The sequence below is a fragment of the Oncorhynchus nerka genome, linkage group LG20 (assembly GCF_034236695.1).
Source record: "Oncorhynchus nerka isolate Pitt River linkage group LG20, Oner_Uvic_2.0, whole genome shotgun sequence".
Classification (NCBI taxonomy): Eukaryota; Metazoa; Chordata; class Actinopteri; order Salmoniformes; family Salmonidae; genus Oncorhynchus; species Oncorhynchus nerka.
Genome location: NC_088415.1, coordinates 54,473,170 through 54,532,370, shown reverse-complemented (window position 1 = coordinate 54,532,370; position 59,201 = coordinate 54,473,170). Strand labels below are relative to the sequence as shown.

General features: G+C 44.7%; 4 protein-coding genes across 4 annotated transcripts; all 4 read right to left on the bottom strand.

The window, feature by feature from the left end:
- Positions 1 to 1,953: 1,953 nt before the first annotated feature.
- On the bottom strand, positions 1,954 to 26,894 carry chd8 (chromodomain helicase DNA binding protein 8). The gene is made up of 39 exons (XM_029623067.2): positions 26,788 to 26,894; positions 25,817 to 26,087; positions 24,696 to 25,726; positions 22,559 to 22,828; positions 22,331 to 22,441; positions 21,713 to 22,212; positions 21,502 to 21,616; positions 21,020 to 21,241; positions 20,854 to 20,922; positions 20,679 to 20,734; positions 20,412 to 20,529; positions 20,184 to 20,267; positions 19,652 to 19,789; positions 19,403 to 19,524; positions 15,014 to 15,257; positions 14,654 to 14,830; positions 13,709 to 13,951; positions 13,432 to 13,591; positions 13,002 to 13,212; positions 10,912 to 11,107; positions 10,623 to 10,793; positions 10,219 to 10,512; positions 9,909 to 10,129; positions 9,545 to 9,747; positions 9,194 to 9,350; positions 9,026 to 9,115; positions 8,840 to 8,943; positions 8,585 to 8,708; positions 8,370 to 8,445; positions 8,010 to 8,284; positions 7,588 to 7,817; positions 6,801 to 7,466; positions 6,603 to 6,715; positions 6,001 to 6,228; positions 5,695 to 5,790; positions 5,158 to 5,301; positions 4,920 to 5,024; positions 4,706 to 4,810; positions 1,954 to 3,048 (listed from the first exon to the last, which is right to left on the bottom strand). The coding sequence occupies exons 3-39, from the start codon at positions 25,623 to 25,625 to the stop codon at positions 2,704 to 2,706; spliced, it is 7,713 nt and encodes a 2,570-aa protein (XP_029478927.2). The 5' UTR covers positions 25,626 to 25,726; positions 25,817 to 26,087; positions 26,788 to 26,894; the 3' UTR covers positions 1,954 to 2,703.
- Positions 26,895 to 29,732: 2,838 nt separating this feature from the next.
- Positions 29,733 to 33,312, bottom strand: LOC135563105 (uncharacterized). The gene is made up of 3 exons (XM_065006072.1): positions 32,860 to 33,312; positions 29,985 to 31,720; positions 29,733 to 29,817 (listed from the first exon to the last, which is right to left on the bottom strand). The coding sequence occupies exons 1-3, from the start codon at positions 33,031 to 33,033 to the stop codon at positions 29,733 to 29,735; spliced, it is 1,995 nt and encodes a 664-aa protein (XP_064862144.1). The 5' UTR covers positions 33,034 to 33,312.
- Positions 33,313 to 39,442: 6,130 nt separating this feature from the next.
- cbln12 (cerebellin 12) lies at positions 39,443 to 41,340 on the bottom strand. Its single transcript, XM_029623066.2, has 3 exons — positions 40,653 to 41,340; positions 40,327 to 40,446; positions 39,443 to 40,212 (listed from the first exon to the last, which is right to left on the bottom strand). The coding sequence occupies exons 1-3, from the start codon at positions 40,941 to 40,943 to the stop codon at positions 40,015 to 40,017; spliced, it is 609 nt and encodes a 202-aa protein (XP_029478926.1). The 5' UTR covers positions 40,944 to 41,340; the 3' UTR covers positions 39,443 to 40,014.
- Positions 41,341 to 42,560: 1,220 nt separating this feature from the next.
- Positions 42,561 to 55,147, bottom strand: LOC115101731 (E3 ubiquitin-protein ligase TRIM11-like). Its single transcript, XM_029621200.2, has 8 exons — positions 55,074 to 55,147; positions 53,690 to 54,231; positions 53,517 to 53,612; positions 53,136 to 53,369; positions 50,849 to 50,871; positions 50,576 to 50,721; positions 50,196 to 50,467; positions 42,561 to 43,637 (listed from the first exon to the last, which is right to left on the bottom strand). Exons 2-8 carry the CDS (start codon positions 54,185 to 54,187, stop codon positions 43,368 to 43,370), a joined length of 1,539 nt encoding a protein of 512 aa, XP_029477060.2. The 5' UTR covers positions 54,188 to 54,231; positions 55,074 to 55,147; the 3' UTR covers positions 42,561 to 43,367.
- Positions 55,148 to 59,201: the final 4,054 nt, after the last annotated feature.

Sequence of the window (59,201 nt, the reverse complement as noted above, 5' to 3'; positions counted from 1 at the left end):
AAGCGGACAGTACTATGCAATCAGAATGGGTTAGTTAGTGCCATTTGGAATGAAAAGCGGACAGAATTACGCAATTAATGGCATTCGAGTGTAATTAAACAGTTCAAATCCAGGGAAAGAAATATTGAGGAAGAAAAAACGCAGATACCCAGGAAATGCTTACCTTCAGCGTGTACAACCTCTCTCCATTTTCGTTAAGGTAAAACTTAAGGAACATGGTCGCGCGCTCACGCTAAAGATCTCTACAAGTTTGATGGATGCTTCCAAGGTGAGAAAAAAAACAAAACACAAGTGAAGGTACCAAATAAGATGGTAGACCAGATTCCATCCTTCCCAGTAGACTGATCTCCAGTGACTACATTTAAATTGATAGTTACAACAAACTCTTATTTATGCGGGAGCAAATTTCCACGTGTAACGAACTTCCAGTATACTTGTACTGTTCTTGTGCCCTCGCTGCCATGAACAACCGCGATATTGGGCAATGGGGTTCTGCCGTTTACAATGGACTATCCCAAATCACCTTCTAAATACATACAGTACCAGTCAAAAGTTTGGACACCTACTAATTCAAGGTTTTAATTTTAATTTTAACTGTTTTCTACATTGTAGAATAATAGACAAAACTATGAAATCATGTAGTAAACAACAAAAAAAAGTGTTAAATCAAAATATTTTTTATATTTCGATTCTTCAAAGTAGCCACCCTTTGCTTTGAGCACTTGTTGGGTCCTTTCCTTCACTCTGCGGTCAAACTCATCCCAAACCATCTCAATTGGGTTGAGGTCGGGTGTTTGTGGAGGCCAGGCCATCTGATGCAGCACTCCATCACTCTCCTGGGTCAAATAGCCCTTACAAAGCCTGGAGGTTTGTTTTGGGTCAATGTCCTGTTGAAAAACAAATGATAGTTCCACTAAAATGCAAACCAGATGGGAAGGCATATCGCTGCTCTATGCTGTGGTAGCCATGCTGTTTAAGTGGGCCTTGAATTCTAAATAAATCACTGACAGTGTCACCACACACACAGAGGTAATCCATTCACCTACTCTGCGTCTCACAAAGGCATAGTGATTGGAACCAAAAATCTCAAATTTATACTCATCAGACCAAAGAACAGATTTCCACTGGTCTAATGTCAACTGCTCGTGTTTCTTGGCCCATGCAAGTCTCTTCTTATTGGTGTCCTTTAGTAGTGGTTTCTTTGCAGCAATTCGACCATTAAGGCCTGTTTCACACAGTCTTCTCTGAACAGTTGATGTTGAGCTGCGTCTGACTTGATCTCTGTGAAACATTTATTTGTCCTGCAATCTGAGGTGCAGGTAATTGCTGATTTCTGAAGCTGGTAACTAATGAACTTATCCTCTGCAGCAGAGGGAACTCTGGGTCTTCCTTTCCTGTGGTGGTCCTCAGGAGAGCCCGTTTCATCATAGCGCTTGATGGTTTTTGCTACTGCACTTGATGAAACTTTGAAAGTTCTTGAAATTTTCCACATGCACCGACCTTGCCATGTCTTAAAGTAATGATGGACTGTCATTTCTCTTTGCTTATTTGAGCTGTTCTTGCCATTATATGGACTTGGTCTTATACCAAATAGGGCTATGTTCTGTTAATTGAAATGCATTCCAGGTGACTACCTCATGAAGCTGGTTGAGAGAATGCCAAGCGTGTGCAAAGCTGTCAAGGCAAAAGGGTGGCTACTTTGAAGAGTCGCAAATATATTTGGATTTATTTAACACTTTTTTGGTTACTACACGGTTCCATGTTGTTTCGTAGTTTAGATGTCTTCACTATTATTCTACAATGTAGAAAATAGTAAATATAAAGAAAAACCCTGTAATGAGTAGGTGTGTCCAAACTTTTGACTGGTACTGGAAGTGTAAACGGCAGAAGAAGAAAAACAACTCAAACACATGCGGTCAAGAAAATTACACAAGGACCAGAGGACTCAGCTGCTTTCACTGTAGATTGCTGTAATTCATATCACAGATACAGTCAGGTCATAAAACAATAATAATAACTCATTGCAGTCATCTTTGCACCATAGCACACAACTGACCTGCTCTACATTGTACAATACACCCATCTTTCTAGCACTGGATCAGTAACTAATATACCAGTATCCCCCCCACCCCCTTACAGTTACCACATCATTTCAGAAAAATGTACATCCACATATTGGACCCCTTCTAGTTCACTGACTCAACAGGGCGCAGAAAGGTCCTATGACATCAGACTCAGGCATCATGGGAGCAAAAGTTCTGGTCTGCTCAGTACATGTGTCCTCTCGTCCAGTTAAACTGGAGGACCAGCTTGGAGGTTCTTGGATAAAAAGGCTCCTAATACAGCAGGGCTCCCCTTAAAGATGAGGCTGGGAATGGGATGGGTTTGAGGGGGTGGTTGAGCGAGAAGGAGAGCAGTGGTTGGGCATGGAGAAACAGAGTTGGGCATGGAGTCACTTTGTTAAGGTTCAGGCTGCCAAGTGGATGGTCATGGAGGGAGGAGGAATATCATGAATGGAAAGAGTTGGGTGCAAACCTGCTCCTTTCCAAAAATCTACATAAAATAAATGAGTAAAAAGAACAAAAAAAACCCAAATGAATCCATAATTCAATATAGATCATGATAAAAAATAAAATGAGGAATAGCATGAAAAGGAAAAATAACATGATTTATCGGGGACTATATTAGACAAGACGGGCTTGGTCAATCCTCTGAGCTGGAGGAAGAGTCCGAGTCCTTCTGCGGCACAATGACGTCGTCCAAAAGGGCCTCCCTGTCAGAACTCTCGTATCCGCCTTGTGACAAGCTGTCGCCGCCTTCCATCTTAACATCAAAGGCTTGAGTCAGGAAAGAAGAATCCTCCAAGTCTTCGTCCTCCATCATGTAGGCCCCGTCTGAGACCAGGGTCTCTTCTTCACCTCCGCCCAGGAGTGGGTCCTCCAGTGGGTCAGGCTGGGGAGCGTGGTGGTGGCTGTGGTGACGGTCTCTCTTGGGAATGACAGAGTGTGCGGAGAGAAGCCGGTGGAAGAGGCTGTCTGGCAGAAAGCCCTGGAAGAAGAAGATCTACAGTTGAAGTCGGAAGTTTACATACACCTTAGCCAAATACATTTAAATTCAGTTTCACAATTCCTGACATTTAATCCTTACAAAAAGTCCCTGTCTTAGGTCAGTAAGGATCACCACTTTATTTAAAAAATGTGAAATGTCAGAATAGTAGTAGATAATTATTTCAGCTCTTATTTCTTTCATCACATACCCAGTGGGTCAGAAGTTTACATACTCAATTAATATTTGCTAGCATAGCCTTTAAATTGTTTAACTTGGGTAGCATTCCACCCAACGTTTTGGGTAGCCTAGTTGGGTGAATTTTGGCCCATTCCTCCTGACAGAGTTGGTGTAACTGAGTCGGGTTTGTAGGCCTCCTTGTTCGCACACGCTTTTTCAGTTCTGCCCACAAATTCTCTATAGGATTGAGGTCAGGGCTTTGTGATGGTCACTACAGTACCTTGACTTTGTTGTCCTTAAGCCATTTTGCCACAACTTTGGAAGTATACTTGGGGTCATTGTCCATTTGGAAGACCCATTTGCCACCAAGCTTTAACTTGTAACTGATGTCTTGATGTTGCTTCAATATATCCACAGTTTTCCTACCTCATGTTGCCATCTATTTTGTGAAGTGCACTAGTCCCTCCTGCAGCAAAGCACCCCCACAACATGATGCTGCCACCCCGTGCTTCACGGTTAGGATGGTGTTCTTCAGCTTGCAAGCCTCCCCCTTTTCCCTCCAAACATAACAATGGTCATTATGGCCAATCAGTTCTATTTTTGTTTCATCAGACCAGAGGACATTTCTCCAAAAAGTACAATCTTTGTCCCCATGTGCAGTTGCAAACCGTGGTCTGGCTTTTTTATGGCGGTTTTGAAGCAGTGACTTCTTCCTTGCTGTGCGGCCTTTCAGGTTATGTCGATATAGGACTCGTTTTTTGTGTGGATATTGATACTTTTGTACCCGTTTCCTCCAGCATCTTCACAAGGTCCTTTGCTGCTGTTCTGGGATTGATTTGCACTTTTCACACAAGTACATTTATCTCTAGGAGACAGAACGTGTCTCCTTCCTGAGCGTTATGACGGCTGTGCGGTGTTTATACTTGCGTACGATTGTTTGTACAGATGGAAGTGGTACCTTCAGGCATTTGGAAATTGCTCCCAAGGATGAACCAGTCATGTGGAGGCCTACAATTTATTTTCTGAAGTCTTGGCTGATTTCTTTTGATTTTCCCATGATGTCAAGCAAAGACACACTGAGTTTGAAGGTAGGCCTTGAAATACATCCACAGGTATACCTCCAATTGACTCAAATGATGTCTATTAGCCTATCAGAAGCTTCTAAAGCCATGACATAATTCTCTGGAATTATGCTGTTTAAAGGCACAGTCAACTTACTTTGTCAACTTCTAACCCACTAGAATTGTGAAATAATCTGTCTGTAAACAATTGTTGGAAAAATTACTTGTGTCATGCACAAAGTAGATGTTCTAACAGACTTACCAAAACTATAGATTGTCAACAAGAAAATTGTGGAGTGGTTGTAAGACGAGTTTTAATGACTCCAACCTAAGTATATGTAAACGTCCAACTTCAATTGAATAAAAATATTTTACTCTCTGAAATTGAACCTATCCCCCTGTTAATAAAGGGTACTCACAGAGCACCGGGCAGTCTCAGCCCATTCTGGTGCAACTGCAGTGTCCGGATTCTCCTCCAGAAACTCCCTCAGATCCTGCAGCATAGGTCCATGCGCAGCCCCAAGCTGAGCAAGAAAATAAAATAAATAAAAATGAACCCTCGGGCAACCAGCATCCACAAATCAATATTTATTTGAGAGAAACCCCCTGCACTCATCCTTTGCCATTTCTCACCTTCTTTCCTGTCCTCATATCAATTATGTTAATCTTCTCACTGCCCGACAGGGCTACTGCCTTCTCGGTCCTCTTCTTCTTCCTCTTGCTTCTGTTCACAAGGAGCTAGGGGTTCGCAGAAGACAGAGTCACTACAGCCGCAGTGGAAATCTCTAATTATTCTGCATTTCTCACAGTGCACTACTTTTATCCAGAGTCTCGTTTGAGCCCCAGCCATAGTCTTCTAGATATAATGTACCTCCAGCATGTCTCCCTCCACCTCATATTCTGGGTTCTCCTTCAGCCAGTTGGGCATGTCCCTGCGTCGAGGGGCCCGCTCCCCACTCAGCACTGTGCCTGTCATGGCATTGACCACCGGGACCGCTCCGTCTGGATCTGACAACTAGGGGGAAGTGAGAGTGTGCGAGGCTTGATGAATGCAGACATTGAATGAACATTTGAGTATGTAGCTTGTTACTTATTGTGGTCTACCGTTCTCAGACAAGTATCTGTGTATTATGAGCCGTCTTAACCACTGACTGCATGAGAATGTGGACAAGTATTGTATACACTGAGTATACAAAACACCTGCTCTTTCTTGACAGACTGACCAGGCGAAAGCTATGATCCCTTATTGATGTCACTTGTTAAATACATTTCAAAATCAGTGTAGATGACGCGGAGGAGACAGGTTAAAGAAGGATTTTTAAAGCCTTGAGACATGGAATGTGCATGTGTGCAGCTCAATATTAGGAAGGTGTTCCTCATGTTTTGTATACTCAGTCTATATGCTTACTTCTTGGTCCCTACGCTTCCTGCGCCCGCTCCCCTCTCCCCCTGACCCGTTGGACATCAAGGCATGCTTAGAGAAGGTCAGCTTCAGCCCCTCCTCCTAAGAGAGTTGGACAGTAAAAGAAAAGGGGGATGGAGAAAGAGGACAGACAACAATTTAGTCATCCTATCTGTACCTCAGTCACCCATGCTTTATCCCAATTTACTTCAATGGCTTAAAAAGCTGAATCAGCTGTTATTACTGGGCTAGAACAAAAGCCCAGGACCAGAATTGATTCAACCCCTCTTTTCCATGTTCCTCTCATCTCACCTTGAGGAGTTTGACCGTGAACTCAGATTCCTCTCCATCTGCTCCTTCTCCACCGGGTGTGCTGTTGCCTTTCCGCATGAGCCGTGCAAAGCTGAGCTCATCCCCTGCCCCTAGGTCGTCAGAGCCTGGGTTGAGCTGGGCGTCAGAGGCGTAGCGCCGCCCTGTCGGCCACTGCCCAGACAGCACCAGTGTACAGAGGCTGTCCAGCCGGTTTATCAACACACGGTCCTGAGGGAGCAACCAGTCACCGACACAACAAACCAAACCTTTTACTGTTCAGTTTATTATTCAACGTCCCGTTATTACTGTATTTGAAGTACTAATGTGTAAGCTTTTACACATCCACATACTGAATCTGGACCCATCCATACTCTATAGCAGTGGTTTCCAACCTGTTTCGGTTACTGTACCTCCAACTGAATTCTGCTCTGCCCGGAGTACCCCTGAAGTACCCCTTCATGTGCATTTTACCAGTAAGCCTATGGTCTTATGAATCTTCTCACGTACCCCCTGTGGAAAGGCCAAGTATTCCCAGGGGTCCTAGTACCCCTGGTTGGAAACCACCGCTCTATAATTGCAGACAGTACACCTCCCCTACATACCTTGGGCCAGTCAACCCTGAAGGGGTCAGTGAGGGACTCCGGTGGCACGCCATCTTGAGATGGAGTCATTGAGAGCAAGCTGTTCTCTCCATCTTCCTCCATCTTCAGAGCAGCTGAAAACAGGAAATAAATATATATACCCGTGTCGTCTTAACTCAATCCTCACACTCGTCTAGATTCCTCTTAGCCATTACTCACCTCTCTCCCTCTCTGCGTCGCTGTCCACACTGTCGTCAGAGCTTTCTGATCGCCGGGAAGAGGTAGACGAGCCTGAATCAGAGTCTGAATCCAAATCAGACATCCCTCCTTCTCCACTTCCTCCGCCTTTCCTTCCTTCGCTTCTCGGGCCCCTCCCTCTGCTCTTCTTCCAGCCCAAGCCGGTGCGATCACGTCCCTTCCCATCAGGGCGAGAGAGGGGTGTGGTCTGTGTATCAGTGTGGCCGAGAGCCTCAGAAGCTCCAAGGAGGCCGGACTCCCTGTTCAGTCCCTCCTCCTCCTTGACGGCGGAGCCCTCCTCTGCCTGTGGTTGGCGGAGGGGACTGGCAGGGGCGGGCTGGTTCTGCTGGATCTCGAGGTAGTCGTGGTGGGCTTGACTGAAGGAGAACTGCGGGTCGGAGAAGACTGAAAGCTCGGTGCGGCTGACGCCGTGGAGGGCGGCGCCCAGCATGAGTTCCCGGTCGTGGGCCGGAGTGCTCCACCAGACAGGAAGCTCGGAGCTGAGTGGGGCCAGCAGCAGGCTCTCCTCCATGGAGGGGTGGGGCAGGACACGCTCACGAAGACGGCGCAGCAGACTGATGCGGTACAGGGTGCGAGAGGCCCGCTCCTCGGTGATGGGGGCCATAGACTGCCCCAAATCTGACGGGTCTGGGGAGGGAGAGAGGGTTAGGGATCGGTGTCTGTCCAAATCAACCCACATATCCAACACCATGCTCTATTATATTTGACCATGTCAAGGGATTTAATAATGCTGTGATGCGGTTCTGACCTTCTCCGCGGGCGGGCCGCAGGTTGCACACCCTCCGGCACATGGCCATGAAACAGCGGAAGTAGCGACTCAGACTCTCGTCCGTCTTCTTGTCCAGACGGGCGAAGGTCCGGAAGCGGGCCCATTCCAGTTTAGCATCCACCCCCTCTTGGGCGTTTGGCTCTTTTATCCTCTCGACACCGAACGTGGACACCACACGGTAGAAATCACACTCCTCTCTACGGGTCCACCTAGGAGAGAAAGTCAAGACACACAAGACAGATGGTTAAAATAGTGGAACATTTAAAACCCACTCCGAGTCTTATACCAGATAATTGTGTAAGGTTACAGCATACGGACACATTAAACAAACACAACAACTGTACCTCAGATTCAGGACACATATGCTTGCAGAGTTAATAGTTGAGGGTAGTAGTTGGTACCTCTGTTGGCGTTCCTGGCGTGCAATCTCCTTCAGCTTACTGGCCTGCTCACACCTCCTGCGCTTGCGGTCGCCCTTCTCTGCTGCCTCCACCTTCAGCTGCTCTCTCTTGTAGCTGCGTTGGTATGCGGTGATCAGACGCCGGAGCCGCGCAGTAAGTGACGAGCTGGTCGGCCACTCACAGGCTCCTGACAGGCCAGTAGGCGGTCCCTTGGTTTTAACAGGCCCCGGCTTGTCATCGACACAGATATCGTCACCCATGTTCATGGAGTCAGCCTGGGGGAGAGGGATTGTCATGAACATAAAAGCAATATTTTCTAACCAAAATCAATCTACGAGAATATGAAGTACAGATTCACACCTCCTCGTACAGGTCTTTGGTGTGCCTTGACGCAGGCTTGAACTCTGGGTCTTCAGAATACTTGTCATCGTCTCCTCTGGGGGGGGGGCAAAAACAAAGTCTCAGCCACCAATTTGTCAAGTTAATGGGGGTGAGGCCAGCTCTAAAGAGTTCAGTGATATAAAGTTAGCGGGTTGTTCAACGAAGTGCTAATAAGGTTAGCTTGCGTAGCTCACCCGTCTCCCAGCTCTGCGTCTGCAGAGTGCTGCTCCGCATCAATGGCCTGGTCGTCAGGGCGACCAGCTCTCTCCAGGAAACAGAGACAGTCGTCGGCGCGCATGGTGGTGTACATCTCATACCCTGGAGCAACAAGACAGGAGTTACTACAAACACTCTCACTAAAACACCTAGCACCACGTTCCTACTGATAAACAAAGGTATTCTGACAAGTAAACAAAACGCCTAAAGACTTTGACATTGAAAACGCAGACCGTGTTTGAAGACACCGACGAGGAGGGAGCGGTCTGCTTCTGTATCCCACCAGCCTGATGGCACCTCCTGCTGCTCCATCTCAGGCATCCAGATGTCAATATCCCTACGAGGACACAGACAGATTCAGTATGTGTGCGTGTAGATATGCATGTAGCAAGTAATGAGTCATTTTAATAGGGTGATACCTGGCATCGGCTCCTCTCAGCACAGAATCGGCGTGTTCTCCAATGACTTCCTGTCTCAGGTAGTACAGCATACGCACTCTCAGCAACACCCTGAAGACAAGGAAAGGGTAAATGCTCTGATACTGTGCACAAACACTTCAGTCCTCTCTAGGGTGAAAACACACGGACTTGTTGCACTGGTGCTTGAGATGTTTGCGGTAGCTGTCGTCCAGAAGCAGGGAGTCGGGGTTGTACTTGCGGATCCACTCCACCTTCTGAACGTCAAATGAGCTCTGGGCCTTCACCCTCTTCCCCTTCCTGCCCCGAGGAACAGGGATGGACAGACCTAGAAACACATTGGCACATTTAACTCACAACCCTGGAAGGCAACGCTAAAGACAGAGAAAATACATCAACACAAACATGTAAACAGTTACCCAAAACAGAGCAAGAAACATTTAGACAATGGGTGGATGGAGGTTGTAAGACACATTCACAGAGTGGTTGAAGAGTGTGTGGTTCTATGACAGTCATACATACCAGAGTGGTTGAGGAGTGTGTGTGGTTCCCGGCCGTTCTCTGGGGGGGTGATGAGCTCCCAGATGAAACTCTTGATGTTCTCGTCGCCACGGTAATGCAGCAGGCAGAAGACCAGGATGACCCTGCAGATGGTCTCCACGTCACGCTCCCCGAGGCGCCGCTTACAGCGTGCATGAGACAGGATGTCCCGCCAGCGCCCCCACCTGGACAAGCACAGGAGGTGGCAGAGTGAGAAAGGAGACCTCGGCACAATAGCGTGGAGCTTGCGTTGGTAGAAAATCCGGTCATAACTTTACTCTCACATGTGTATTGTAACTACACCTGTCCAGAAAAAAACCTCTAGGCCTTAGTCAGGGCCACCTACCCGTAAACAAGAAGGTGTTTCTCCACACGGAAGCAATCGGTGCGGCCATAGCCATTTCCGGTCTGGCGCTCGGAGCGCCTTGAGGACCGGGACTGCCGGGAATTGGCGGGCGGGTACTCGTCGTCGCTGTCGGGGTCAGAGATCTCCCCGCCCTCGCCCCTCAGGGTAGCGAACTGACGGGTCTGCTTCCTTACTCTGGGTGTGTCAATCACCAGAGTGTTCTACAGGGAGGATGGGAGAAAAATGAGCTTTTCACAAAACACATTGAGAAAGGTAGTGCACACACACAGAATGGAGCCCTTCACATTACCTTCCTATTCATGGAATCAAAGTCTATGTCTGCCCTCTTGGCCCACTTCTGCCAGAACTCGGGGTCGTCCAGGGCGATGTCGGTCCTGTTTTCGGTGGCCACGAAGCTGGCCTTTGAGAAGGTGGAGCCCTTGCCCTCGCTCTCGATGGTGATGGTGGTTGCTCTCCTCTGGAGAATCTGGTCAATGTCCTCCTCGCAGAACTTGGAGCCCTCGTCCTCCTCGTCCATGATGGCAGCGTAAGCCCCCTTCCTCAGGAGGTCCTCGATCTCCTTCTTAGAGAACTGCTGGATTTGCTGAGAAGCGGTTGGAAGAAGAGATATTAACCAGATGGTTGGCATCCAAACAAACCGCAGGCTTAAAAATAATATACTACGTAAGTAAATAATATTTTGGGCCTCCTTACTCCGTTGACGTTGCTCTCCTTGTTGCCACTCATGCTCTGCAGTACAGCCCGGTCCAGACCCAGTTTGAGGCTAGCCTTGTCCAACATCTCCCTCTCATAGGAGTTCCTGGTGATCAGACGGTACACCTTCACCGCCTTGGACTGGCCGATACGGTGACACCGCGCCTGAGCCTGTTGAGAGAAGGCAGGGTTAGTACAATCAGATGCTATTTGTACAGCGTTGTAAGGGAATTAGGATGAAATATTAGAAGAACCCAGACAAAAGAGGGAGCCTGAGGTCAAACATCACCTGCAGATCATTCTGAGGGTTCCAGTCTGAGTCAAAGATGACGCAGGTGTCAGCAGCAGTCAGGTTGATGCCCAGGCCTCCAGCCCGGGTACACAACAGGAAGACGAAACGGTCCGAGTCTGGTTTGCTGAAGCGATCAATGGCTGCCTGACGCAGGTTCCCTCTCACTCTGCCATCAATACGCTCGTACAGGTATCTGGGCAGAACAATGATAAAGGCAACTTCTTACTCATCTAGATTACTCTTCACAACAAAATCTAGCTTTTAAATCAACATTCCCATCTCTCTTGTTGATGAGGTATTCTTTCTACAGCTCCATAGACAGGTTGGTTGTTAAGCAACAAAACTGACATGCACAACTATGGGGAAAAACAGACAGGGTTGGTTTAGATTGTTGACAACATGAAAAATAGTTTACATCTCCAATATTTATTGAAAACATAAAAACAGGACTAAGATCGAATCCTACTACACCGACTCGGAGGCTCGTCGGATGTGCCAGGGCTTGCAAACTATCACGGATTACAAAGGGAAGCCCAGCCACAAGCTGCCCAGTGACGTGAGCCTACCAGATGAGCTAAATGCCTTTTATAGTCACTTCAAGGGAAGCAACACTGAACCAAGCATAAGAGCACCAGCTGTTGCGGACGACTGTGATCCCGCTCTCCGTAGCCGATATGAGTAAGACCTTTAAAACCGGTTAACATTCAAGTCTGCAGGGCCAGATGGATAAACAGGATGCCTACTCAGATCATGTGCTGACCAGCTGGCAAGTGTCTTCACCGACATTTTCAACCTCTCCCTGACCCATTCTGTGACACCTACATGTTTCAAGCAGACCACAAGGGTTAGACGATATAGTAGTAAATCAACTATGTTTGACAGACATCGTTGATGGCAACAATGTGGTGACGTGAGACGATATAGTTGGTATACATTTATTTTTTTATAGACGGCACGACAATGCTTCTTCCTCCTCAGGCGGCTGAAAAGATTTAGCATGGGACCTCATTTCCTCAAAAAGTTCAACAGCTGCATAATCGAGAGCATGTTGTGTCACAGCTTGGTATGGCAACTGCTCGGCATCTGACCGCAAGGCGCTAGAGGGTAGTGCGTACGGCCCAGTACATCACTGGGGCCAAGTTTCCTTCCATCCAGGACCTCTATACCAGGCGGTGTCAGAGGAAGGCTATAAAAATGGTCAAAGACTCCAGCCACCCAAGTCATACTGCTCTCTCTGCTACCGCATGGCAAGTAGTACCGGAGCTCCAAGTCTGGGACCAAAAGGCTCCTAAACAGCTTCCACCCCCAAGCCATGACTGCTGAACAGTTAACCAAATGACTACCCACACTACTTGTATTCTATTTATTATTTGTTTTGCACTGACTCGATGTACACTCACACACACTACATTGACACCACACACAATCCTTCACACACACTGCTGCTACTCTGTTTATTATCACTTTACCCCTACCTATGTGTACATATTACATCGTTCCCTGCATATTGACTCTGTACCCCTTGTATATAGCCTCGTTATTTGTGTTACCATTTTTCCTTTCATTTATATAGCACATTTTACTTAATTATATACATTTTTTAAACTGCATTGTTGTTTAAGGCCTCATAAGTAAGCATTTCCCAGTTGTCCCACCTAACCATCTTAAGATGAATGCACTAAGTCGCTCTGGATAAGAGCGTCTGCTAAATTACTCAAATGTTAATGTCTACACCTGTTGTATTCAACGCATGTGATGAATACAATTTGATATGAAATACATTTGCATATTGGTTTCAAACACATCATTACAGTTGGTTAGCTAGCTAGTGAATTCTAGCCCTATTAGCATAAACATCAGTCAAAACAAGACAAGGTATCAAGAACAACCTAAAAAAACTAGCTGAAACGAGCCACTTATGATTCACAACATGGCAGCTCCTCGTCATTGTTGCTAGCTATCTGGCTAGCCAGAATCACAACACAAACATATCTGCCCCATTGAATTGCGGGCATCGTTTTCTTGACGTTGTCAGCTAACCCGACTATACCTCTTGTTGATGAGGCAGTCAATCTAGACCTTCATACCTCTTGTTGATGAGGTAGTCCTCCAGGATGTCCAGGCAGCGCACCATCTGGGAGAAGATGAGCACCTTGTGTCCCCCGGCCTTCAGGCGAGGCAGCAGTTTGTCCAGCAGGACCAGCTTGCCTGCAGATCTCACCAGGGCCTGCAGGTGGAAGTCTGGCACCATGGGGTCGTACACCTCCCTCAGCTCAGCCACAATAGACTCCTCCGCCCCTGGACAAAAGAGAGGACGGGGGTTATTATATTAACATCCTGGGAATGGTATAAAGACAGGAGTTTTCCATGATGGGTTGTACTGATGTTAGCTCAATAGAACCTGTGGTAAGTCGCAGGTGATAGCAGGCTAGCTGCATTAAGAGGATATGCTATTGGGGTTGTGTTTTTGAAGGAGGAAGGGTATTGACATGTATTGTAGTATTGGGTGTGAGGTACCTGTGATGAGGTAGGGGTGGTTGCAGCACTTGCGCAGCTCCATCATGGTGTTGAGCAGATTGGGGACGTTGCTGTTGCTGGTTGCCCCCATGCTGAGGAAACTAAAGTTCCTCTCTAGGATGGCCCGGTAGTATTTCTTCTGCACATCTGTCAGCTCCACCTGTGTAGATCGGTTGTATTAAGCTTGATGGTTATGGTCCATTCCGAAAAAATAATATAATGCTCATATACAAGGTCACCTTGGTTATATGGTGCAACATTATGCATAAACTCTTACCTCAATGATGGTCTCCTGTTTTGGCGCCAAGTTCTTCTCCACATCCTCTTTGAGTCTGCGCAGCATCATAGGCTTCAGAATAGCTTGGAGCTTCTGGACCTGCTCCTCTGTTTTGAGGTCTCCAAAGTCACGTAAGAACTCGGACTCCGAGGAGAACTGAGCTGGCTCAAGAAAGTGCAGCAGACTGAAGAGCTCCTCCACTGTGTTCTGGAGGGGAGTGCCTGTCAGAAGCACCTTATGCTCCTGAGAACCAGGGAGGACAGGAACAGAGTTGAGTGGAGGAGAAAGAATGAAGAAGGGGTGAGTGGCAAAACAGGAGAGGGAGTCATTCTGTCGCTTCCACAAAAGACCAACGTTGTCACATCACAAGTAATACATTTGTCCCCCTGTCCCTTAGGCCTCAATTTAAAATCAGATCGAGCGTTAACCCGCATTGGAGGAAATCTGCATAGCGGCCGTTTTGGTGGTGCAACTGCGGTAAGAGCTGACAAATCGGTAAGCGGCTGCTCGTGTGTCACCAACCACTCCCTTCCTTATTATCCCTACTGCGCTAAAAGTTTAATACGCCGATAGTTGACACTTTCTATCGTTGGCGGAAATGACCACAAGTTCACGCATGTTGTCAAGTTAATTTGGATGATGGGGGGGTTAAAGCCTATCAGTCTAATCGAGGTGTAGTAGGCAATAGAACATCACACATTTGGGTGTTTGAACTTGTAACACGGCTGTATTAACTTTTGCACGGGATTTGTCAGATATTAAGTCGGGGGTGGTTTGGTTGCATCCAATAGCAGTGTTCGCAATAAGGTAACGCAAGGAGCTGCTTGTGGATTTGACAGATCTATCGCAGTTCCACCTCCGACACGCCAAAACAACCGCTACGGAGATGTCGGCTAGCATGGATCTGACAGAAGCTAGCCCTTAGTCTATCTCATAAACACTCACCAGGTCCAGCATCTTGAGGCTGTCCAGCAGCTTGCAGTTGCGGTTCTTGAGGCGGTGGGCTTCGTCAATGATCACACAGCGCCAGGAGATCTCCCTCAGCTCAGGGCAGTCGGACAGAATCATCTCAAACGTTGTGATCAGGGCTTCAAATTTATATGCCCCTGGGATCAGATGGTCCTACAGAGAAAATGTAATACAACACTAGTTAGAGGAGCTAGATGATGATGTACCAAGAATCGTATAATCTGAACACGAGAGAATCAATGTCTTCCAACAGGTCCTACTGCAGAATAACACTAGTACTCAACCACTGTAATCCATTCCTCTGTTCCACAAACAGAATGCAAGACAGACACACACCTTGTCGTCCTTGCAGTACATCTCGTACTGCTGGATCATCTGCCTGCTGGCCAGGCTGCCGTGATAGACGATGGCATTCATGTCAGTCCAGGTGGCGAACTCCCTCTCCCAGTTGGTGATGGTGGAGAGGGGGGCGATGACCAGGAAGGGGCCTTGGACCCCGGCACCAAGCACCTCAGACAGCAGAGATATGGACTGGATGGTCTTCCCTAGACCCATCTCATCGGCCAGGATACAGTTCTGCCTGTAGGGCGAGAAGATGTGTCAATACATTGGCAATACAAGTGTGCGCGCACGCACACACAGCAAAACAAAGACACGTCCTCTGTCAACTGCATTCATTTTCAGCAAACTTAACAACTTGAACATAAGATTCAACAACTGAGACAAACTGAACAGGTAACACAGACATGTGACGAGCAGTAATGGAATAATGTGTCCCTAAACAAAGGGGGGTTCAAAAATCAAAATTAACAGTCAGTATCTGGTGTGGCCACCAGCTGCATTAAGTACTGCAGTGCATCTCCTCCTCATGGACTGCACCAGTTCTTGCTGTGAGATGTTCTCACTCTTCCACCAAGGCACCTGCAAGTTCCCAGACATTTCTGGGGGGGTGGCGGCCCTAGCCCTTACCCGCCGATCCAACAGGTCCCAGACGTGCTCAATGGGATTGAGATCCGGGCTCTTCGCTGGCCATGGCAGAACACTGACATTTCTGTCTTGCAGGAAATCACACACAGAACGAGCAGTATGGCTGGTGGCATTGTCATGCTGGAGTGTCATGTCAAGATGAGCCTGCAGGAAGGGTACCACATGAGGGAGGAGGATGTCTTCCCTGTAACGCACAGCATTGAGATTGACTGCAATGGCAACAAGCGCGGTCCGATGATGCTGTGAAACACCGCCTCAGACCATGACAGACCCTCCACCTCCAAATTGATCCCACTCCAGATTACAGGACTCGGTGTAATGCTCATTCCTTTGACGATAATCGCGAATCCGACCATCACCCCCGGTGAGACAAAACCGCGACTCGCCGTTAAAGAGCACTTTTTGCCAGTCCCGTCTGGTCCAGCAACGTTCGGTTTGTGCCCATAGGCGACGTTGTTGCTGGTGATGTCTGGTGAGGACCTGCCTTAGAAGCCCTCAGTCCAGCCTCTCTCAGCCTATTGCGGACAGTCTGAGCACTGATGGAGGGATTGTGCGTTCCTGGTGTACCTCGGGCAGTTAATGTTGCCAGCCTGTAGCTGTCCCACAGGTGTGATGTTCAGATCTACCGATCATGTGCAGGTGTTGTTACACGTGGTCTGCCACTGCGAGGATGATCAGCTGTCCATCCTGTCTCCCTGTAGTGCTGTCTTAGGCGTCTCACAGTACGGACATTGCAATTTATTGCCCTGGCCACATCTGCAGTCCTCATGCCTCCTTGCAGCATGCCTAAGACAAGTTCACACAGACGAGCAGGGTCCCTGGGCATCTTTCTTTTGGTGTTTTTTAGAGTCAGTAGAAAGGCCTCTTTAGTGTCCTACGTTTTCATAACTGTGACCTTAATTGCCTACCATCTATAAGCTGTTAGTGTCTTAAAACCTTTTAGGGCTAGGCGTCCCGCAAGCGGGACAACTTCCGGTGATACTGTAGGGCAAACAATTCAAATAAATAATCATAAAAATTATGGATATGAAACATTTAGGTACATACAAGTGTCATATCGGTTGAAAGCTTAAATTCTTGTTAATCTAACCGCACTGTCCGATTTACAGTAGCTAATACAGCGAAAACATGCCATGCGATTGTTTGAGGACGGTGCCCCACAAAATATTTTTCCACTGACACAGGTTTCATAAATAGCTATTTAAATATTCACTTTTTGAAAATCTTCCTCTGATTTGTCATCCAAAGGGTCCCAGCTATAACATGTAGTGTCGTTTTGTTAGAGAAAATCCGTCTTTATATCCCAAAAGTCAGTTTAGTTGGCGCCATGAGTAATCCACTCGTTCAACATGCAGAGAAAGGATTCTGAAAATCTAGCCCTAAACTGTTTCAACAAGTCAAAATACCTTTCTATTTACTCTTCAGATACCCTAAATGTAATCAAACAATCATATTACTTACGGAAAGTATGAAACTGATTTTAGCAGGTGCGTCCTGTCTTCATGGTGCACGCAAACACGAATTTCCAAGACTGTCCTTCTACTTAAACTGTTATTTATTTTTCGTTTTTTACGTTACAAGCCTGAAACCTTGAACATAGTCCGCTGACACCCTATTGAAGCCATAGGAATTGCATCCAGGGAGCTAATTTTCAGTATGACCTTATACTTGCCATTTTAAGAGGATGGTCCATAAAAATAAATAAAAATCTGGTTGGTTTTTCTTTGAATTTTCTCCTACCATATGTATTGTTATATTCTCCTACGTTATTTTAACATTTCTACAAACTTCAAAAACTGTTCTTTCCAATGGTACCAATTACATGCATATCCTGGCTTCAGGGCCTGAGCAACAAACAGGCAGTTTACTTTGGGCTCATCATTCAGGCGGAAAATGAGGAAAAAAAGGGGCTTAGCCCTATTTATTAAAACGACTGTTCCACAGGTGCATGTTCATTAATTGTTTATGGTTCATTTAACAAGCATGGGAAATCTTTGAAAGACAGGGTCCTGAGAAAGGGACATTTATTTGCTGAGTAGACAGACCAGTCAAAAGTTTGGACACCTACTCATTCAAGGGTTTTTCTTAATTTTTACATTGTAGAATATTAGTGAAGACATGAAAACTATGAAATAACAAGTGTTACGTCAAAATATATTTGAGATTTGATGATCTTCAAAGTAGTAACCCTTTGCCTTGACAGCTTTACACACTCTTGGCATTCTCTCAACAGGTCCTGAAGGAGTTCCCACATATGCTGAGCGCTTGTTGGCTGCTTTTCCTTCCCTGCGGTCCAACTCATCCCAAATTGGGTTGAGGTTGGTTGATTGTGGAGGCCAGGTCATCTGATGCAGCACTCCATCACTCTCCTTCTTGGTCAAATAGCCCTTACACAGCCAGGAAGTGTGTTGGGTCATTGTCCTGTTGAAAAACAAATGATAGCGCAAACCAGATGGGATGGCGTATAGCTGCAGAATGCTGTGGTAGCCATGCTGGTTAAATGTGCCTTGAATTTTAAATACGGTAGAAACCACACATGCAGAGATCATCCGTTCACCTACTCTGCATCTCATGAGTAGCATGAGTTGGAACCACAAAAAAAAAAAAAAAAATTATATCTCTTTGGACTCGGACAAAAAGGACAAATTTCCACTGGTTTAATGTCCATTGCTCGTGTTTCTTGGCCCAAGCAAGTCTCTTCTTCTTATTGGTGTCCTTTAGTAGTGGTTTCTTTTCAACAATTCGACCATGAAGGCTTGATTCACGCAGTCTTCTCTGAACAGTTGATGATGATGTGTCTGTTACTTGCACTTATTTGGGCTGCAATTTCTGAGGCTTGTAACTAATGAACATATCCTCTGCAGCAGAGGTAACTCTGGGTCTTCCATTCCTGTGGCAGTCCTCATGAGAGCCAGTTTCATCATAGCGCCTGATGGTTTTTGCAACTGCACTTGAAATTTTCCGCATTGACTGACCTTTGTGTCTTAACGTAATGACGGACTGTCATTTCTCTTTGTTATTTGAGCTGTTCTTGCCATAATATGGACTTGGTCTTATACCAAATAGGGCTATCTTCTGTATACCACCCCTACCTTGTCACAACACAACTGATTGTCTCTAACACATTAAAGAAAGAAATTCCACAAATTAACTTTTAACAAGGCACACCTAAATTAACAGGTGTGCCTTGTTAAAAGTTAATTTGTGGAATGCATTCCAGGTGACATGAAGCTGGTTGAGAGAATGCCAAGAGTGTGCAAAGCTGTCATCGAGGCAAAGGGTGGCTATTTTGAAGAATCTCAAATATATTTTGATTTGCCTGACACTTTTTTGGTTACTACATGATTCCACATGTTATTTTATAGTTGATGTCTTTTACTAGTATTCTACAATGTAGAAAATAGTAAAAATAAAGAAAAACTCTGGAATAAGTAGGTGTGTCCGAACTTTTGACTGGTACTGTATGCATGTGTGCATGCATGCATGTAATTTTTTTTAATTTTACCTTTATTTAACCAGGCAAGTCAGTTAAGAACACATTCTTATTTTCAATGACGGCCTGGGAACAGTGGGTTAACTGCCTGTTCAGGGGCAGAACGACAGATTTGTACCTTGTCAGCTCGGGGGTTTGAACTCGCAACCTTCCGGTTACTAGTCCAACGCTCTAACCACTAGGCTACGCTGCCTAGTGGGATATGAAATGCATTCAAAAGCACATAAAGAAATGTCAGTCAGTACCTGTTGTACCAGTTGAAGAGCAGCCAGTTGACTCCCTCTAGCTGGTATTCTCGAAGTACGTTCCCACTCTTGTACTCTCTGAATTCCTCCAGCTTCTTCCATGCAGCCGCTTGGGGTCGGGGCTAATGAGATGAGTGAATGGTTTAGACTGAGGAATGATGACATAGGAGACTAGAGCAGTGGCACTCACATGGAACGTGGCAAACACACACAACCAGTGAATACCCACACACAGCATCTGACACTCACCGTTCTCTTGAGCTGAGGTTGGCGGTCCTGGATCTTCCTAAACTCCACCACCTTGTCCTCATCCACGTCCTCCCTCAGCTCCCAGGTGGCGTCTTCATAGGGCAGAGAGCACCACTTCACCAAGTAATACACCACCGGCTAAGGAGACACAATACACTTTTAGAGACATTTTTCTTTTATTTTACCTTTATTTAACCAGGCAAGTCAGTTAAGAACAAATTCTTATTTTCAATGACGGCCTAGGAACAGTGGGTTAACTGCCTGTTCAGGGGCAGAACGACAGATTTGTACCTTGTCAGCTCGGGGGTTTGAACTTGCAACCTTCCGGTTACTAGTCCAACGCTCTAACCACTAGGCTACCCTGCCGCCCCAACCCAGAAATAATCCTGACTCTGAATTTTCACGAGATCAATTCGTGGTTTAAATTCATGGTGACAGATTTCAAGATTTGTCCTTGAGAAATCAGAATTTAGTCCGGCAGGAGTGCTGCATCCTCACAGATTTCAGAGGCATGGTGTGGGACTTCTCTCACCTCTCCATTGTCCTTGTCCACACTGTTGGATTCATCCAGGATCCGGTCCACCTCTACATAGTCTGGGTTGAAGGGCTCCTCCTCCTGGGGACAGGGGCACAGAAAGGAGAAGAAACAAAAGAAACACAGACTATGATCCCTGAAGTTCATCTCTATACACATTCCCATCTACTTGTCAAATCGGAGGGCTACCACTTTTCTGTGAAAGAGGCCATAGCATTCCCTTACCTCCTGTAAGAGGAGTCTCATCTGTGCGTGTTTGATCTTGAATCTCTTCAGCTTCTGGTGGATCCTCTTGTCTCTCTCCAGCTGCTCCAGAGTGGCCCACTCACAGTGCATATAGGAGCTGAGAGTGGGAACAGGAGGGTTGAGGGGTTAGCTATGGATACTCCAAACAATTTAATGGATCCCACACCAGTATTTTGGTCAATAGACCGTAATAAGGGATTAGCACACCAAAGTGTAATGAACATAAGGAAAGAGAGTGACACTTACTAGTTCTTATATTTGACAAAGAATTCCTCAGCATTTATATAATGTCCTGGAGACACCTTTAAAATAGGGAGAGAGGAACAAAGACGCATAATGATTTGCAACTTCTTAAAATCAGCAAAGTCGATAAATACTAACAATTAAAAGAAGAAATAAATAGCACAGTAAGCACACTCACCTCCTTCTTAGTTAGCCTCATGGACAAGACTTTGTCGACAATTGCTGCATCTTCCTCGTTGGGGTTTTCCTGTGACACATATACATGTGTGTTATACAGCTGTCATTTGCATGTGATAAACAAAACAGAACAGAACAGCCCAAACTTGATTAGATCTCCCACTCACCACAAAGAACTGCATGCTGGAAAGGCCATCCCCGTCCAACTGCAGCTCCTGTTTGAGCTGCTCTCCCATCAGCTGCCCCGCGGCCCCTCCGGTAATGGACGCCACCGCTGCCGTCGTGGTTACGTCCACGTCCTCCTCCGGCTCATCCTCGTCGTCAGTGATTTTGATGTCCAAGTCCTCCGTGTACTTCTTCCTCTTCACCTGACGGTTAGAGCGCCTCTTCTGGGGGGGGGGGGTGACATGCAAACAAGTAAGACACCAGTCAGGAAGTCTAAGACAAACAGCCAGTACAACACCGAACGTATTATGTTACTAAAATGTCAAATCAGGGATGTGCGTTTATTGAAGTGGCATTTACGAAGTGGTGATAGATTTAGAGATAAATACTATACTGTAGTTTAGTGTAGCGTCATGCATGTGTGTGGGGGGAAAAGTGGTTGTGTTGTGTGTAGGTGTGTGTCAGTAGGAGGGATGTGTCTCACTGCTAACATGTCCTCCTCCAGGGCCTTAGAGGGAGAGGCAGGGCTCAAGTCCCCATCAGAGTGGTCTGAGGATGCATTCCTCTTCCTCTTCTTACCCCCCACTAGAGTGATCGTACTGGGGCGAGAGAGAGAGGATGAGAAAGATGATCAGTTTCAAAAAATAGATCTAACACTCAAAGTTAAATGACAAAACTGCTCCTAACAAACTTACTTGATCTTTGCCTTGCTTTTGCTTTTGCTGCCGCTGGTTCCAGCCACCCCTACAGGTGTCCCTACAGCAGCTCCACCTGCTGCCTTGGCCTTGCCTTTCTTCTCAGCACAAGCCATGCCCTTCCCCCCCGCCCCTGGTGGGCTTTTCTTCTTACTCCCGCCTCCTCCCCCCTTCTTCTTGGCTCCAGGTGTGCCAGTGGTCGTTGCAGCAGCCCCTTTGTCAGCAGCCTTCTGTCCAGGAGGCAGTTCGTCCTGGTTGAGGACTCGTGGAATGTTCCTCTCTCCCCGGGCCTTTGCTCTGGCAATGGCCTCGGCCACAATGCGGTTGGCCTTCTCCTGCTTGCCCAGGGTCTCCACACGCCGTACAGGCTCCTGGGCCTTGGCTAGCCGTATCCCTGTTGATGCCATGGTGGTGGTGGTGGAAGGGGCAGAGCCAGCAGCCGAGGTGTTGATGACCTTCACTACGGAGACGGTACCGCCTGCTGTGGAGGTGGAGCTCATCTGGGGAAAGAGATGGACGAGTTAAGAGTAAGGGGAAAAAAAGAAAAAACAACACTGACTAGTGAGATGTGCAATTCAGGACTACATATATTGAGACATGAGGCATGTGTGTGTGTACCTGTGGTTGCAGCAACAGTTTGAGGGGCATGGCCAGTCTCTGTCCACCTTGCCCCTGGGAGATCTGAACCACCTGTGGGCTGCTACCTTGCCCTCCAGACACCAGCTGAAACTGCAGGACAGAGACAGTTCAAGTTACAGATCAAAGTCTTCATAGAACAAGTCAATATTTCTGATTAGTTAAATGAGGATCATTTTGTAATGACTAATTCAGGCCACTCCTCCTTACCTTGGGTCCCCCCTGTTGGTTGGGTTGCTGCTGCACTTGCAGCTGGATGGTAAGTACTTTAGGCTGCGCCCCTGTCTGCCCTGCCCTGGCCTGGGTGAGAGCAGCCAGCTGACCCCCTTGGAGGACCAGCTTCCCTGGGAGGTTACCTAACACCAGCCTCTGCTGCTGGCCCTGCTGCAGCTGACCCGACCCACCCACCGTCACAGCACCCCCCTGGGTCGTGCCACCATGGGGCTGCTGCAGCACGAGGGTAATCCTCTTAGCTTCACCCTGAGGTGAGAGCAATTATCAATTAGAAATGAGAAGATGTTGATTAAATTACAAATGTACAATCTTGAGACCTGAGGTGGAGACCAGGTCACTGTATTCCTGACGAGAGGTCGACCGATTAATTGGAATGGCCGATTAATTAGGGCCGATTTCAAGTTTTCATAAGAATCGGATATCGGTATTTTTGGACACAGATTTGGCCGATTTAAAAAATATTTATATATTTAAACACCTTTATTTAACTAGGCAAGTCCGTTAAGAACACATTCTTACTTTCAACGATGGCCTAGAAACGGTGGGTTAACTGCCTCGTTCAGGGGCAGAACGACAGATTTTTTACCTTGTCAACTCGGGGATTCAATCTAGCAACCTTACAGTTAACTAGTCGCTCAACGCTCTAACCAACCTGCCTCTCATTGCACTCCACGAGGAGCCTGCCTATTACACAAATGCAGTAGAAGCCAAGGTAAGTTGCTAGCTAGCATTAAACTTATCTTATAAAAAAACAATCAATCAATCATAATCACTAGTTAACTACACATGGTTGATGATATTACTAGTTTATCTAGCGTGTCCTGCGTTGCATATAATCGATGCGGTGCATATCGTTGCTCCAATGTGTACCTAACCATAAACATCAATGCCTTTCTTAAAATCAATACACAGAAGTATATATTTTTAGACCTGCATATTTAGCTAAAAGAAATCCAGGTTAGCAGGCAATATTAACCAGGTGAAATTGTGTCACTTCTCTTGCGTTCATTGCACGCAGAGTCAGTGTATATGCAACAGTTTGGGATGCCTAATTTGCCAGAATTTTACGTAATTATGACATAACATTGAAGGTTGTGCAATGTAACAGGAATATTTAGACTTATGGATGCCACCCTTTAGATCAAATACGGAACGGTTCCGTATTTCACTGAAAGAATAAACGTCTTGTTTTCGAGATGATAGTTTCCAGATTCGGCCATATTAATGACCTACGGCTCGTATTTCTGTGTGTTATCATGTTATAACTAAGTCTATGATTTGATAGAGCACACTGACTGCTCATTCAAACAGCACTTTTGTGGTTCTGCCAGCAGCTGTTTATGACTTCATGCCTATCAACTCCCGATATTAGGCTGGTGTAACCGATGTGAAATGGCTAGCTAGTTAGCAGGGTGCATGCTAATAGCGTTTCAATCGTCAGTCGCTCTGAGACTTGGAGTAGTTGTTTCCCTTGCTCTGCATGGGTAACGCTGCTTCAAGGGTGGCTGTTGTCGTTGTGTTCCTGGTTCGAGCCCAGGTAGGAGCGAGGAGAGGGACGGGAGCTATACTGTTACACTGGCAATACTAAAGTGCCTGTAAGAACACCCAATAGTCAAAGGTTAATGAAATACAAATGGTATAGAGAGAAATAGTCCTATAATTCCTACAACCTAAAACTTCTTACCTGAGAATATTGAAGACTCATGTTAAAAGGAACCACCAGCTTTCATATGTTCTCATGTTCTGAGCAAGGAACTTAAACGTTAGCTTTCTTACATGGCACATATTGCACTTTCACTTTCTTCTCCCACACTTTGTTTTTGCATTATTTAAACCAAATTGAACATGTTTCATTATTTATTTGAGGCTAAATTGATTTTATTGATGTATTATATTAGGGTAAAACAAGTGTTCATTCAGTATTGTTGTAATTGGCATTATTACAAATAAAAAATGTAAACAAAAATCAACCGATTAAATCGGTATCAGCTTTTTTTAGTCCTCCGATAATCGGTATCAGCGTTGAAAAATCATAATCGGCCGACCTCTATTCCTGACTACTCAAAACATAGCATTTGATCATTCTGATGGTAAAGTCAAAGGGCAGTCTTACCTGCTGTGGTACTGTAGTGAGGGTAACCCCTTGTGGTCGTACTGAAGTGGTGCCTGTAGCAGTGGCGGTAACCTGTGTTTGCATGGTAGACTGCAGCTGCACCTGTGTCTGGGGTTGTAGCTGGATTTGTTGCGATTGGGCAAGCTGGGCCTGCGGTATTTGCATCTGGACAGTTTGCGTCTGGCCCTGGGGCATGGAGATCAACTGCACCTGTTTCAGGGGTCCGTTGGGCGACTGAACTAGCCTCTGTATCCCAGTCCCCACCTTCACCGGTCCCTGCCCAGGAGACGCTTGGTTCAGGACCGTTCCCCCAGACAGTATCTGCATGCCAGGCCTAAGTTGGGTTCCAGACAGTACCCTGGCAAAGGTGACCTTCCCCGCTTGAGAGCCTGTCCCAGGAACAGTCTGCAGCACCTGTGCATGCCCCCCAGGTCCTTTCAGGATGACGATCTTGGAGCCTCCCTGCCCCCCGGCCTGCTGGGTGATGGCAGCTAGCTGCTGAGGAGTAAGCTGCTGTGCAATCTGTGTGAGCTGCTGTGTGGTAAATTGTTGTGTTGTGATCTGTTGTGTGGTGCCAGCAGAGCTATTGACAGTCAGAGGTGAGCCCAGCAGGACTGTGGTAGCCCGACTAGTGTTACTGGCTACAGAGAGTGTTGTCTGAGGTACTGTTGAAGCGATTGAAACAGTCTGAGGGAGGGCAAATGGGACGGAGGCCTGCTGCTGCACAGGGACTGGGTCTGGGATTATTGGAGCTGCGACTGGTGTGCAGAGAGCTGGGGTGGGTTCATAGGGGGGGTCAATCTGCCCCAGAGCCAGTTTCAGAGCCTCCTCCACAGGGTCTGAGGAACCCTGGGTGAAGGCATCGCCTGGCAGAGCATCCAGGTTGAACAGCGGCGTATCATCAAAGAGGTCCATGATGGGGTCTGCCATGTTGCCCAGTCCACAGAAGATATAGAGAACAAAACAGCCTTGCTCTCAGTCAGAAAAGACAGGGAATCCAGAAAACTGCCCAGAATGTGCACTTTAAAAAACTATTGGAAAAACAAAAAATAATTTTAAATTAATCCAAGATCATCAATATTATTCAGAGTACACATATCAATAACATATAATTGACTTACTAAAATTGGTTTCAGTCCAGTGCAGAGAATTGACTTGGCCTTCGTCTGTGTATCCTCCAATGACAAATATTACAGTGGTGGTGTAGATGGTGGGGAAAACGAGCTAGATACAAGAGAAAGACACTCAGGGAAGAGGAGAGTCCCCCTGTTTCTCCACTTCTTCCTCACCCCTTTCCTCTTCCTTGTTTTCAGTGCCTATTTCTCTCCTCAGCGCTGTGTGTAATGATCGGATGGATGCCCATCTGCGAGATCATTTGCTGATGTCTCTTTGCTAAAGCAGAAAAGGAGAAGATAAACACTTAGCTTAACCAGGAAAAAGTGGTTAAGCTAAAACTGCTCTCTTGGTGAGGTGAAATGGTCTGAATTGTCATGTGGTAGCTAGCTAGTAACGTTAGCTAGCTAGTTAGTTGGTTGACTAGTTAGCCATCTAGCTACCTATAACAACAAACACTTGTGGCTTCTGTTTTTTCTTGAATCAAACATGCCTTCATTATTATCATAGACCATTTTAAAAGCAGTATTTGTATGGACATTAATAGTTTAAATGGCAAGTGGGAGAAATCTGTCTATACATGGTCAGGCGTTTCTGACAGTGTTGTTCTCGGCAAAACGGTTACAGAGATAACGTTAGCATTGAATGGCTATTGGCATTGCATAACCCACATAAAGCGGTTTTGGAATTAAAATCTATTTCAAAAGGTATATAAATAACTACTGCAATGTGTCAGTCAATAACTAACATCTTCATAATTTACTGCATACCATCCACTCTTTCAATCTCATCAACAAACCGGACCAAACCAAAGCAACGTGCCACAATAACCATACTAGCCTGTCTACGATCAGACACGGGTAAGGCCGCAATGGCATTTGGGATAGACTTCGTCTGTTATTCATTTAAAAAAAATACCGCCTAATAACCATCCACTGCCTCGGCTCTCTCAGTTATCATTTCGGGGTGCTACATTTACCTTTGCATCGACACACATGGCTTTCTCCGTCTCACAACACTGTACGATTACAGGAAACGGCCAGGAAAGAGCAGGAACTAACGTTCTTGCCAGAGAAAACATTGAAAGTGTACCCCTCGAATACCACCCGCTTGACTATCATTGGTCTGAATGTACACTAGTCGGCAGCCTTCCTACAAGGCATTGGCTAAAATGGATTGTCCATCATCCAATGAACGAAATCCTGGGCGGAAGACAGTAATGGACGTAGTTAGGTTGAGAAAACAATAAATGCGGCCTAGTTGGGACAATTTGGCTCAGCAGTCCTACACGTTGGATTTTGCTGTCAAACCAGCAGCTGAGTTTACTGCATGTTAAACTTGAGTACGATTTTAAGATATGTCGTATATTCCATAAATCATTTGTCTATCTAATGGTGTTTTTTTGCAAACCATCAAACAATGTGCCCTCATAGTCTTACATTTTCAGACTCTACAAAAAGGAGATCATGTTTGCTTACTCACACATTGTTGAACCCATATTTAAAAGTGTAGCTATGCCCAGACCAGAGATGCTATACTTATTTTATTTTTTTAATCATTTTATTTTCATAGGCATTTTTACAGGCTAAATCAAAACTGAAATGCACCATGGCTTATGGGGCTCCCGAGTGGCACAGCAGTCTAAGGTATTGCATCTCAGTGCTAGAGGTGACACTACAGACCCTGGTTTGATCCCGGGCTGTATCACAACCGGCCGTGATTGGGAGTCCCATAGGGCGGTGCGTAATTGGCCCAGCGTCGTCCAGGCTAGGATTTGGTCGAGGTAGGCCGTCATTGTAAAATAAGAATTTGTTCTTAACTTGCCTAGTTAAATAAAGATAAAATATATATGTTTATCATGGATACAGTGTGTTTTAATAACATTGTATCGTTTTCATCTCTATAAGGTACCTTCATCCTATCATATCTTTGATTAGCACTGGATTCACTAACAAAATCACTGGCAGCATAGGAGTAAATGACACCTCACAATTACCTTTCAAATGCCATGTTGTCCAGTAACTGCCTCCTGAGGAGATGATGTCCATACCAGAAAGACACAGGCCTTCGCCTCACTTTAGCCCAATTAGAAGAGTTTGTGTATGGCACTCTCTTTTTAACTTTACACTGGGTATTGCCGTGTGTGTTTATTTTTAGGGTACACACAAACTGAACTGGCACACTACCTACTAAAAGAGGCCTCCTACTTTAAAGATAGTTGGACAACAGAGTAAATATAATCACACACACACACACACTAGATTTAACAACTCAACATTGCCGCCTAGAGGTGATTGTGTGGGTGAACTGTGAGTGTGAGCCTGTCCCTCTTGTGCTATACAGTAGGAACACACAAAATCCGTTACTGGATACACATTACTTGACTTCTTTTAAAATAAAAACTTGAACCTCATGTTTAATAAAAGCACAAAGAAGCATATTTAGAATTATTTTAATCTGTTCCATTTTATTTGCATTAGACTCATTTTCTATGTAATCACGTGTAAAAGGTAGGCTAGCAACATTATGTAAAAAAAAAGAAAACGAAAAGTAGACATTTGCATTTAGCTAGTAAATAACTCAATATTTTGAATAAGTATATATTTAAACAATGCCCGAGGGGGTGTAGTATATGGCCAATATACCACAGCTAAGGGCTGTTTTTATGCAAGATGCAACGCAGAGTGCCTGAATACAGCCATATACGACAAACCCCCGAGGCACCTTATTGCTATTATAAACGGGTTACCAACGTAACTAGAAGAGTAAAAAGTCATCTTTTGTCATACCCGTGGTATAATATATTTATAAACTGGGTGATTTGAGTCCCTGGGGCAGCAGGGTAGCCTAGTGGTTAGAGCATTGGACTAGTAACCGGAAGGTTGCAAGTTCAAATCCCTGAGCTGACAAGGTACAAATCTGTCGTTCTGCCCCTGAACAGGCAGTTAACCCACTGTTCCTAGGCAGTCATTGAAAATAAGAATTTGTTCGTAACTGACTTGTTCATAGGCCGTCATAAATAAAGCTTTAAAAAAAATGGTGATTGGCTGAAAGACATGGTATATCAGAATGTATAGCACAGGTATTTTTACTGTTCTTACTACATTGGTAACCAGTTTATAATAGCAATAAGGCACCTCAGGGTTTGTGGTATATGGCCTCTGACCATTACATCACCGGGCCAAGCTTCCTGCCATCCAGGACCTCTATACCAGGCGGTGTCAGAGGAAAGCCCAAAAAAAAGACTCTAGCCACCCTAGTAATAGACTGTTCTCTCTGCTACCGCATGGCAAGCGGTACTGGAGCGCCAAGTCTAGGTCCAAAAGGCTTCTCAACAGCTTCTACCCCAAGCCATAAGACTCCTGAACATCTAATCAAATGGCATTGTTGGTTAAGGGCTTGTAAGTAAGCATTTCAATGTAAGATCTACCTGTTCTACCGCAGCACTCTGTGTTGCGTCGTGCCCTAAGAACAGCCCTTAGCTGTGGTATATTGGCCATAAACCGCACCCTCTCAGGCCTTATTGCTTAAATTTAGTCACGCCGACTAACATAAATATCTGTTTCAACCTCTGCACACACAGACTTTGATGACTTTTAAACAACATGTTCAATGTGAGCTTAACAAACACAACAAAGAATAACATAAATTATCTGGTTTCAACCTCTGCACAAACACAGACTTTGATGACTTTTTTAAACAACATCAGTTCAAAGTGCTGTAGAAACCCAGCCTAAAACAAACAGCAAACAATGCAGGTGTAAAAGCACGAAAAACTACAAAACCCCTGATATCAGTGGAGGCTGGTGGGAGGAGCTATAGGAGGACGGGCTCATTGTAATGGCTGGAATTAAATAGATGGAGCCGGAGTCAAACTTCGCTTGCGCATGTTTGATGCATTTGATATGGTTCCATTAAATCCATTCAAGCCCTTACAATGAGCCTGTCCTCCAAGTGCTTAGGAACCAGGCTGTAAAAGCACGGTGTGGGGTGGCCAGTCCTCTTCTGGCTGTGCCGGTGAGATTATAACAGAACATGACCAAGATGTTCAAATGTTCATAAATGACCAGCATGGTCGAATGGCAGAACAGTTGAAACTGGAGCAGCAGCACAGTCAGGTGGACTGGGGACAGTAAGGAGTCATTAGCCCCCCATACAATAATAGTAAGGCAGAACCAATCCTCCTTTGCCTGATACATGATCTGTGAAAAAAATCCCTTTACATTTTTACTCAGGGAATATTTTGTCCAGAGTGCATATTTTGCTGTTGTACCGCAAAAGGAGAACTTTTGCTCAAACTGATCATCAGTCAAACCATTCCTTTTAGGGGTGAGAATGTTCCCGTTATGACTGAAGAGGCGCTCCACAAGAACACTTGAGGGTAGGATGGCATTGAATTTGAGGAACAGCTTTCTCACTCTCTGGAAGTATTTCAGGCAACTGAGACTTTTGCTGGTTCCCTCGAGGTACCTCCGGACTTCCTCTTCTGTGTCACTGTTGCCAGTCCCAGGCCCGAAACTAAAGAATTCGTCTTCTGACTGCACGTTGTCGCTGCTGATTGGCGCACCACCAGTCGGCTCCAATCGGGTTGCCTCAGCCACCAGCATCAAATGCATGTCTTCTCTCTCAGCTTCTGGTAGCCACCACAAACGGAATTGTGGTGTAGTTGCTGTTGCCATTTTTGCATCCAGACTGGCAAAGAGCTGTTTGAAACGGGAATCTATTGCGTCTAGAACAGGGTTGATGACGTCCAAGAGATAGAGCGCAAGAGTTTTCTTCTCACATAGCTTTTTCTTCAATGTGAGTACCGTAGGTATGACCAGTCCAAGAAAACATTTTTGCTCTCCTTGGAAGAGTTCCAGTGCAAAAGCAAGTGGCTTGAAGACATGTATGTATTCTTTTAAAAATGCTATCTCATAAGATAGCAGTCTTGGGACCCCAAAGCTGTTGCAAACATCCATTAGTTTTGTTTCAGGGAGAGAGACCATCTTTTCCACTGCAGAGTATTCAGAAATCCAGCGACTCACACAAGGAGCAGTCAATTTCATTTTCTCTATGTCCTCCACTGCTGCTATAGCCAATGGGGATTGGTGGACGCTGTTCCATATGGCAAAACATTTGGCCATTGCGCTGCAGTACACTTGGGCAGTTTCTCCCCGTGATAGAACTTGCACTAGATCGTGGGAGGCAATCAGATTCAATGCGTGCGATGCACATCTCTGGTGCGGCAGCAGAAAGAGGTGCATGGCCTCATCTGCTCCGTCAAGTATGGTGCCCACGTCCTGAAATTCAACAATGTCATCTTCATAGTTTTCATTGTCCCCCTTTGAAAACTCTTTGAAGACTTTGACAAAGTTGCTGCCATTATCAGTGACTGTAGCCTGAAGTTTGTTTTCAATATTGTAAGCCAAATGAATCTCGTGTATTTTGGCTGCAATTGTTTCAAATGTATGCGAGCCCCGTATTCTGGCACAGGCAAGTGCAGCAGACTTCCTCTCCAGCTCATTCTTCTCAATCCAATGACATGTCATCCCAATGTAGCTTCTGTTGTGAGCTGACCAGATATCAGCTGTAGTGCACACAGATTGTACACTGTCCAGCATTTCCTTTAGTTCCTCCTTCATTTTGGAGTATGCCATCATAATTCCATTGATAAAAGTATTTCGGGTCATGGACATCTTCCCTCCACTTAAGCCCTCAATCAACTTCCTGAAAGCAGGCTGTTCCAAGACAGACAGCAACTGGACATTTTCCACCATAAAGTTGAAGACCAGGGTGTTCACTTTAGGCTGTGACGTCATTTGATTGACAAGGTTTTCCAGCTTGGATTTCTTGTAGCGTGGCTCCTTAGGAGACTTAGGTCCATCCATCTCACCTTTAGGCGACTTCAGATACATGATTGCATGCTTTCTCTGAAATAAAATCAAAAAGAAAATGTATTAATACACCTTCATTTACAGTATATCAGAACATCCCTGTTGTATTTTTTAACAGACAGGTAAATCCCCAAAGCATTTACCCAACCTATTTATTATCATATGTAGCAGAGCCAGATACTGTCGCATAATCTTTTGAATGTGCTTCAAGATTATATCATCAAATTTCATTTAAAGCGGCAATCAGCAGTTGAAACTACAACAAAGCAAACTCCCCACCCGTTTCGGTAAAAAGCTGAGAGACAGGGCTGGAGAAATGTAACCACTCTCAAATTCATAGACAGAGCTATGAATGTGAGGACTGGTCATCCATTGTAGTTAAGGCTATGTAGTGTTTGTTTACATTTAATTTGATTACAAACATTGGTGTAAAACAAGCTTATATTTATTATCAGCTTCTGAAGGAGTATGACATTTGAACTAAGCTCATGAGGTATTTATAAGTTATATTCTTTAAGAACCAAGAATCAATATCATTAATTTAACAAATCTAAAAAATGTGGCAACTGCTCGTTTAAGATATATTTGTGGATTAATTTACTTGTACCTTTTATGGAGATCATTTTTATGAAGAACATTTTCGTAATTTGTTGGCACATGAAACCCATTCAAAAACTACAAGGCTGAGAGGGCAGTTACACTGACCACCAGTAGTAGTACCCCATATGTCCATGATTTACATTTCATTAAGGGTACACCCCCCCCTTTTCGAGTAGGTGAAAATTACGATGCATTGCAATGTTTGAATATAATGTCTATTAAAATGTTAGAATTTCAATTTCCAAGTGACTTTTTTTGCCTGATTGTGTGATTGGTCCATGCTATACATTATCATTGGGACTCCATTGACGTTGAACTGTAAAATGGTTATGGCAAGGTCTAGTGTGGTAAGAATATGGCGACGCATGAGGGAACCAATGAAATGTCCGTATAGGCTCGATGAAATGTACCGGCACCCAATCAAAACACAGTAAAGACGTCATTATTTTATTGTGAAAGAACGTTAGTAGCTAGGCCGGAGGTGGTTTATAAAGTTGGTACGGGACACATATTTTACATCCGACCTGCTTTTTTAACCCACCATAGAACATGTTCATTGAAAGCATTCAACTCACCTCTAAATGTTTCTTCAGATTTGATGTCGAGTTCTTGGAGGTAGACAACATGCGGATTTTGGGTTTGCATAGAACACCCTGGACGGTCATATTTTTTTCTCTTAATTCCTTGAAAATGAAATGTTGTCTATATTGCCAGACATGGAAAGATGTGGCATGAGCACCGGTATCCATTTTTAAGAAATTATCCGCGCAATGTGTCGTATTTAGTGCGAGACTGCAAGCGTTTAAACAGGGGTGTATTAATTTCGGCAATTCTGTTGCAAAACTTTTCGTCTGTTACAACAGAAACAGTTTACTCCAAACTGAAAAGTTTTTTTTTTACGAAAACGAGACTTTCTATTGGACAGATTCAGGTAGGTCCTTCCCCGTTTGTTCCGCTTGCTCTGTTTGCACCCGATGTAGTCTAGTCTGGTGCTGTTAAATTATTTTAAACTGTAAACAGTTTCCGTTGCAAAACGTAATGAATTACACCCCAGACAAAGCGCACTGCAAATGCCTGATTACGTAACGACGTAATCTGGATTACTTGTATAATGCGTTACTACGATTGGTTGTTTTTTAACCAAGTAACCCAGCCCCCTGTGTGTTTGTGGACATGTTCCAGGTTGTCTTTATTGCAGTCGGTATGATCACATCTCAGGAGATATTGATGTGGCTCCTTTATTATTCCCCCAATAGTGTGTCCCTAATTATATTTTAAAAAGAACTGAATGGCAATCATTTGACCAAATGTCATCATATAAAGATGATATTTTGATTTTGAGGCATATATCATAGAGATTTGTTTTTGTTTTATTGAAACGTTTTTTTAAAGTAACTGAAGAGCATTATTTGTTTTATTTGTCACATGCGCCAAATACAACTTGTGTACAGTTGTGGACAAAAGTTTTGAGAATTACACAAATATTAATTTAATATTATATATTATATATTAATTAATTTAATATTAATTAAGTCTGCTGCCTCAGTTTGTATGATGTCAATTTGCATATACTTCAGAATGTTATGAAGAGTGGTCAGATGAATTGCAATTAATTGCAAAGTCCCTCTTTGCCAAGCAAATGAACTGAATCCCCCAAAAACATTTCCACTGCATTTCAGCCCTGCCACAAAAGGACCATCTGACACCATGTCAGTGATTCTAAAAAAATTTTTATTATTCGCCTACCTCCTCATGCCTTTTGCACACATTGTATATAGACTGCCCATTTTTTTCTACTGTGTTATTGACTTGTTAATTGTTTATTCCATGTGTAACTCTGTGTTGTCTGTTCACACTGCTATGCTTTATCTTGGCCAGGTCGCAGTTGTTCTCAACTAGCCTACCTGGTTAAATAAAGGTGAAATAAAAATAAAAATAAATTCTCTAGTTAACACAGGTGTGTGTGTGTTGATGGGGACACGGCTGGAGATCATTCTGTCATGCTAATTGAGTTCGAATAACAGACTGGAAGCTTCAAAAGGAGGGTGGTGCTTGGAATCGTTGTTCTTCCTCTGTCAACCATGGTTACCTGCAAGGAAGCATGTGCCATCCTCATTGCTTTGCGCAAAAAAGGGCTTCACTGGCAAGGATATTGCTGCCAGTAAGATTGCACCTAAATCAACCATTTATCGGATCATCAAGAACTTCAAGGAGAGCGGTTCAATTGTTGTGAAGAAGGTTTCAGGGCACCCAAAAAAGTCCAGCAAGCGCCAGGACAGTCTCTTAAAGTTGATTCAGCTGAAAAAAGTCCAGCAAGCGCCAGGACAGTCTCCTAAAGTTGATTCAGCTGCGGGATCGGGGCACCACCAGTACAGAGCTTGCTCAGGAATGGCAGCAGGCAGGTGTGAGTGCATCTGCATGCACAGTGAGGCAAAGACTTTTAGAGGATGGCCTGGTGCCAAGAAGGGCAGCAAAGAAGCCACTTCTCTCCAGTAAAAACATCAGGGACAGACTGATATTCTGCAAAAGGTACAGGATTTGGATTGCTGAGGACTGGGGTAAAGTCATTTTCTCTGATCAATCCCCTTTCCGATTGTTTGGGGCATTCAGAAAAAAGCTTGTCCGGAGAAGACAAGGTGAGCACTACCATCAGTCTTGTGTCATGCAAACAGTAAAGCATCCTGAGACCATTCATGTGTGGGGTTGCTTCTCAGCCAAGGGAGTGGGCTTACTCACAATTTTGCCTAAGAACACAGCCATGAATAAACAATGGTACCAACACATCCTCCGAGAGCAACTTCTCCCAACCATCCAGGAACAGTTTGGTGATGAACAATGCCTTTTCCAGCATGATGGAGTACCTTGATATAAGGCAAAAGTGATAACTAAGTGGCTCAGGGAACAAAACATCGATATTTTGGGTCCATGGCCAGGAAACTCCCCAGACCTTAATCCCATTGAGAACTTGTGGTCAATCCTCAAGAGTTGGGAGGACAAACAAAAACCCACAAATTCTGACAAACTCCAAGCATTGATTATGCAAGAATGGGCTGCCATAAGTCAGGGTGTGGCTCAGAAGTTAATTGACAGCATGCCAGGGCGGATTGCAGAGGTCTTGAAAAAGAAGGGTCAACACTGCAAATATTGACTCTTTGCATCAACTTCATGTAGTTGTCATTAAAAGACTTTGACACATGAAATGCTTGTAATTATACTTCAGTATTCCATAGTAACATCTGACAAAAATATCTAAAGACACTGAAGCAGCAACAATGGAAATTAATATTTGTGTCATTCTCAAAACTTTTGGCCACGACTGTAGACCTTACCGTGAACTGCTTACTTATGAGCCCTTAACCAACAATGAAAAATGTGCTAAATAAAGTAAAGGAAAAATAGTAAAATAGCAACAACAAAAAAGCAGCATATGTCTAGTGTGAAGGAATGTGAATGTACAGTGCATTCAGAAAGTATGCAGGCCCCTTCACCTTTTCCACATTTTATGTTACAGCCTTAATCTAAAAATGCATTTAAAAAAAAACAACCTAATCAATCTACACACAATACCCCATACTAAGACAGCGAAAACAGGTTTTTAGATATTTTTGCCAATGTATAAAAAATGCCTTATTTATATATGTATTCAGACCCTTTGCTATGAGACTCGAAATTGAGCTCAGGTGCATCCTGTTTCCATTGATCATCCTTGAGATCTGTCCACCTGTGGTAAATTTAATTGATTGGACATGATTTGGAAAGGCACACACCTGTCTATATAAAGTCCTACAGTTGACAGTGCATCTCAGAGCAACAAAAAAAAACAAGCCATGAAGCCGAAGGAATTGTCTGTAGAGCTCCGTGACAGGATTGTGTCGAGGCACAGACCTATGGAACGCTGTTTGGGTCTTTACGTGTCAAAAAAAGACACGTCAAATAAGCTTGTTGACCGATCATTTAATTGATCCCCAGTCCTTAGGTAAAGCTCTACAGTGCAATATGAATGTAAATATACACAATAGGCTGACTGGGGAGGTGATTTCACAGTCACAGTCCCGCGATAAGAGCTACAACGCTAATATTTGCGTAAACTCTTCACAGTTGTGTTCTGTGGGTGTCACCGAGTAGACTGATACCCCATTTCATTGCTTCACATTCCAACCTTGTTTAACATTATCTAGACTAAATATGGCATGATTCCACCAATTTTAACCTTCTGCATCACTTTCAAATAGGTTTGTTTATTAAACCACACATTCCACTAGTGTGCCTAATCCTTATTATGGCTTGCTTCACAACACATAATCCTGTCCGGTTGAGCCTCAACTAGCTAGATGAAGCTAACTGGCTGTTTATAACGTTAGCTTTGGCCAACAGGATTAAGTAGTTGGCTAGCTATTTTTTTTCTTGAACTAAAGTTACATTTCAACAGGCGAACAACAAGTGGCTACCTAGCTAATACTTACGAGGATTCATAAATCATTGCTAAGAATAATAAAAATGACTGCAGTTTCTACTGGTCACTGTTTTCAGGCAGGTTGTATTTGTGCTAGCTAGGTACCAAAGTAAAGCTAGCTAGCTATCCCAGTAGCGGTCCAACAAATAATGCCTTATTACCAACGCGGTATTGTAAACACATCGTTCGTGGCCAGTGTGTGCTTGTTTGCAGATTTTTTTGTACAGCTTTGACAGTGCTGCTGATAGTAGTGTTGGCGCTTGGCTTGCACGTGCAAATTCAGCACACAAAGCATTCTATAATAGAATTGTGTTATTTGACATGTCAAATTAAAAGCTTATTTAACTGTTAAATAGTGTTATTTGATGTGTATCTTTTTTTGACACGCAATGACCCAAACGGCGTTCCATACGGACCTGGAGAAGGGTACCAAAAATGTTCTGCAGCATTGAAGGTCCCCAAGAAGACAGAGGCCTCCATCATTCTTAAATGGAAGAAGTTTGGAACCACCGAGACTCTTCCTAGAGCTGGTCACCCGGCCAAACTGAGCAATCGGGAGAGAAGGGCCTTGGTCTAGGAGGTGACCAAGAACCCAATGGTCACTCTGACAGAGCTCCTCTGTGGAGATGGGAGAACCTTCCAGAAGGACAACCATCTCTGCCGCAATTCACCAATCAGGCCTTTATGGTAGAGTGGCCAGACGGAAGCCACTCCTCAGTAAAAGGCACAATGACAGCCCGCTTGGAGTTTGCCAAAAGGCCCCTAAAGGACTCTGATCATGGTAAACAATAGTCTCTGGTCTGATGAAACCAAGATTGAATTCTTTATCCTGAATGCCAAGTGTCACGTCTGGAAGAAACCAGGCATCGCTCATCACCTGGCCAATACCATCCCTACGGTGAAGCAAGGCAGCATCATGCTGTGGGGATGTTTTTCAGCGGCAGGGACTGGGAGACTAGTCAGGATCGAGGGGAAAAGTACAGAGAGATCCTTGATGACAACCTGCTCCAGAGCGCTCAGGACCTCAGACTGGGGTGAAGGTTCACCTTCCAACAGGACAACGACCATAAGCACGCAGCCAAGACAATGCAGGAGTGGCTTATGGAAAAGTCTTGAGTAGCCCAGCCAGAGCCCTGAACATCTCTGGAGAGACCTGAAAATATCTGTGCAGCGACTCTCCCCTTGCAACCTGACAGAGCTTGAGAGGATCTGTAGAGAAGAATGGAAGAAACTCCCGAAATGCACCTGTGCCAAGCTTGTCGTGTCATACCCAAGAAGATTTGAGGCTGTTATCACTGCCAAAGGTGCTTCAACAAAGTTTTGAGGAAACAGTCTGAATACTTAAATGTAAATGTGATATTTCAGGTTTTTATTTTTAATACATTTGCTAAAATGTCTAAAAACCTGTTTTTGCTTTGTCATTATCAGGTATTTTGTGTAGATTGATGAGGGGAAAAACAATTTAATCCATTTTAGGATTAGGCTGTAACGTAACAGAATGTGGAAAAAGTCAAGGGGTCTGAATACTTTCCGAATGTACTGTGTGTGTGTGTGTCACCAATATGCGTGTGTGTGTGTCCGTCTGTGTGTGTGTTTGGAGTGTCAGTGTAGTATGCGTGAGTGTGTGTGGTTAGAGTCCAGTAAGTGTACATCGGGCTTGTGCAAGAGAGTCAGTGAAACAAATGAAGGGGGTCAATACAAATAGTCCTGGTAGCCATTTGATTAACTTTTCAGCAGTCTTATGGCTTGGGGGTGGAAGCTGTTAAGAAGTCTTTTGGTCCCAGACTTGGTGCTCTGGCATCGCTTACCGTGCAGTAGCAGAGAGAACCGTCTATGACTTGGTTGTTTGGACTCTAACAATTTTTAGGGCTTTCCTCTGACACCGCCTGGTAAAGAGGTCCTGGATGGCAGGAAGCTCAGCCCGAGGGATGTACTGGGCCGTACGCACTACCCTCTGTAGCCAAATGTCACCATTTAAAGATTATATTTGATTTTAGGGAAATATAATGTAGGCCTAGTATCAGTACAATGTCATTGATCATTTTCATCCGAAAGCGCCACTGCTCTACAAACAATTTCTCGTCGGGAATGGCAAAGCATAAGCTGTAATGCAAATTTTTGCTACCTATAGAGGCGGTGATATAATGACAATGTGTCACTACCTACAGGGGAGGTGATAGGCCTACTTCGCAAGACTCTTCCACATTGTCTTGAAAAAGGTCAGTCCCACCCAATTGACTTTATATGCACGCTAATCAGTTGTTGTTTTATTTTTCAAGTGCGTCCTCTGGCTTTTCTAACGCTGTGTCTTACTGTCTGTCATGAATTAAGGAAGCGTGACTGACTGGTTGTGACAGCACACCACACTTGATCCACAGGAGTCCGGCAGAGACATGCCTGTGTGCTCGCCAAAGCTTCCATCTGTTTGTGCGCGACTGGTGAGGAGTGTCCGTTATTCACTATCCTTGTGCTCTCCCCCCTTGCCAATGCCCTGCCACCATGCCAACTACGGTGGTGAGAGCTATATTTACTATCAGTTGTCATGATACTGGTTCAATGAAAAGCAAGAGTAAAATATTGATACCTTTGTAGTCTAATGTAATTGTCGAAATATGAAACTACCAACAATGAGAAAACAAATCTAATTCACATTGTACCACTATAGACTTCGAAACTGCTCACCAAAAAGAGACAAAGGGTTAATGTATATATTCATTTTAATATGACCTGTTTATATTAAATCTTCCTAAGAGGTGTGCACACTGCAAAACACATACTGGCAAATAGGGAATATAATTAGTTATGGGACAAGCAGGTTTAACAATGCAGTAAGCCAGGGTGGCTAGCCAGAATGGTAGGCAAAAATGCCAGAGATTCAAAAGTCAATGAAATGTTGTAATCAGGTCTTGCCATATTTTAAGGGGCTACAGGATTTACTTTTCTTGTTATGTTTAAAAGTGTAAATGAAAAAGATACTACAAATTGATTGCACACTGCCATTTTTGTGCCATAGTGCGCATCAACTCTGGTGTCTGAACAAAAATAGTCTCTCCTCTACCCTAAAGGACAAGTTACACACAAGCTGAACACATGAGACAATTCACATATCTACCATGCAAATTCTGTCTTTGTGTTTCCCTCCACCCCTCATCTTTTATTGTTTCTCTCAGACATTAAATTACATATATTTTTCAGTCTCACCCTTTTCCCTCCCCATTCCTCTTTCTCTCCATCTTTTCCCTCTGTCCTCCTCTCTTCCATCATGCAGGCTGTCTCCCTATAGGGGGAAAACCAAGAACCCGGAGAAGGTGGAATACTTCCAGCCACCCATCAGGTTTCCCCTCTCTAGTTTGAGGTAGGCCTTGTCTCCCCTCTCCATGATCACTAGGCCTGCGTTGGTGGCTGCCTCCCGCGTCACATCCATGTCCCCAGCGAAGGCTGAGATCATTGGCCACCCATTCAGCATCAGACTAACCTAGAAACAACCACACGGTTAGTCTCAATGTCAAACAACTAACTATTTGTGGGACATGCATGGTGCTATGCTACATGCTCTATGTGTACGGCATGTACAGTATGTCTCTCTCACCTGGATAGTTTGCCTGTTGTAGGCCTTCACCACATGGAAGTTAAAGCTGTAGACTCCCCTCCTGGGGGCTAGGAAGACACTGCTCTCCTGGTCAAAGTGATTGCCCACATTCACCAGGATCTGAGGTAAGAAGAGAAAGGGAGAAAATTAACACAGGAGGATAAGAGAGATAGGGAGTGATGGGGTATAGAAATCAATCATTCATCAATGATCAATCAAAGAGAAACAAATCAGTCAAAGATAATTAATGAATAAGAAATCATTGGTCAACTTCACCTGTTGATGTACTACTTTATATGGTCAATATTAATTTCGAATTTGCTCACCTGATCGAAATAGATGATCATGGTGCGGTTGCTCATGTCTGTGGGCTCGTGGTTTGTCTGGCGGGTGGCAGAGAAGGCCACTCGGCCGGTGCCTGAGCGCACTGACATGCCCAGGGCATTTCCCGCTGGCTCAGAGTTGGGAGTGGAGTCACAGATCACCAAACACTTTCCTTCCAGGACTATAGGCTCAGTGTCATTCTGGGCCTGGGCCCCTAGAGGCCCCCATAGGAGCAGCAACCCCAGCAACACTGTGGGCTCTAAGGTGGATGAATGAACCACCCTGGGATACATGCTTTTAACTGTCTTTGTTTTGATTGTATACCTGTTATTAATTCTAGTATGGAGGAGAGTCACTTTGAAAGATTACAGACATAGATAAATATGCCCAGGCTAAATAGATTTAAAACGCTAAATATTCTCTCGGGTCACTCAGGTCCTAAAATATCTCACAATTGATGTTGTAGCTGATATTCAGCAGGATCATTCGTGTCCTCAATTGGTTGGACTTGGTCCACCACCCTGTTCTATGACAGCAGTCTCCTATCCCACCTAGTGGAGACGCTATGTAGGAAGTCTCCCAGTAATAAATATAGAGGTTTGTCAACAGGTAGGACTCACAGACTGACAACCAGGAGTGTTTGGAGTTATCAGTGTTCAGCAGAAGTCAACATACAGTCTCTCCCCCTATTTACCCCCCACTATCTGTCTGTCCTTCCTTCCCTCCCTCTATCTCTCTCACTCTGTTCTCATGGATATCTCTCCTGTGATTCTGTGCTGGTTTGCAACAGTGGCAGTAGGTGGCAGGATAGCATGGGCAAATAGACGTTTGTGTGCGTTCCAATCTACTGCATCATCACACAGGACCTGAGAGAAGGAAGGATAAACAGTGGGAGGGATAGATGAAGAAAGGTAGAGTGAGGAATCTCGGCTACCATAGAAGAGGATGAAGATGATGATATTGTTAGGGGGAGGGAGAGGGAATGAGGTAACGTTCTGGACCGGTGTCAGGGGAGGATGTAGAATCCAGGAGGGAGTGAGAAAGAAAGAGGGAGTGGGGGAACAACTCCGCTGAGAGACCATCTGTCTTTCGCACGCACTCTCTACCTCCTGACGTTCCATAACATGCCCCCCCCTCCTCGTACCCACCATGTTCACACGTAGTTTCTCCATCATCCTCTTGTATTTTCATACAAATTCCTTAGGTGTTTATCGTTTCACAATTACATAAATGGTTACTGTATATCACACGGACAAGAAAGCACTTCGTCCTCAATTGATATTATAGATAGAACAACATTTTAGACTGTACCCCCTCTTTATTATGGGATTTTCTCACTTTCCTTATAAAATAATCTCGACATGTCATCAATTCAAGTGCAAAAAAGACACTCTGACACACCTCTCTGATGATCACATTCTCTATGACACTAGTGATTAACACTGTTTAATCAACCACCTTATAAAACCACCACACACTCTTTCTTCGAACACACACCAACCCAAAATATATATTTTTTTGAGAGTTGGTCCCCAATATTCAACAGTCAGAAGATTAGCAGTTTTCCTGAACAATTAAAGATGTTAACACAAGGAAATTGCAGGACTATGCATTTATTCACTGAGTACTGTCAGGCAATCCTGGAGTCTAAGTTTAAGTTCATAAAGAAATAGTTGAGGGTATCACCTGTTTCAGTTTGAAAGGTGTCGTCCTTATTTTCCATATCGGGTGAAGTACAATTTTGCTCCTTGGAGATGGAGTGATAGTCACATATTCCTCATAACCGCTTTCTACTCTGTTCTCTCACATGCTACAGGATCACAGAGACCTCCCTTTGAAACAGGCATCTAAATGGCCATGCCAGAGGACCCACTGTGTTATAATCTCTCTCTCCTCCCCCCCCCCTCTCTCTCTCTCTCACTCTTTAATTCTCTGTCACTCACCCACCTACTCATTTTCTCTCTAACAATGAAAAGTGGCAGTGAAAGTATTGCATCTGAGATGTTTTAATGTTGAAGGTAATTTTGTGACATTGTTTAGTCTGACACGAACTATGACATTGATTTAAAGCATGTGAATCTACCTTGAGCATCTTCAAGCGAATCCCTTTCAATATAATGGCGTACATAATTTCACTTTTGTGAAAGATTCTAATGCCTGATGATTCTGTTATCTATACTACAATATGGTTCAGTCCACACACCTTCCATCTCTTTTTTTCTCAACACTATTTGGGTTATTTAGCTTGGTACACGAGTGCCCCAAAGAACCCATTTTGATTATTATATGCATAAAAAAATAGTCTAAACAAACTCAGAAAAGGAAATGAGACCCCATAGCTATGTTACATCACAAGAATCTAGAACTATCCACTGAATGTTACATTTTCTTTAGAATATTGTCCTGTAGTTTGGATGTATTTGATTAAAACTCTCTCTTGGGTCCAAGTTGCTTGGGTCTTTCAAATTCCTCCAAACTATGATAAAAGTAGGACATACACATCCATTCCTTACTGATTCAAAGTCATAGTTCATAGTACTTTGAGTCCTGAGCTCTGTAAGAATGTAGTCTTACCATTTGTCATGCTCACACAAGCTCTATTGTTCATCGTCCAATCCCTCATGAGGTCCCGGGAGATGTTCCAGAAGGAAACCTCCCACAAAGTCTCTATCCTTGAACTCCCACCCCATTCTAATTCTCTGGTTCCTGATGATCTCTCACACCCTCACTATGGAGATTCTGCTATGGAGTTCAGCTTTGTAGAGGCCAAAGCCCAGGCACACGGGCTGGCTGAAGGAGGTGGTGAAGTTGTGCAGGTGGGTCAGGGTGTTGGATGGCCCCACCTCGGAGAAGGTGATGGTGCCTGCGCCATAGTCCAGGGCCACGCCAACACGGTTGCCCGACATTCGACTGGAGATGCGTGTCTTCCTGCGGTTGTGCCAGGCGGCTAGCTTTCTATCATGCTGCTGTGTCAAGCTCCAAGACATCTGCAAGTCAAAATATCATCTAACAGTCAATATAGAAAACCAACCATTTCATTTTTTTATCACCATTTGTTTCTCGTGATAAAAGTTCAATTCAAAGAGACCAATTAAAGTAATTAACGATGTCTCTATCCACAGTTTTATGCGACTAAAGAAGTGGCATCGCCAGAAATTTGTTGGTGGGAGGGCCTGCAGAAATGTAGGTGAATTGTTTTGCCATGGGGCAAGGAGAAAAATGTGCAGTTTTATAGCTAATCTCATGCTATTCTACACATTTTACCATGGGGTGGAGAGACATTTTATTTTTATTTTTTTTAAAGCTAATTAAAACTAAAATATGGGTATGATGACTGTGATGAAGGCACTGGATTATGAGCTGTGTTGTTTGCTAAATGAACAAATGAAATAGTAATTTGCATGGTGCATATAGCCATAGAAGCACAGTGACATATGCCTCAATGCAGTCATATTCCTGACTTATTGGGTGGTGTGGCTTTCAGTTAGATATTTTTGGCAACCCATCCCGTGAGAGTGAATGTCATTCCAGGTAATCTGTTCTGTTATATTTAATCAAATCTGGCTAAACCAGTGCACTGCTTCCTATGAAATCTATCTGACGGTGTTTAGGTAAATGACAAATAATGTCCCGTTTGGAACACAAGTAAAAGAGCAGATATTGCTCAATCTGATTGGGTGGACCTGGCTCCCCAGGGGGTGCCTACGCCCCTGGAGTAAAGTCATACCATACAAAAAAATATATATATATATTTACACTACCGTTCATAAGTTTGGAGTCACTTAGAAATGTTCTTGTTTTTGAAAGAAAAGCAAAAAAAAATGTGTCCATTCAAATAACATCAAATTGATCAGAAATACAGTGTAGACATTGTTAATGTTGTAAATGACCATTGTAGCTGGAAACGGTTAAGTTTTTAATGGAATATCTACACAGGCGTGTTCCAATTGTGTTAGCTAATCCAAATGTATAATTTTAAAAGGCTAATTGATCATTAGAAAACCCTTTTGCAATTATGTTAGCACAGATGAAAACTGTTGTACTGATTAAAGAAGCAATAAATCTGTCCGCCTTTAGACTAGTTGAATATCTGGAGCATCAGCATTTGTGGGTTCAATTACAGGCTCAAAATGACCAGAAACAAAGGACTTTCTTCCGAAATTCATCAGTCTATTCTTGTTCTGAGAAATGAAGGCTATTCCATGCTGGAAATTGGCAAGAAACTGAAGAGCTTGTACAGCGCTGTGTACTACTCCTTTCACAGAACAGCGCAAACTGGCCCTAACCAGAATAGAAAGAGGAGTGGAAGGTCCGGTGCACAACTGAGCAAGAGGACGACAAGAACATTAGAGTGTCTAGTTTGAGAAACAGATGCTTCACAAGTCCTCAACTGGCAGCTTCATTAAATAGTACCCGCAAAACACCAGTCTCAACGTCAACAGCGAAGAGGTCACCCCGGGATGCTGGCCTTCTAGGCAGAGTTCTTCTGTCCAGTGTCTGTGTTCTTTTGCCCATATTAATCTTTTCTTTTTATAGGCCAGTCTGAGATATGGCTTTTTCTTTGCAACTCTGCCCAAAAGGCCAGCATCTCGGAGTCGCCTCTTCACTGTTGACGTTGAGACTGGTGTTTTGCGAGTACTATTTAATGAAGCATCAAATTCAAGCATTAATAAATGACAGCATAGGTTTCAAGTTTCATGCTGGCTAGCCGTGGGTGTTATCCTGGGAGAAAGTTAGAGGAGAGACAGGTGTCAAGCCATGGAAATGTGATAAGCATGATGAGTTTGCTATTTGTGAAGAGAATAAAAACAGTTACTCTATCAAGACACGAGGAATGTGCATGACAAGGACATCTGATTGGTAGGGCTAAATAGGAATTATCATTTGAAATTGTGAGGAAAAAATCTCCAACTACGTGCAATAAGAAAATTATGATTTAATATACCTTTTATGTAATCCCTTTTTTGTCCGAATAATATTGTAAGGCAAAATGTAGTGGTTTGATCAACATTGCGATGTTGACACAGGATCATTTTCATAAATTTCGAACATATAATCATTAATTATTCAAATTGGCACAGACATGAAATGATGCCTGATAGTCAATTTGTTGAAAGTAACGAGCTTTACAAACCAGAAACCGATAAGAGAAGACAGTTATTGTGCATTTCTCACCAGCTGTTACTCACCGGCTGTGTTACTCCAGCCCAGTCGGCAGGTACAAAAGTAACGTTGCGGTAGTTCTGTTCTCGGTCTATTTCATTTAAACTCTTTTACCATAGAAATAAAATTACAGCTGCTAATGGTAGAGGACATGTATAAATTGTTTGTTGTAAAATATGGTCTTTCTAGTTCATCCCGGTTCTCCCCTAATCATCATCTGGAAGTAAACATAGAGTCACACTATGATCATGTGGTGGTCTTCCCACTACGACTCGGGAAACCATGCAGTTTATTAGGCTACACATTAAATACATTATGATGAACTTCACAGGGTGGTGAAAGTGCATGGGGATGAGGTTGATGCTCTTTTCCAATAAATATTGAGGGTCTTATTCTGGCAACATGATGATCGATACATGACTGCCGTTTGACAAAAAAAAAATTCTCACTCTTATCCATAATGATCTCAGGATGTAAACTAGCATACTCGCACACCACTGCAAGCTGTTTTTTTTTTGTTTTGTTTTTTAACTAGGCAAGTCGGTCAAGAACAAATTCTTATTTTCCAATGACTGCCTACACCGGCCAAACACGGACGACGCTGGGCCAATTGTGCGCCGCCCTATGGGACTCCCAATCACGTCCAGTTGTGATGCAGCCTGGATTCGAACCATGGTGTCTGTAGTGACGTCTCTAGCACTGAGATGCAATGCCTTGCGCCACTCGGGAGTCGACGTGCCAGAGTAGGCACATTTAAAGCATTTAAAGCAACAGTTTTTGTGACAAGTTTAAAATACGATTGATTTAAGATCATCACGCACTGATTTTTATCCCCAACAAGTCTGTTTGGTGGAAACACACCACTGGTGGGAAAATGCATATTTTATTTATGCATTTCTTTATATATTTGCTATAACGACACATGGCGAGACCCACATGTAGACACAGGAGGCCGGATGGCCGTCGATGAGACAGGGAGGAGGGGTGGACCTGGAAACAGTAGACAAAGGACAGTGAAACAAGAGCTTAATCCTGGACACATGAAAGTGGGATGTATACGGAGGGTATGGGGCAACCAAAGACGAACAGCAGTGGGACTAAGGACTTTAGAGATGGGGAAAGGACCAATAAAACGTCGGGAAAGTTTACGCGACTCCACCTGGAGGGGCAGGTCCCGCATAGACAACCATACCCTCTGCCCAAGACGAGAGCGGGGAGCCGGAGTCCAGTGGTGGTCGGCATGTCGATGATACCTGGAGGTGGCCTTGTGAAGAGCAGACCGAGCTCTCTTCCAGGTATGCCAACAGCGGCGGACGAACATCTGGGCTGAGGGTATGTTGACCTCTTCTTCTTCCTCTGGGAAGAGCGGGGCCTGATATCCCAAAGGGCGAAAGCCCAGTGGCCGAGCAGGGAAGAGTGTTCCGGGCATACTCCATCCATAAAAGTTGCCGGCTCCAGGTGGTGGGGTTGGTTGAGACGAGGCACCTAAGCGCAGTCTCCAGGTCTTGATTGGTACGCTCCGATTGGCCGTTAGACTGGGGATGAAACCCGCAGGACAGGCTGGCCGACGACCCAATAAGGGTGCAGAACGCCTTCCAGAATCGGGATGAGAATTGAGGATCACAATCAGAGACAATGTCAACAGGGAGTCCATGGATTCGGAAGACGTGCTGCACCACGAGCTGGGCCTTTTACTTGGCTGGAGATAACTTGGGGAGAGGGATGAAATTTGCGGCTTTAGAGAACCTATCCACTACTATCATGATACTGGTCTTGCCATCAGACAGAGGAATCCCAGTGACAAAATCCAAGGATATATGGGACCAGGGGCGATGAGGAACAGGGAGTGGCTGAAGGAGGCCAGCCAGAGCTACCCGCGCAGTCTTATTCTGAGCACACACCTTGCATGCGGCTACGAAGGTTGAGACGTCAGGAACCATAGTGGGCCACCAGAAGTGTTGGTGGAGGAATGCCAGGGTTCGATGGGAGCCGGGATGGCAGGTGGGCCGCCGCCCAACCCCCCCCCCCCCCATCTCTGCACCGCGCTTGGCGGTTCTAAATTCTTATTATCGGTCAACACCAAAAATGGGTGTTCTACCCCTTCCAGCCAGTGCCTCCACTCCTCAAACGCCATCTCCAACTCCAATGTCAGAAGCGTCGACCTCAAGCACGAACTGACGGGACGGATCTGGATGGATGAAGAAGGGTGCTTTAGTAAAACAACTCTTGAGATCCAGAAACTCCATGTCAATAGCTGGAGACCATGTGAACAGCACCTTGGGAGAAGTAAGTGCTGAGAGGGGAGCCGCCAGGCTGCTGTAGCCCCGAATGAAGGGGGGGTAGAAATGAGCAAATCCCAGGAAACATTGCAGCTGCACTCTGGATGTGGGTTGGGGCCAATCCACCACCGCTCTCACCTTTTCAGGATCCATCTGAACACTCCCTTCAGCGATGATGTATCCCAGAAAGGAGATAGTTGAGCGGTTGAATTCGTACTTCTCAGCTTTCACAAACAACTGGTTCTCTAAGAGGCGATGAAGGACTTGTGTGACATGGAGGACATGTTCTTGAGCAGAACGGGAGAAAACAAGGCTGTCGTCGAGGTAGACAAACACATCTATTCAACATGTCACGGAGCACATCATTGACCAGGGCCTGGAGCACTGTGGGAGCATTGGTGAGTCCAAACGGCATGACCAGGTACTCATAGTGTCCACTAGCTGTGTTGAAGGCCGTCTTCCACTTGTCTCCTTCGCGTAGTCAAACTAGGTGGTAGGCATTCCGAAGGTCCAACTTGGAAAAGATGGTTTCCCCCTGGAGAGGTTTGAAAGCCAGGGAGAGGAGTGGTAGAGGGTAACGAATCTTCCCCTTGATGTCATTGAGGCCCCGGTAGTTGATACATGGACGCATGTTTTTTTTCCACAAAGAAGAACCCTGCGCCAGCAGGGGAGGCAGAAGAACAAATGCTCCCAGCAGCCAGAGAGTCTGCCTCTGGAGCCATGAAAATCCCGAAACAACAGGAACATTGAGAGAGTCAATGAGAAGAAGTTGTATGGACACACGCAGGTTAACGGGCACCGTACTATGAGTGACCCTGCCTATGGTGTTTCCGTCCAGTGCTCTGGCGTCCATGGGAACGGAGAGGGGTTGTGTGGAGATACCCAGCTCCGATACCAGAGTAGCGTTCATAAAACTCTCATCAGCTCCAGAGTCAATGAGCACCCAGAGAGATTTAGACCAGTCACCCCACAGCAGGACAGAAGAGAGTACTCTCACAGAAGAGAGTACGAGTACTGTGAGTTAGAAACCTCCCCGTATGGCCTACCATGGTACTCTTACCTACCTGATGAGTCCGGTCTTTTATTGGTACTGTAATACCCTGTAGCAGCACAATACAGGCAACTGTTGGAGTTAAGCCTCTATAGTCATTTCTGAGGCGACAATCTAGATCTGCCTAAGCACTGTAGAAAACGAGTCGCTCATTCTCGATGATCCCGAGGGGACTCGGGTGACTTCAGATCCTCTCGAAAATGCAGGTGTCGGGTTCTTCGGGGGCGAGCAGGCAGCCGTGGACGAACGAGTGGGGCTGAAAACAGACCTCTCCTTCCTGCGCTCCCATAGACGTCCATCAATCCTTATTGTTAAGGATTGATGGACGACAGAGTATGGAGACCTTCCATAAGGCTCTGAAGTAGCTCCTCATGTTTTTCAATGGTGCCTCCCTGCAGGGAGACAGCGTTACAGAGCCGCTCCGAGTCTGCTGGGTCAGTCATGGCCAGTTCGTACTATAACGACACAGGGCGAGACCCAGATGCAGACACAGGAGGCAGATGGTTCGAGTCTCTGATATTTATTAAAATACAAGGGGGAGGAAATAGGCTGGTCGAGGACAGGCAGACGTTCATTAACCAGGACAGAGTCCGAAGGGTACAGGGGGCAGGCAGGCTCGAGGTCAGGGCAGGCTGAATGGTCAGGCAGGCGGGCTCAGTGTCAGGGAAGGTAGAACAGATCGGAACCGGGAGGGCTAGAAAACAGGGACTAAGAAAACAGGAGCACGGAAAAACACACTGGTAAGCTTGACAAGACGAACTGGCAACAGACAAACAGAGAACACAGGTATAAATACACTGAGGATTATGGGGAAGATGAGCGACACCTGGAGGGGTTTGAGACAAGCACAAAGACAAGTGAAACAGATCAGCATGGGACAATTTCCATGAAAATCAGTTGCCAATTGGATGGAAAGCTAGTTATTGATTAACTTCCAGATCAGATTACAAATATAACAACTAACATGTCATGTTAGTCTTATTACCACAGTTCTTGCTATTATTAAATACCACATGAAGAAGAGCAAGGGGAGAAGAGTGATGACAATGTACCTTGTTATTTCCAAAGGCATTGCCCACCTTCCCCTTCCGCCCGATGCTCCGGTAGGACACCGCAATGTCCCAGAAGCCTTCTGCTTCCAGCTCCCAGTAATGGCTTCCAGAGGAGAACGTCTGGACAGTCAGGACTTGAGCCCAGTGATCGAAGCGGTCGGGGTGAGTGGCACACGGAAGGCGGTGTTTGACCTGCATAGCTGACCGCAGGCCATCAGAAATGCTCAGGAGAGGATGGGCGGAGTTAGTGTCCAGAGTCAACGGACTTGTCACTATAGAAATAGAGAAAGAGACAGAAAGCACAGCGAGTGAATATGAATATGAACCTGAATTCATCCCATCTCAGATTTCCGCGTTGAAGATTCAGCTTGTGCACTCACAGAGCTCTCTCTTGAGTTCGGTGAGACAGTGCAGCGTCTCGGTGATGAACTGTCGGTGCTTGCTCTCAATGTCCTCCACAATGTGCTTCCTATCCAGGTTGACAGGGTCAGGGGTGAACAAGGGGTAGTTCAGGTCCACAAGTAGCCTGTTATAGAGCACAGCAGGTTAGACACAAATCATGTTATTTTCAAACATACGTACATACACAATCGCGCGCACACACAAACAGAAACAAACAATATCATACTAATGAATACCTATTCCTTATTTACCTTGAGTCATCAGAATGAAATGCCTGTGAACAGAACAAAGAAAAGGAGCCAAGGACTGTTATAAGACTGTAATAATAATTATACAGTGCATTCGGAAAGTATTCAGACCCCTTGACTTTTTCCACATTTTGTTACGTTACAGCCTTATTCTAAAATAGATTTTTTTTAAATCAAATCTACAGACAATACCCCATAATGACAAAGCAAAAACAGGTTGTTAGACATTTCTGCCAATTTATAAAAAAGAAAAAACTGAAATACCTTATTTACATAAGTATTCAGACCCTTTGCTATGAGACTTGAAATTGAGCTCAGGTTCACCCTGTTTCCATTGATCATCCTCGAGATGTTTCAACAACTTGATTGGAGTCCATCTGTGGTAAATTCAATTGATTGGACATGATTTGGAAAGGCACACACCTATCCATATAAGGTCCCACAGTTGACAGTGCATGTCAGAGTAAAAAACCAAGCCATGAGGTCGAAGGAATTGTCCGTAGAGCTCCGAGACAGGATTGTGTCAAGGCACAGATCTGGGGAAGGGTACCAAAACATTTCTGCAGCATTGAAGGCCCCCAAGAATACAGTGAACTCATTCTTAAATGGTAGAAGTTTGGAACCACCAAGACTCTTCCTAGATCTGGTCACCTGGCCAAGAACCCAATGGTCATGATGGTTCCTCTCTGGAGATGGGAGAACCTTCCAGAAGGACAACCATCTCTTCAGCACTCCACCAATCAGGCCTTATGGTAGTGGCCAGACGGAAGCCACTTCTCAGTAAAAGGCACATGACAGCCCGCTTGGAGTTTGTCAAAAGGCATCTAAAGGACTCTCAGACCATGAGAAACAAGATACTCTGGTCTGATGAAACCAAGATTGAACTCTTTGGACTGAATCCCAAGCGTCACGTCTGGAGGAAACCTGGTAAAATCCCTACAGTGAAGCATGGTGGTGGCAGCATCATGCTGTGGGGATGTTTTTCAGTGGCAGGTACTGGGAGACTAGTTAGGATCGAGGGAAATTTGAATGGAGAAAAGTACAGAGAGATCCACAATGAAAACCTGCTCCAGAGCACTCAGGACTTTTGACTGGGGTGAAGGTTTACAACGACCCTAAGCACACAGCCAAGACAACGCAGGGGTGGCTTTGGGTCAAGTCTCAGAATGTCCTTGAGTGGCCCAGCCAGAGCCCAGACTTGAACCTGATCGAACATCTCTGGAGACCTGAAAAGAGCTGTGCAGCGACGCTCCCCATCCAACCTGACATAACTTGAGAGGATCTGTAGAGAAGAATGGGAGAAACTCCCCAAATACTGTTGTGCCAAACTTGTAGCTTCATACCCAAGAATACTCAAGGCTGTAATCGCTGCTAAAGGTGCTTCAACATAGTTCTGACGAAACGGTCTGAATAGTAAATGTTATATTTCTGTTTAAAAAATTTCCCTGATTTGTATATTTGCTAAAAATTCTAAAAACCTGTTTTTGCTTGTCATTATGGGGTATTGTGTGTAGATTGATGAAGGGGAAAAAACAATTTAATCCATTTTAAAATAAGGCTGTAAACATAACAAAATGTGGAAAAAGTCAAGGGGTCTGAATACTTTCCGATGCACAGTAATTCACCGTTATTCATGGTTGTAAGACAATAACACAAAACTGTTAATAAAGTTATTCAAATGTACTATCTTTAAAAAAAAGAGGCATTCATTGACAGCTAATCAATAAAAGCAGAAAGCCTTCATTGCCACAGTACAAATCCTGCATGAATGGCACTGTGAATCACCCCCAGATGGACAGGGAGGTAAACAAATTAGTTGAAATCCTCCGCTATGCAGTGTACAACATATGCTGTCTTGTAAGTAAATAGGTGGTTAAAACGTTGCAGTACAGTACAGAAGTGAATGTTCAGATTCGGAATGATTACCAGAATTGTGACCTATGCCATCAAATAATTTGAGAGGATGGCTTTGATGAATTCCGTTTGTTTGAGGATACTCAAAGGTTGTGTCTAACGCACAGACATTAACTGCCTGAAATGGTTACTGTGAAGTTGGATATGTATTGTTTTATTGCAAAACTGAGGTCCCAACTCTTGCGTGGTCACTAATGACACAATGGCACCCCAAAAGTAGGCTGTAAACTCCACTACCCTGGCGGAATATCCAACCTGTTTGCTCTTACTTACATGGTATCCAAATCATCCCCAGATTCCAATTGGCTCCTTCAAACCCTCTCCTCTCTCTAGTCATCTTGGTACCCGGTAAAAGGGTTCATAATAAACATCTCACCCAGATGAGCAGGAAGGGGTCTGTCTCCTCCAGCAAGGATGCCAGGTAGTGGTGAATGTCCTGGGTCTTACTCAGGTCCACCCTCACCCTGCTGCAGTCGTTCTGCAGGTGCTCCATGACCTTCTGCCTCTCCCTCAAGGTGCTCTCCCTCAGGGCCAGCACTAGCCTCTCCACCTGCAGCTGCAGATCTACACCCATACGTTCCACCTGGGAGTCATTTGCCACAGACATGTCCTGCAGGGGGACAACAACCATCACTGTAGATTTTTAAGGTCAGGACAGGACTCAGCTTTCAGGCAGAATAGAAGCTTGGACCGATTAATATAAGCATGAACAGGAAATTGATGGACCTGCTATAAGAATGTGTGTGTGGTCACTCACTGTTATAGTGAGGTCAGTGTTCTGGTACTCTCGGAGGATCCGTTCACCTTCATTCAGCTTTTCATCTGCTTTCTGGAGAAGGCCCTTGAGGAGGACCTGTGGAAACACGGATTTAGAACTGTTATAGTCACACTATAACACCAGCTGTAGGGAAGGACAGGTTGTTTACTGACCTTGAAGTCCTCCTCCACCTTCCTCAGTCCTTTAATGCGGTGCTGTGCATGGCCACCTTCCAATAGGCACTCTGAACACGCGTACACCCGCTCGTCTGCACAGTAGTAGAGGAACATCTCCTTGTGGGCGGGACACCTGCGGTGAGACAGATCTCCCAGGGGTTCCACCAGCAGGTGTGTCTTAAAGGCGGGCCGCTCCAGGTGGGGCCGCAGGTGCTCTGCACACAGAGACACCTCACAGCGCAGGCAGGTCTTCACCGCCACGGTGGTCCCCGCCTCGTCCTTGTCCCCCACAGGTGGGCAGCAGTCACACGCCACTACCCCTTGTTCCTCCTGGCACTGTGCGCAGGTGAAGCGACCCCTGACCCCAGCCTTCCTGTGCACCCAGGTGTCCCGTACGCAGACCGGGCAGAAGCTGTGGCCACACAGCAGGGACTGGGCCTGGCTGAAGACGTCACGGCACAACGAACAGGTCAACTCTTCCTCCAGGGACGCCATGTCAACCGATTTTGTCACCTCGAACACGAAAAGGGAAAAGGCACCTTTGCACAAAAAAAAAAAAATAATGTCAAAATCATTGTCAATTTGTCCAAATAATGAGCAGTTAAAATCATCTTATTTCCCAGTCTTAATGCCCAACGTCTTATTTTCTAGCCACTTCATGTGTAATTATTGCCTAGTTAACCATATTTTATTTTTTGCCAACATAGCTTGTTGTTCCAGCAGCTAGATACATCACTAGATGGCAAAAGAAGGTAAATAACTCATGAAAACACTCCCTGAATCTGAATTTAGTTCAACTACCACCAAGCTACTGCAAAATGTAGTTAAATTACTAGTTAAACTACATGTAGTTCACTACTCCCCAACACTGGATAGTGACACTGTTTACTCATAGTTCACACCAAAGTCACTTGTGTAAAAACTAACACTAGGAATTAGGTTTTAGGAACAGGGCTAAGTCAGTCCACTTCACCGGCGCCAACTCCTCTATTTATCTTCCTACTTATCAACCATTAAGCCTGTTTATAAGGTTTTTGGCCATTGTTCAATATTATTAGAACACCTCAAGATCTTCCCATTGTCTTAAGTGTCAGACATGACTACTTCTTCTCTAGTTAACTGGCATAACCTGCATCACTGAGTTTATTCTCATGCTACGGAGGAGTTACAACACTGCTTGACCTGAACCTTGTACCTATAGCGCATCCCAATCCCTGCCTGTTGCTATGACGGGATCAAGACATCATCCTCCCCGCCTGCCTGTCTACATGTGCTCTTCCAATCTGGTTTACAACTCCCCTATATACATTCTGATATGTCTTTCTTGTGTGTTTTTTCAAATTGTTCAAAGGTCCACAATACAGTATAGATTCCCCCTTACCTGATTGTGTCCCAGGTCTGTCACAGTGTGGCCATCGTTGGGTGTAGTGCTGTCAGTGTGTGTAGAAACCGGCTAATCCCATAAAAATGTCTGCTTTAAGCAGAGGGACTGACCTCTCATAGCACATAGTCACATGACCTACTCAGAGAGCGAGGGTGCATCTCAAGACTCTAAGGAGGCTTCCTCTCCTTTATCTCCTTTCCTTCACCTGCACTGCTATGAAGGAAGTGTAGGAGTGAAAGCAACTCTCCAGTAGGCAACTACCATATTACCTATCTTGGGTTTTCGGGTGAGAGCTGAAACACACACACTCCGAGAGAGAGAGAGAAAGATTATATTCTACAACCACCTAAAAGCAATTCCCAAACCTTCCATGACAAAGCCATCACCTACAGAGAAATAAACCTGGAGAAGAGCCCCCTAAGCAAGCTGGTCCTGGGGCTCTGTTCACAAACAGAGCTCCAGGACAGCAACACAATTAGACCGAACCAAATCATGAGAAAAAAGAGAGAATTACTTGACACATTGGAAATAATTTACAAAAAAACTGAGCAAACTAGAATGCTATTTGGCCCTAAACAAAGAGTACACAGTGGCAGAATACCTGACCACTGGGACTGACCAAAAATGAAGGAAATCTTTGACTATGTACAGACTCAGTGAGCATAGCCTTGCTATTGAGAAAGGCTGCCGACAGCAGACCTGGCTCTCAAGAGAAGACAGGCTATGTGCACACTGCCCACAAAATGAGGTGGAAACTGAGCTGCACTTCCTAACCTTCTGCCAAATGTATGACCATATTATGACCAAATTTAGATAAACTCCCATATCTATTGGGTGAAATACCACAGTGTGCCATCACAGCAGCAAGATGTGTGACCTGTTGCCACGAGAAGATGGCAACCAGTGAATAACAAACACCATGGTAAATACAACCTGTATTTATGTTGATTTATTTTCCCTTTTGTACTTTTGAACTATTTGCACATCATTACAACACTGTATATAAACATAATATGACATTTGAAATGTCTTTATTATTTTGGAACTTTTGTAAGTGTAATGTTGACTGTACAGAGTGTTTATTGTCTATTTCACTTGCTTTGGCAATGCAAACATATGTTTCCCATGCCAATAAAGCCCTTAAATTGTATAGAAATTGAAATTGAGAGGGTGTGTCCGTGACGGTTGCCCTAAATCACGGCATTTGTGGCGCTTTACAACTGCAGCCTGAGACTCCCTGCTGTTTTTCAAAGCTCACCATTCAGCTTAGCTCTGCCCTGTGGCCATGGTGTGACATGTTTAACCGTAGGGGTGAGCATGCGGTCATTATATAGGCTTTGTTTTGTTTTTTTCATTTCCATATGCTCATCATCCCTTTTATGGCTCCTGCTTTATGGCATCATTATACACGTTATCATTTTGTTCGGCTGACAGGAGTGAATTGTTGTCAATGTTTTACAGTACACACAAATTGAATATGAAAAACTAAATCTAACCTGGTAGCCTATTGGCTGAGAGAGATGAATAGGAAGGAAGTGCAGCAGATAGAGTGATGTCAGACGCCCAGGCATACACTACATGAACAAAAGTAAGTGGACACCTGCTTGTCGAAAATCTCATTCCAAAATCATGGGCAAAAATATGGAGTTGTCCCCCCTTGCTGCTATAACAGCCTCCACACCTCTGGGAAGGCTTTCCACTAGATCTTGGAACATTTGCTGCAGGAACTTGCTTACATTCAGCCACAAGAACATTAGTACGGTCGGGCACTGATGTTGGATGATTAGGCCTGGCTCACAGTTCCAATTCATCCCAAAGGTGTTCGATGGGTTTGAGGTCAGGGCTCTGGGCCAGCCAGTCAAGTTCTTCCATACTGAACTTGACAAACGATTTCTGTATGAACCTCGCTTTGTGCACAGGGACATTGTCATGCTGAAACAGGAAAGGGCCTTCACCAAACTGTTGCCACAAAGTTGGAAGCACAGAATTTTCTAGAACGCCATTTTATGCTGTAGCGTTAAGATTTCCCTTCACTGGAACTAAGGGGCCTAGTCCAAACCAGGAAAAACAGCCCCAGACCATTATTCCTCCTCTACCAAACTTTACAGTACACTATGCATTCGGGCAGGTAGTGTTCTCCAGGCATCCGCCAAATCCAGATTAATCCATCGGACTGCTGGATGGTGAAGCTTGATTCATTACTCCAGAGAACGTGTTTCCACTGCTCCAGAGTCTAATGGCGGCGAGTTTACACCACTCCAGCCGACATTTGGCATTGCACATGGTGATCTTAGGCTTGTGTGCGGCTGCTCTGCCATGGAAACCCATTTAATGAACTTCCTGACAAACAGTTATTGTGCTGATGTTGCTTCCAGAAGAGTGGAGGCTGTTATAGCAGTTGGGGGACAAACTCCATATTAATGCCCATGATTTTGGAATGAGGTGTTTGACGAGCATACTTTTGGACATATAAAATATAAACGCAACATCTAAAGTCTTGGTCCCATGTTTCATGAGCTGAAATAGAAGATCCCAGAAATGTTCCATATGCACAAAAAGCTTATTTCTCTCCTATTTTGTACACACATTTGTTTACATCCTTATTAGTGAGCATTTCTCCTTTGCCAAGATAATCCATCCACCTGACAGGTGTGGCATATCAAGAAGCTGAATAAACAGCATGATCATTACACAGGTGCACCTTGTGCTGGGAACAATAAAAGGCCACTTTAAAATGTGCAGTTTTGTCACACAGCACAATGCCACAGATGTCTCAAATTTTGAGGGAGCATGCAATTGGACAAGTCCACCAGAGTTGTTGCCAGAGAATTGAATGTTCATAAGCTGCCTCAAACGTAATTTTTGAGAATTTGGCAGTACATCCAACGTGTAACCACGGCAGCCCTCCACATCTGGCTTCTTCACCTGCGGGATTGTCTGAGACAACCAAAGTATAAAGTATTTCTGCATAAACTGTCAGAAACCGTCTCAGGGAAGCTCATCTGCTTGCTCATCATCCTCACCAGGGTCTTGACCTGACTTCAGTTCGGCTTGTCACCAAAAGCACTCACAAACTTCTACAGATGCACAATCGAGAGTATCCTGTCGGGCTGTATCACCGCCTGGTACGGCAACTGCTCCGCCCACAAGGCTCTCCAGAGGGTATTTAGGTCTGCACAACGCATCACCGGGGGCAAACTACCTGCCCACCAGGACTCCTACACCACCCGATGTCACAGGAAGGCCATAAAGATCATCAAGGACAACAACCACCCGAGCCACTGCCTGTTCACCCCGCTATCATCCAGAAGGCGAGGTCAGTACAGGTGCATCAAAGCAGGGACCGAGAGACTGAAAAACAGCTTCTATCTCAAGGTCATCAGACTGTTAAACAGCCACCACTAACACTGACTCAACTCCAGCCACTTTAATTATGGGAATTCATGGAAATTGATGTAAAATATATCACTAGCCACTTTAAACAATGCTACTTAATATAATGTTTACATACCCTACATTATTCATCTCATATGTATATCCTGTACTCTATATCATCTACTGCATCTTTGTGTAATACATGTATCACTAGCCACTTTAAACTATGCCACTTTGTTTACATACCCTACATTACTCATCTCATATGTATATACTGTACTCGATACCATCTACTGCATCTTGCCTATGCCGTTCTGTACCATCACTCATTCATATATCTTTATGTACATATTCTTTATCCCTTTACACCTGTGTGTATAAGATAGTAGTTTTGGAATTGTTAGGTTAGATTACTCGTTGGTTATTACTGCATTGTTGGAACTAGAAGTACAAGCATTTCGCTACACTCGCATTAACATCTGCTAACCATGTGTATGTGACAAATACATTTGATTTGATTTGATTTGACTTCAGTGGGCAAATGCTCACTTTCGATGGCCACTTGTACACTGGAGAAGTGTGCTCTTCACAAATTAATCCAGATTTCAACTGTACCGGGCAGATGGCAGACAGCGTGTATGGCATTGTGTGGGCGAGCAGTTTGCTAATGTTAACGTTGTGAACAGAGTGCTCCATGGTGGTTGTGGGGTTATGGTATGGGCAGGCATAAGCTACGGACAACGAACACAA

What these genes read in the sequence shown, in the direction of transcription:
- chd8 (XM_029623067.2), bottom strand. Translation starts at nt 25,625, where the DNA reads ATGGCAGACCCCATCATGGACCTCTTTGATGATACGCCGCTGTTCAAC. An exon ending in CTGAGAGGAGCCGATGCCAG is followed by an intron (nt 8,944 to 9,025) that starts GTATCACCCTAT and finishes GTGTCCTCGTAG; the next exon opens with GGATATTGACATCTGGATGC. An exon ending in GGAAGCGTAGGGACCAAGAA is followed by an intron (nt 5,302 to 5,694) that starts GTAAGCATATAG and finishes ACTTCCCCCTAG; the next exon opens with TTGTCAGATCCAGACGGAGC.
- LOC135563105 (XM_065006072.1), bottom strand. Translation starts at nt 33,033, where the DNA reads ATGGATACCGGTGCTCATGCCACATCTTTCCATGTCTGGCAATATAGA. An exon ending in ATCTGAAGAAACATTTAGAG is followed by an intron (nt 31,721 to 32,859) that starts GTGAGTTGAATG and finishes ATTTTATTTCAG; the next exon opens with AGAAAGCATGCAATCATGTA. An exon ending in TATCAGGCAAAGGAGGATTG is followed by an intron (nt 29,818 to 29,984) that starts GTTCTGCCTTAC and finishes TCACCGGCACAG; the next exon opens with CCAGAAGAGGACTGGCCACC.
- cbln12 (XM_029623066.2), bottom strand. Translation starts at nt 40,943, where the DNA reads ATGTATCCCAGGGTGGTTCATTCATCCACCTTAGAGCCCACAGTGTTG. An exon ending in TGATCATCTATTTCGATCAG is followed by an intron (nt 40,447 to 40,652) that starts GTGAGCAAATTC and finishes TTCTTACCTCAG; the next exon opens with ATCCTGGTGAATGTGGGCAA. An exon ending in ACAACAGGCAAACTATCCAG is followed by an intron (nt 40,213 to 40,326) that starts GTGAGAGAGACA and finishes GGTTGTTTCTAG; the next exon opens with GTTAGTCTGATGCTGAATGG.
- LOC115101731 (XM_029621200.2), bottom strand. Translation starts at nt 54,187, where the DNA reads ATGGCGTCCCTGGAGGAAGAGTTGACCTGTTCGTTGTGCCGTGACGTC. An exon ending in TTTCATTCTGATGACTCAAG is followed by an intron (nt 50,722 to 50,848) that starts GTAAATAAGGAA and finishes GCTCTATAACAG; the next exon opens with GCTACTTGTGGACCTGAACT. An exon ending in ATGCCTTTGGAAATAACAAG is followed by an intron (nt 43,638 to 50,195) that starts GTACATTGTCAT and finishes TTTGACTTGCAG; the next exon opens with ATGTCTTGGAGCTTGACACA.